At 50.1% G+C, this 66,687-nt stretch overlaps 1 protein-coding gene and 1 non-coding gene across 4 annotated transcripts; one reads left to right on the forward strand and one right to left on the reverse strand.

Moving 5' to 3' along the window:
- The first annotated feature begins 2,629 nt into the window (after window positions 1–2,629).
- Window positions 2,630–51,791, forward strand: PLEKHA1 (pleckstrin homology domain containing A1). 3 transcript variants are annotated; one of them, XM_075535009.1, is made up of 13 exons: window positions 2,630–2,836; window positions 11,324–11,484; window positions 17,606–17,662; window positions 20,458–20,503; window positions 33,116–33,213; window positions 37,425–37,556; window positions 41,072–41,215; window positions 42,369–42,437; window positions 45,202–45,266; window positions 46,354–46,417; window positions 48,170–48,259; window positions 49,858–49,915; window positions 51,177–51,791. In XM_075535009.1, the coding sequence occupies exons 2-13, from the start codon at window positions 11,344–11,346 to the stop codon at window positions 51,437–51,439; spliced, it is 1,227 nt and encodes a 408-aa protein (XP_075391124.1). In that variant the 5' UTR covers window positions 2,630–2,836; window positions 11,324–11,343; the 3' UTR covers window positions 51,440–51,791. The 3 variants fall into 3 exon arrangements, with proteins under 3 accessions (XP_075391124.1, XP_075391125.1, XP_075391126.1); XM_075535011.1 differs by having other exon boundaries at window positions 2,634–2,836; window positions 49,858–49,898; XM_075535010.1 differs by lacking the exon at window positions 49,858–49,915 and having other exon boundaries at window positions 2,631–2,836.
- Window positions 38,749–38,806, reverse strand: LOC142430046 (U7 small nuclear RNA). Its single transcript, XR_012780531.1, has one exon. It is a non-coding gene; the product is annotated as a U7 small nuclear RNA (small nuclear RNA).
- Window positions 51,792–66,687: the final 14,896 nt, after the last annotated feature.

Here is a 66,687-nt window from a genome sequence, read left to right on the forward strand (position 1 = left end):
CAACTGACTGCAGTTTCCCTTCTTGGGCTCTGATTATGGCTTTTGTTTCTCCATAAAGTACCATTATTAAATGCCAGCCGGGGACAAAGATGTATTTACACACGAGGGGGTCGGGGAAGGCATGCTATTGTTAGGGCAGAGGCGGTGAGGCTGCGGGGTAGGTGGAGGGTGAACTTTGAGCTTTTAGTTGGGAGCAAAGCCATTTCTGAAGGAGGAGGAACAGGTGATGGCTGAAATGAGTGACCAGAGTGACCACTGAGCTAGCAGCTGTTAAGTCCACTCCCAGGGGCCAGACTAGACAGAACTGGGCTCCCCAGGGTTTTCGGTGACTGGCTTTTCAGAAACAAAGTGGCAACCTTTTCTTCCAAGGCATGGGTGGGTGAATTGTAATCTCCAACCTCTCAGTCAGAAGCTGAGTACCTCAATGGTTTACGATATACAGGGACTAGCCTACATAAGTCTCTTCTTTTCCAACAGTTTTATTGGCATATATCTAGGGAGATGAGTCAGTCAGGGTGCGATGCAGCACCAATGAAGAATACAGCTTTCCTCCAGTTCCTAAATGCTCCCCCCCCCCCAACTATCATGATCCCAATTCTACCTTGCAAGTCTGGATAGAGCAGAGGATGTACACTGGTGCAGATAGGAGCTGGAGGCACAGGGAATCCAGGGTGGATGATACCTTCAGGACCAGGGGTGTGAGGGGCGGTACTGGGAGAGTGGAGGGTGAGTGGGTTGCAAAGATTACAAGGATCTGCATGTGACCTTCTCCCTGGGAGATGGACAACAGAAAAGGGGGTGAAGGGAGACATCAGATAGGGCAAGACATGACAAAATAATAATTTATAAATTATCAAGGGCTCATGAGGAAGCGGGGAGCGGGGAGTGAGGGGGAAAAAAGAGGACCTGATGCAAAGGGCTTAAGTGGAGAACAAATGCTTTGAAAATGATGAGGGCAAAGAATGTACAGATGTGCTTTACACAATTGATGTATGTATGGATTGTGATATGAGTTGTATGAGTCCCTAATAAAATGTTTTTAAAAATTCACATATCTTACAATTCAACAGTTCAATCACACCAAGAAGAGTTGTACAATCATCACTGCAATCAGTGTTAGGACATTGTCTTCATTCTTGGGCTCATCATTATTAGTTCCCCATTTCCCCCAATCTCCCTGCCATTTCCCCAAGGAAGCAATAATCCAGTGACTGTCTCTATCGATTTAACTATCCTAGATTTCACATACAGAAAAGAAACACTAAAAAACAAACAAAACAAAAATCTAATGAGAATAACAAAATAAAATAGATAAAGACCCCAATTGAAAAGAAAGCAGAAAATATTAAAAACTAGGAGAAATTTGAATGGCTCATAAGGGAGATCAAATGATGGGGGACTAAATTTTAATCTAACTGCATCTGCAACAATCCACTTTCCAATGCATTCTGCATGTTAGCAAGGCTATGCAGATCCCTGGTCCACGGTCAGAGGGCTGAATTCATGTGCATTTCCCCTTCACTATATTTTCAAAATTAGCTTTCAAATGGGTCGAAAGGGAGCTCAAACGAGAAGACAATGTATTTTGACTTAACTACTTCTGCCATGATACATTAAGTCCATTTTGATTGACTGATTGACCAGGGGATTGGGATAGTGGAGTGCACTTGGGCACCAAATCCAACCCCTCCTTATAGTCACAACCTGGCCCCTAATTGCTCAGAAGGAAAAAGATGTGGCCATCTGCTTACCACCTTGAACCCCTGTGGGCCTGTTCAACTCACTGGTTCAGCGCTGCCTGGGTGGCAATCCGCTCTAACTGCTGCAGGTTTTACTTCTCTTTCTCCTCCTTCTCTTTAAAAATGCATGCCAGGGCCCTCCCGTGGTGCAAACGGTCGGTCCACAGATCAAAAGTTTGAAAGCCTGAATGGCTACTGAGAGGTACCTCAGTACCAGAAGAGTCTTGGCCACCTGCTTATCAAAAATCAGTCACTGGAGCAATTCTACTCTGAGACTCACGAGCTAACCTTGGGATGGTACGGTCCACGCCAGGCTTGGCAGGCCTCATCCCATTTAAGATTCATTATGAGGCGGTGAAACGGGAACTATTACCATCCACCTTTTCCTGTGAGAAAGTCGCGAGGCTCTGAGAAATAAGGTAGGTAGATTCCCCAGGTAGCCATGGGTATCAATTCTCCAGAGTCCAGGCTCCTGGAGCACTTTCCCGATTGGGGGCCACGCTGTCCGGTGCGACTGGTGATAGCCACAAACCAAACCTATTTTTAAAGATCCCTGCGTCTCGCAGTTCTAGGCAATGACATCAGAGAAGCCTGCGTTCAATTCTGGAGCCAAGCCCCGTGGTACGCGAAAACTACACACCCCAGCATGCCCCTCGGCGCATCCTCCCGCCCCGCCCCCACGTCTCTCCCCGACGTGACCGAGGCCACCGCCCCAGCAATCGGGAAGACGGCCGAGGCCCGGCCCACCACGCCGCCGGGCCCGCGCGGGGCCTGCCGGGAGGTGTAGTCTCTGCGGCCTGGGAGTGCCCACTCCGGAATCTCAGCCGCCGGCTCAGGGGCTGTAGCTGCGCGGGCACGCGTGCGCAGTGCGCGGGCGGCCGTCGTGGGCGCCGCTCCGGCCAGTTCGGTGGCGGTGCGAGCCGGGGCCGCGGCGGCGCGGGGGCTCCGGGCCGAGGGCAGCGGAAAGTTTCCGCGAGGAGCGAGGCCGCGCCGGGGCGGGGTGGGCGGGGCCGGAGCGAGGCGGCGGCGGCGGCCCGGCACCGGCTGAGGCGAGCGCGCAGGCGGCCGCAAGTCCACCGAGGGGCCGGCGGGCGCTGGTGAGTGACGGACTCAGGGGGACCCTGGGCCCGGCAGCCCCTCTCCTCGTCGTGGGCGCCCGCGCTGCACCTGGGCGAGGCCGCGGGGCCGGCTCACCTGCGCGCGGGCGCCGGGAGGCGAGGGGGCGGCGTCCTGCGCCGCGATCTTTTCATTGTTTCTCTGGCCCCGGCGCCGGGCCGCCGGGGCGGGAGGGCAAGGTCGCCAGGCGCTGCTCCCGCCCCTCCGGCCGCGGCTCCGGCCCTGCGATCCGGCCGGACCGGCTGCCCGGGGGTCCCCGTGACGCGACGCGACGCGGGCAGAGGGCTCGCCCGGGAGGGGCCCCCAGGGCCGGAGCCTGCCGGGGGCGCCCTGTGTCAGGCGACTGCGCCCCCACTCAGCCGCGCCAGGCGTGTGCCCCCAGCACCTTGCCCGGGCTTGTGCGGTGGCCAGCGGGAAGTGGCCTGTCCAGGGCCATCCGAACGAGCCCAGGTCTGTAGGCTCCCGGCCACCTGGATCCTTTGGGTCCAGGTGTGTGTGATGTGCGGTGTCTTGGGGCAGCACCCCTGAGCATCCCTGGGAACGTGGTCCGGGGCGCGCCGGGCCTCAGCCTGGTGGCAATGCAGGTGCGCAGTGCACGTGAATGGAGACCACCTATCCGCCCCGAGCCCGGGCAGGAGCAGGAATTGGGGGGGCGGGGCCAGGGGGTGTCATTCTTGCCATTCCCGGTTTCCGTTTCCCCTCCCAGCCCACCCCCCTCCCCAACGCAGCGTTCGGATTTTGACAATTGATCCTTGCCTGTTTCAATACGATTTCCTTGGCAGTTCCGAAGTCGTCCCCCAAGGCGAATTCGTTTTCTAAGCAGAAGAATCTCGTTTCTTGTGTGTTGGACAGCTGGCACTAGCAGCGCACGCGGAGGGCTCGCCCACCCAGTGCCTGTGTCTTCGCGCCCCCAAAGCTCGCAGCTGGAGGGCCGTTCTTGGCGGATTCAGCACCATTGCAACAGTGGACCGCAACTTAAGGATTTATAAGCCAGCGCGCGTTGAAAACATTGCCTTCGTGACACCATTTTGAAGGATTCCCACAACAAGATTGATCCCAAGACGACGACCATTTGCCACCCACTTAGGTTTTGGGTGGTTTTTGTTTTGTTTTCATTCAGGATTTCCAGTTTGATCCACTTGTCATAAAAAATCCACCCCACCCCCCAAAGTTTGCTGAGACATTCTTTACCTTGGCCAGATATTCGCAAGGAAATAGTATTTTAGAGTGCCTATCTATTTGAAGGTGAAAATTTCAGTCGTGTGGAGGCGGAGTTTGTAGTTAATTTATCCAACAGCAATGCTGAAACCTGCGATGCTCTTCTTTGACAGGTTTTTGTGGAAGGGTATTGTGCTTCACAGATTATGTTTTGTTTCAAACACATTCAACGTTGTGGCCACTCTGAGCTTTGGTTTCGACAACATGCGCTCCCCTCTTGTCTGTGTGCCATGTGTTGGTAATTCTCACAATTTCGAGCTTTGGGTTATAAAATGTGCCACCCCACCACAGTGTCCTTTCCTAAGGCGTACTTTGTAGGTAAACTACAGTGTCCTGGAAGCATAACTTTTGTGTACACTGGGGAACCCCTAGATTGTGTACCTCACTTTATTGTGATACTTGCCTTTGGGGGGTGGTCTTGAACTGAACCAGCAAGTTCTCTGAGGTCTGCTGGTCCCTGCATCAAGATCTATGGATAGGGCTTTGAATTCGTCCTTTGGCATAAGCGATAGGTAGCTTTGGTGACATTAAGATGTGATTTATTTATATTGAAACGACCTCCAGTTTCTCTTGCTGGTTAGTATTTTTGTTGCCTGAGGGAAATGGGGGAGTGTAAGCAGGCTGATGTCTTTTTGTTGGTCCAATTTTAGCGATGTAGCTAGGTGTTGTGTAACTGAGTGTGTCGTGGACTAGGAGAGACAGTCCTGCAGGATAAGTACACAATTGTTGGGAAACTCCCATGAGTTCATAAACCGGAAGGACCATTTTAGAAGCATTTGGGGACATTAGGAATAGCGTTGGGCTCTTTTCTGGGAGAAGCTGCTCTTTACTCAGGAGTACGCTGGTTGTGAACACAGTGTATGCTGCTTCTAGGATAGTTCTTAGAAAGGCCAGAACACATCCCGTCTTTATGTCGAAGTTTTTCACTAAAAATATTTTATGGGCCCTTTTTTCAAGTATTTTTTTTTTTATTTAAGCCTGAAAGTTCTTTCAAATTCTTACAGTCACGCTGCCCACCTCAGTTATTTTGCCCATATGATCATGCGTAACCCAGATTCAAAAGAAGTGTCAGCACCATGGTTTAAGTCAGATCTTGACATTGAACTTGGTAGGGGAAGTGCTCTCTGTGTTCTTGTCAGCGATGCACAGGAAGATGGGTTTCTGAATGCATTCTGAACAGAGCAGTTCAGCAGTGGTCATGCTTACGCTCCGTGCTCACAGGACGACCGGCTTCAAATACTGAACATTTGACTTCCGCTGTGAGCCGAGTCTTTTCACTTGTGTGAGCATTTTGCATCGGTTCATATTAAAATGAAGCTCTTTAAGTTTCAAGATGTCGCTCCTCTCCCTAAAGGTCAGCAGTGACAACAGAAGTGACCACCGCCACCGGCGATCACTGTGACCGTGATTCTGAGCACTTGGGCATTTATTGTCATGGTATGGAAAGGCATGCTGGGAGGAAGAACTCCTGGTCGCTTCAGAAGCCTGCCTAGAATGCTTCCTTACTTCCAGGAACGTGGACTATTTTTCTTTAAAAATGAAACTATTGGTGCGGGGTGTAACAATAGGAATCTTTTCTTAATGTTTTGTAACATTAAATTGTTATAACCCCAAGTAGTAGTTTTTCTGTATATCTGTGGTACGGTAATGCAGATGCTTAAAACTTCCCAGGAAATGCTGCCATTCACCATTGACTTCAGTAAGGCTCTGGATGCGTTGAGTTGCTTTGAAGCAAGACCATAGGCACTTTGTGGGGTTACTATATCGAAAGCTTTCCTGAACTGAATTTCTGGTGACTGTAAAAGAACTTCTGGGTCATGTAGAAGAGTCATTTTTGTCTGTAAATCAGCTTTTCCTGTATAGACTCCTTGTCTTCCCTGCCTGCTGGATCCCTTTATTTTCCAGAAAGTTGTCCTTGCTCCCCTCGAGGCAGTCTCAGCTGTCATAGTTGAGCACTTTAACCCTGGCTCAATGACACCTCCTTGAAGGAAGGGACAACCCCAGGCGCTTAGACCTGGCATCACTCACAGAGGCCTTTAATGTAGCACCAGCCTGGCCCGGGATAGTAAATGCCCCCAGGAAGACCTTTCAGGGTCCCTTCCCTTGTGAGGGCATCACTGTTGGCAGGCTAGCCGGCAGGCTAGTGGCATCTGCCCAGGACAAGGACGAACCTAAGCTGGTTTCGTCATCACCCAGGGCCTTCAACTGCACTCTCCCGGCCCCCCTTCCCCCCTCTCTCCTCCCAGCAATGTGACATCATGGACAAATGATAGCGTTGCTACCACTCACAGCTATTAAAAGCTCCAGTTGGTCGGTCTCTCCTGGTGTGAACCTCCTTCACATGTGCTCAGTGTAAGCGCCTGCCCTCCCTGTAGGGCTCGGGGTGCCCCTAGGGCACCTCCTTCTCTCCCCCCTTTTCTGGGACCTGGTGGGGCAGAGAGGAGGCAGAAGAGAACTGGGAAGGGACAGCTCATCCTGTGTGCCCACTGATGCCCACTGTGGTAGACATGCCGTCTGGCCTTCCAGGTGGAGTTTTACCGGAAGACTCCACTGCACAGCTCCTGGCTGGGAGAGGTCCTGTGGCGATTCCTTTGTCCGCTAGCAGGCTTTGCCCTGACCCCTTTGCTCCTGCCCTGCCCTGCCCTGACCCCAAGGCCAGAGAGGGGGGAGGGGTGTGTGTGTTTCTCTAGTCTGATTTTTTTTGTAACCCAGCCACCTTCGGCCCTGTTTGCTCACTGCATCACCCCATAGGACACGTACTTCCTTGTGATGCCCAGGTGGCGGGCAGGCCTCTGAACTCTGTCCCTTTCTCTACCCTGCCCTACCCTGCCCTTTCTCATCAGCTCTCTCCCTGCCACAGAGGCACTGGCTAGTTACTCAGTCCACTGCGCAAGTAGGTACCCCTGCTTGGAGACACCCCTGATGTTGGTGAAGGAGCCTCGTGGGGCTTCCCACCTCTGCTTCCAGTGTTCTCCTGGGAACTCAGGAGACATCCAGCACTTTCTTTCTCTGCTGCCAGTCGGTTACACAGACAGGGAGGGTGTCCAGATGGTGTCAAGGGCCTCGGAGGCCAGAAGGATGCCGTGGGTGGGTGGGTGGGTGGGGGGCGGCAGGGAAAGGAGCTTGATGTCTCTATGGCCTCAGCGTGGCCAGCAGGACTGGCCCCTGAGCATCTGATTGACAGGTCTGACCTGGCAGGATTCTTTGCCTCTTATGTGACTACCTTCCTCCCCTCTGCCCCTGACTTCCCCGACTTCCTGGTTCCTTATTGAGGATATGTCTGCTCTGCTTACGTTCATCCAGGGCTGTCAGATGTGACCGCACCTCAGAGCCGCAGTCAGACTGGAGGATGGGATTTTACCCAGTCTGGCCTCACAGCTGTGTTACTAAGACCACAAATACAAGGAAATCCAGCGAGTCTTTTTCCTTTTACCCCAAACTCAAACCCACTGCCGTCAAAAGGATTCTGACTCATCGCCACCGGCAAGGGTGGAGGAACGGCTCTCGAGGTTGTCCAGCTTCAGAGAACCAGCTGCCGCCCAGCCTCCAGTGGAGCGGCTCGTGGGGTTCGAACCACTGACCTTTCAGTTAGCCGCCCAGTGAGCCCACGGTGCCCCTAGGGTGCCTGAAACCAGCTCAGAACTGGTCTGTTAGACCTGCTCCCTGCTTTCTCACCTGATGCGAAAAAAGGGACTTCCAGCCTGGCAACTGAAGCACTCACATTTGATGGAGTCACCTGTGCGTGACTTGGTACTTCAGGCAGCCACATGATGTTGGTGACGCACACACGTCAACAGCAGGGACAAGCGGCCTGCTGTCATGGAGCCTGTGGTCTGGTGTGGGCACGTGATCACGAAATAGATGCCATTTCTCAGTGGGGGTCAGTGCGAAGGAGAAGGGAGATAAGAAGTGACAGGACAAGGGCAGTGTGAGGACCTGCCATTTGAAATAGGCTGTGCTGAGAAGGTGGCATGGGCTTGCATGGAAGGCCCCAGCGAGTGAGTGGGGGCTGAGGGCCCCCGGCTTTTCCTCCATTGGTCTGAGCACAACCCCCCTGGGAGCTTTAAGACAGGACTGGCGCCTGCCGGATCCATTCTCCGGAGTTCCTGCTTTAACCGGGCCGGGAGCCCAGCCTGAGCATCACTGTTTTCCAAACCTCTCAGCTAATTCTAAAGGCTCTCCCTCTGCCTAGCCATGTGACTTTGGGCAATTTTATTAAAAACCTTTTGTACCTCAGTTTTCTCATCTAAGTACAGCAGGGGTGTGATGCTTAAAGAGATATTTAATTAGCCTGCTGTGTTTCTGATTCGTAGTGATCCTACAGGACAGAGTTTAACTGCTCCATGGGGGTTCTTGATGGCATAGTGGTTACTTGTTGGGATGGCTGGCATCCACAGGCATGCCGTTAAAAAGTACCAGCTGGGTCCCCGTGAGTCGGAATCGACTCCGTGATACAGTTGGGCTTGGGTGCAGGGTTTCTGAGACTGTACCTCTCTTTGGTAGCAGACAGCCTCATCTTTCTCCCTTGGAGCATTCGGTGGGCTAGAACCCCCAGTGCTGCCATTAGTCACAGGGTGCCTCGGATATTTCAGTACGCTATGTTAACTCTTAAAACAATGTCTGCCAGGAAGCAGGGCTTCGAACTCATTTAAATGGTTCAGCCAAGGTCTCCGGAGTCAGGTTGCTTAGTAGTCACATTGCTTGTGAGTTGGGTTTCCATCCGAGTAGGAAGCAGAAGTGCCCTCTTCAAAGATAGCGACTGACCTTGTGGGGAGCCCTGGTGACGTAATGGTTAGGAGTTGGACCATTATCCCCAAGGTCAGCAGTTTGAAACCACCGTGGCTCTGTGGGAGAAAGATGGGCTTTCTACTCCCATGGAGTTACCGTCTCGGAAACTCACAGGGGCAGCTCTATCATGCCCAATAGGGTCACTGTGAGTCAGCATCGATTTGATGGCAGTGAGTTTGTTTTGTGTGTGTGTACGTACTTGGTAGTTCACAGCTCAAAGTGTAGCCCAATGCGCCCTGGGGGCTATTGTCCAGCCAGTCAAAGTCGGACCCACTGGAGATCTGGTTGCCAAGCAACACAAGACACTGTCCTGGTTTCCTGAGCCGTGACTGAACCCTTAGGAGGCGGTTGTGCACCCAGGCAAGTAGCAGTATGGTACAAGTGTTCGTGTGCAGACTAACCACATGTGGGCCACACTCGCTCTCCCTGCTGTGTGGAAGTGGGGCAGGGGGAACTTACTGGTGTGTCAACCTACCTTTTATGTGCACTGGGAACCGAACTGTCGATGTTGCTCGCCTTGGTGCAGTAGTCCTTTTATCGTGGTGTTCTGGAACCGAACCCCAAACATATCTAAGAAGACTGAACCCTGGTGGCGTGATGGGTACATGTTGGCTAACTGCAGGGTCAGTAGTTTGAAACCTCCAGCTGCTCAGTGGGAGAAAGATGAGGCTTTCTACCCTGTTCAGGGTTACAGTCTTGGACACTCACCGGGGCAGTTCTATCCTGTCCTATAGGGTCACAGTGTGTCAGCATCAACTTACTGGCTGAGTTTGTTTTTGGTTTCAGCTCTCTTTTTGTGATGGGGGTCACTTTATTTTGATCCATTTCAGTTGTAACGATGTAGAGGGGCTTAGAGAGAGCTGATGGGGGTGCATTTAAAAGGATGAGCTTTAGAGTCCAAGCATCTGCGTTCGGGTTCTGATTCAATACCAGTTTGTTTTCTCACCTTGGAGAGTAACTCCCCTAACTCTAGGCTATTTTTTGCCTTTGGGACAATGATGCTGACTTCGTGGTGGTGCCATCCATTTGACTCTGACCCATAGCAGCCCTATGCCCAACGGAACGGAACACGGCCCGCCCTGCACCATCCTCACACTTACTCGTACTCGTCTGCTTCCTCTTTCTCGCTGCCCCTCCACTGGACCAAGCATGGTGGCCTTTGCAGGGATTGTTCTCTCCGACAACATGCCCAAAGCATACAAGATGCAGCCTAGGCGTCCTGGCCTTTAGGAGCAATCTGGCCATATTTCTTCTAAGACAAATTGGCCTGTCCTTTTAGCAGTCCATGGCACTTTCATTGTTCTTGACCAGCACCACAATTCAAATGCATCAATTCTTCTTTGGTCTTCCTTATTCAGGGCCCGACTTTCACGTGCCTAGGAGACAAATGAAAATGCCACAGCTTGAGCCAGGCAGTCAGTACCCCAGAGAAGTCCTGTGCCGCCGATGTACCTGGTACAATGCTGGCTTCATTGGGCGATTTTTAGGACTAAATGAGGTGCTAGGAGCCACGTGGTTGGTTCTGACTCACTGGACAACAGAACAAATCACTGCCTGGCGCTGTGTCATACTCATAGTTGCTGTTGTGTTTTGAGCCTACTATTTCAGTCACTGTGTCGTTCCATCTCCTTGGGGGTCTCCTTTCGCTGACCTACTTTACCTGCTCCGGTAACTGGTTGGTCCTGTTAACCGAACCAAAGGCCACTCTCCTGGCTTCTAAGGAGCATTCTGGCCATACTTCCAAGGCAGACGTGCCTGTTCTTCTAGCAGCCCTTGTAGATTGAATATTCTTTACCAACACCGGGCTCCTCGCCAGGACTCCAGACTCGTCTAGCTTCCACCTGCAGATGAGGTGAATGGAAATTGCCTGACTTGGGTCAGGCGCACCTGAATCATCAAGGTGACATCTTTGCTTCTGAACACTTCAGGGACGTCTCTAGCAGCCGATTTGCCCAGTGGAATACATTCTCCTGTGTCACGACCACCGCTTCCTAGAACGTCGACTGTGGGTCCAAGTACAATGAAATTCTTGACAAACATCAGCCTTTTCGCGACTTACCATGAATTTGCCTATCAGTCCAGTTGGGGAGGGTTTTGTTTTCTTTATGCTAAAGTATAATCCCTACAGAAGGTTAGGAGCTAATTTTGGGGTTCACTTTGGTTTGTTTTGAAAAGGGTCAGTTATCTATCTGTGGGGAGACGCTCGCTCCTTTCCCAGGACTGGTGTGTGGGCTGTTGAGTGTGGTAACCCTGCGAAAGAAGCACGAGGTCCTTCGTGGTCACCCTGGCCTCAGAATGTGTGCACAAGTTCACATCCAGCCAGTCCCCACTCGCCCCCCGCCCCGTCTCTCCACCCAGTGATGGGTGGAGGGCAGTTTGCGGAATACACAGAGCCGTGGCAGCCCCTTGTGTGAGGAAGCCCTTTCATCTCGAGAGCTTATTGTTGGTGTTTTGTTTCACAGTGTAATGTTCAAGCTCAGAGATGCCTTATGTGGATCGTCAGAATCGCATTTGTGGTTTTCTGGACATCGAAGAACATGAGAACAGTGGGAAGTTCCTCCGGAGGTACTTCATCCTGGACACCAGGGAAGACAGTTTCGTATGGTACATGGACAACCCACAGGTGTGTCAGCCCGCAAGGGCCCCCCTTCAGAAGCAAACTGAAACCTATGTGTTGTGAAGAATGTGGTGTTTTGCAGAGGCCTTCGGGGTGGGCCTGAACAGGATCCATTGTCTACACTGGCTGCACTCCAACCCCCACTCTCAGGTGCAGTCATGAAAGTCAGTCTATGCGATAAGTAATGTGTGTGGATATGTATGTTTTCCCCAGTTGAGAGGGTCGCTCTGATAGAAGATTCTGAATTCATTTGGGTTGAAGGTGCCTGCTCTACAATAGGGACTGCTGTCCTGTAATAAACAAACAACTTGAACTGCTTGATCATGGAGCTCCTAGGTGGCATAAAGGTGCGCTGGTGGCCTTGTGATTACACATACCACCAGCCGACCCATGGGAGACAGAGGTGGTTTTCTACTCCCATAAAGAGTTACCGCCTCGGAAACCCACAGGGGCAGTTCTGCCTTGTCCTCTAGGGTCGCTGTGAATCAGAATGGACTAGATAGCTGTGAGTGAGTGAGCGAGCGAGCGAGTGAGTGAGCAAGCGGGCGCAGAACTGTTAGCGCACTTGGCTGCTAACAGAGGTGGAGACTAAGTGCACCCCGAGGTACTTCAGAACCGAAGAAAGGCCTGGTGGTCAGCTTCTGAGCACTCTGCCCTCAGAGACCCTGCAGAGCACAGGCCTACTCCGAGGCACACGGGAGGCAGGAGGTGAATTGCCCCGAAGGCACTTGGTCTGGTCTGGGGCTGTAAGCACTGGCCACTCTTGCAGTCGGGTAACCCCTTTCATCTTCTGGCACTCCACTTGTGGGTCGACCGGCCACGAATTGACACGCACTTTGATCTGACTGTTGTCCTGCAAAACCTGGGGTGGATGTCATCGATTAATAATTAGAGTCCCCAGGCTAACATCTGTGCCAGACCGTTGCTGGGAGATCACCTTGTTGAGCAGTTTTACACCTTACCCGCGCAGCTCCTTCTCCACAAATCCTAACTGTTGTAAGACAGCTACAGATGGGAGTGCATTGAGAAGCAAAAACAGGTGCTACGCAAGGGGCATGTCTCTGGGGAACTTCTGAGCCTGACTTGAGACTCACTCCTCTCATCTAGTGGATGCTGTGGTCCTCTGAGGAAGAGCGGGCCCTGGGGGATGGGTGGGTTCCTGCTGTCCACACAGTAGGAACTGGTTCCCTGGTCTGGAATAGTCTTCATGACTGTTTGCTGATTTTTAGGTCAGAATTGAGAGTGTGAAGAACAGGGATCCCAGTACTAATTTCGCTACCTCCGTAGTGCAAGAAACCCATCTCTCCTTGGTCTGCAGTTCAGCTGGTGCATGAACCGCACCTTACTAGCCTGAATGGCTTCCCTTTGGGACAGGTTGAGTAACTTTTACTGTGAGTCAGAATCTAGAGCCTTGGATCTTCTGCCCCTTGGAGCCCTGGTGGCATAGTGGTTACTTGTTAGGCTGCCAACTACAAGGTCAGTGGTTCAAAACCATTTGCAACTCCGAGGGAGAAAGATGAGGCTTTCTGCTCCCATGAAGAGTTAACAGTCTCAGAAATGCACATTGGGAAGCTCCACCCTATCCTATTGGGTCGCTATGATTCGGCATTGACTCGGTGGTGGTGAGTTGGATGAGTCTGTCCCATGATCCATGTGTGGCGGCTCTATTAGTCCTCTTCCGTAAAGTAAGTTTCATTCTTCTCCCACCGGCAGCCTTTCCAACTTTGAGGCCCAGTTAGGGCTTGAATTCAGCTTTTGATACTTGAGTGTGGGCAATTTATGAGACTTTTGGGTAGAAATTATTCCGTCCCTGGGAACGCTGGTGGCATAGTGGGTTAGTCGGTGGGCTGCTACCCATGAGGTCGCAGTTCAAACCCTGTTTTAGAGGGTTGCCGGGAGTTGGAATCCACTTGGTGGCAATGAACCTGGTCCAGTCCCTCTCTCTATCCCCGTAGAGCTTCTTGGCTCCCCTTCCACACACCTCTCTCCAGGGGGTAGTGACCTGGCTGTGATTCTGACCGTTATTGATTTGATCAGTCTGCCGGAACAGCCTCCCAAAGAAATCAGAAGCTGACACAGTTGTGCGCACCAGGCTGAGTTTCCCTTCCTTTCCTGTGACCCAGTTCTCTCCCACACTCCTTTTCCCAAGGTAGAAGCTGACTCAGCACCCTTGTACCCTCTAATTACTATTTACTAGACTCCAGTTCCCTGTGTTCCACCCCCTGAGGTGGTGAGAATGTAGCCACTCCCGCTTCTGCTCCTCACGCTCCCTGATTCGCCACAAGGTCCGACTGACTTCTGGATGGCCCCTCCTGCGTCTCACTGAGACGGCCGCTCGGTCCCGGACAAGCTAGATGTAGGATTCCTGCTTAACAACCCTAGAGAAAGGAAGTCCAAAGCCAAATCTGGTCAGGACCCAGATGCAAATGAGCTTGGAATTCAGAGGGCAGAGTGGCAGCCTTCTGTCAGGTGTAACTTGGGAAGTTGACGTAGAAGGATGGTCGGCTTTGAGCAAGAGGTGGAGAAGTGCACCTGCAGGGCTCACAGAGTATCATGGGCAAATAGCTCATTGCAAGAGGGCCTGGGCGATCTGCACAAGAGTGAGTGCCCGCCCTTCGACTGGCACGGAGGGTACATGCCAAGATTTGCCCTCAACTGGGACCCTTTCACAACAACTGTTTTTAGGCCAGGTCTATGAGCCGGAATGAGGGCATTGGCTTTTCCGAACAGTGCAGAATCTGCCGTTATTCCTCCGCATGTTTTTATTTCATCTATCTCAACCTGTGGGAACCTTTAAAATCTTGGTTCTTAGCCATCCATATCAGCCTTGTGCCATTTTTAAACATAACAGCCGAGACACGTCCCATCCCTTATGACATCGTGATGTGTTGGGCCAGGTGTGGTGAGGCGCAGAACCCTGTGGCATGCCCCCGCCTCCTCCTAGGTCCGTCTTTACCCCCGAGCCTGTGAGCGCGTTGTGCCACCAGCTATCAACCATCTCGCTCACTTTAAAACTCCTCACAAGATGGTCAGGACACACTTCATGAAATGTCTCAAGATGATTATGGTAAGCTGAACCGTGGGAAACAGCCAACGTAGAGCCGTCTTGTGCTGTTAAAACAAGGCTGTCATCAGCAGGTGGTCAGCCTAGGTGAGTAGGGTCAGGGGCTGGCACAGAGCTGAGCCCATTGGATCCCCCAGCAAAGGCGAGGATGTCCGTTCGTAGGGAGGTGGGAGGGAAACTAATGGAAGATGAAATCGAAGTCGCTGTAACAGGAAGTGGCTTTGAAGAGGCTTGAAAAATGATTTTGGCAAAGTGAGTTCAGGAACGCTTAAGTAACAAATGGCTTATTTCCCTGGTCATATGATGTATCGTCTTAGCTTAGTATTGGTTGTTTGTGGTCAGATAGCTGATTTTGAAGCTCCAGTATTTCCACTTGAACCTGGACCCATTGGGCTGGTCTGTAGAAACCGGGCCTTTTGAATGCCCTTGCTCTCCCAGCAGCTGCCTGTCCTGGCGCAGTGACACCATGTGACCCCTGACCCCGAGCAAGCGTTATGCTTGCCTTTTGCCTTGCTCCCCCCCCCCCACACACACACACAGAGGCCTCGTGCTCATTAACGTGGTAACCCTAGGATAAGGTGACAAGATTTTAACACTGGTAAAGCGGGACACCAGCAGGACACCATTGATAAAACTCATATCCTGGCGAAATAGCCACATGGCAGCCGAAAACCATACACCCTAGCTTGCTGTGCATTCTTTCCAAAAATCGGAACTTTTTAAAAAACGCCATGGGACTTGGGAAAAATTGTTCAAAAGCAGGACGTCTGGTCACCTTACCCTAGGAAGGCGGACAGGGGAGAACGTGGCCTTGGGAGAGAGGGAGCAGCCTGTGAACGGAGTCCCTCTGAGTGTAGTTCGGGATATTTAAAACATTTTTGCATTTTATTTCCTTAATCGGAAAAGAGCCCGACATTTAAAGCAACGGCCACACCCACACCCCCCCTAACTCTGTAAACAAGATATGATGCAGAAGAACACCGACCGACCTTTCCTAAGGACAGACGGAGCTTTTGCAGTGTGATGTAGCCTTTGTTACCTATAAGTTACATTTAGAAGATTATCATCAATGGCATAGTTTCAAGCAAATCATAATGCAGACTTACTGTTCTCAGGAGTGAGAGCGCTTAGTCGGCCTGCTCCTTCCAGCAATGACCAGTCGGTTTGGAGGAATCTCCAATCTTTGCATGTCTCGGATCCCATGCAATTAACTGGATCCAGTAAGCTGATACCTGGCAGAGAGGGTTCCGCCTCACCACTCATGAGAAGCCCAGAGAGCTTTTTAAAAAGTTTTCTCTAGTGTACATTATTATACAGACAATTAAAAAGTTAAGCCAGCTTAATCTCCATCTGCACTCACTTTGAAAGTCAAGGTTGTTTCCATTTTACTTTGTTCTAGTCTTGATTACATTTCCCAGATGTGTTATTAGGGTTTCTTACCTCCATCACGAGATCACCAGAATTATTCATGGAAACAAACTTTCCGTGTCACATCTGCTCAAAAGCCTTCTCCATGGTTTCAAATGATCAGCTCTGCGAATTCCTTTGCCACCTTGTTCTTTACCTGGGTGCCCTCTGATTTTGGTTCTCCATTTAGTTTCCCAAACGTGTCATTTTCTACACAACCGCAGGGTGCCCTGTGTTACAGTCCAGAGCACGCACATTCCTATCCCAGCACCGAGCTTCAGAGTGTCCTCCAGCCGGCCCCGCCTGGAAGACTCTCCTCTCCCGTCTTCATGCCCCAGAGTTTGCCCATCTAGCCTTCAGGGTCCGACTGAAATGTCTTTCATCACAGACGAACTTCAGTTTTTCTGAGACAGCCTCGCCAGAAAGAGTCTCCCTCCTCAGAATTTTTTACTCTTAAACCTGTTTGTGTTTTGGGGTTTTTTTGGTGACAGATGTGTTGATGCAAACCATATTCCAAATGATTGGTATAAAAGTGCCATTATATACATTCCCTGTCTATGATTAACAATGTAGGAATGAATATCAATGGAGATTAAATATGATAGGATACATACTGTTGTTAGGTAGCGACCCCATGCACACCAGAACAAAACACTGCCCGGTCCTACGCCATCCTCACAATCGTCCCTGTACTTGAGCCCATTGTAGCCACTGTGTCCGTCCATCTCCTTGAGGGCCCTCCTGTCTTTCGCTGGCCCTCTCTTTTACAAAGCATGATGTCCTTCTCCAGGGACTGGTCTTCCCCATGCCTCTAAGGAGCACTCTGACCATACTTCTTCCACGGCAGATTTGTTTGTCCTTCTAGCAGTCCATGGTCAAGTCTCCTTTGGTCTTCCTTATTCAGGGTCCGACTTTCACAGGCCTATGAGATAATTGACGATTCCATGGCTGGAGCCAGACACACCTTGTTCTCCAAGTAACAGACATACTAAGCTACTTAAATGGGGGGATCCCGTACTTGTTTTTAAAGAAATATATTTGATGATGAAACACAGTTTTTATACAATAAAATATTGTATACTCGGGTTTTAAATATATATATATATATATCTAAACAGATATATTTGTCTTTTCTATGGCATGAAGTTGATACTGACTCATAGCGCACCTATAGGACAGGGTAGAACTGCCCTCTGGGTGTCTGAGACTGTCACTCGTAATGGGAGTAGAAAGTCTTTTCTTTTTCCTACAGAGCAGCCAGTGGTTTCAAACTGCCGACCTTGTCAGGTAGCAGCCAACACGGGACAGCTACTCTACCAGCGCCCCTGTTGCTCTCAGGAACAGACTCTGCTGTTCTTTATAATCCTTTAAAGTCATACAAACAAGAATTATCCTACCCACAATGATGAGATATTATATATATATATATATATATATATGAATATGAGAGAGATCTCAAGTAGGATTCAGTTTTGTTACCTAAGGTGTCATCTTGATTTCAAACTTCCAGGCCTAGTAAGGACTGACTGGCTTGGTTTAGAAAATGTGATATTATAAAATGTAATTTCATAACTTTTCTTGGAACATTATAATGTAAAATAAGTTCATAATGTTGCTTATTAACTTGTTATTGACAAATTAATTATTTGCTTCCAGAACCTACCTTCCGGATCATCCCGCGTGGGAGCCATTAAACTGACCTACATTTCAAAGGTACTCTTTCTGCGCCATCGCCTGCCTGCTCGTGCGTGAGTTCAGGGCCCTCAGACAGGAGTGGGACAGAAAGAGCGTGCCCCCAGTGATGACGGAAAGTGCACCGTGGTGTCCCTGTCAGGAAGGGCTCCACACTGTTGGAACCAGGAGGCCAGCCATGGAGTTCATGTGTGTGTGACCAGGCTGAGGCACGCTAACCTGCAGGCTCTTACCCGGAGAAGGCCAGAGAAGGCCGCTCTCTGTGCTATGGTACTTACACTGGGTCTGGTTTCTCTTGAAGACAACGACTACCATCCTCACGACGGGAGATGCTTTTCCCTTCTTTCATTTTGTTCCTGCTAATTTCTGATTCTTTCAGTATGGACTTGTTTTGCTGGCATTTCTACAACTATATATGTGTTTTATTTCTTAGTTTTCAGAATTTTAGATTTGTGATTGATCAGGCAGCTCTTTTTCTTTCACGAGTGTTTTGGGAACTTAGATTGAAGTCCCTGAAGAGTTAGCCCTGTGAGGGTTGTGGAGGTTTCCTTTGCATTCGACCAAAAGCAATAACAGTTTGCTGATGACATGAGACTCGAAAGTCAGAGACGCATCTGCACAGGCACCGTGTAGGCATGCATGAGAGTGCGCATCAGTGAGTCCTGTGATCAGATTGCTCTTGAAGGTGGTTACGTAATTTGCCCTCTTTTTGATATAATTGAATCAATCTCTACTCCTCAAAACTGATTTTTTTTTTTTTTACCATTTTGTTGCGGGGCTCTTAACACACGGATGACAATCCACCGTTCAGTTGTATCAAGCACATTCGTCCATAGGTTTCCATCAACATCTTCAAAATGTTCTTTCTACTTGAGCCCTTGGTATTAGGTCCTCTTTTCCCCTCCTCCCCAACCTCAAAACGGATTCTTCATCACAAACGCCTTTCCTTGCTGCCTGGGATAGCATTGAAATCACTGAAAGGCTTGGGGCCTTTTTTTGCACTAAAGTGAAACTAAATTAGGACCATGTGCACTGTTCTCACTCACCTACAGACCGGACCTAAAGACGCTTTAGGGTGGATCTTACCCGTGACTTGAACTGCCTGTAGATGAGTGTACATTTTAAACACAGGTACATCATTTCAACAGACAACTGGTTTATAAATGGGCTTCTGTTTATAAGAGAGAAATTTTTATAAATAAAAATTATTTATACCCCAGCAGAGCTATTGATTTTGCTTAATTAAAAGAAGGGGGAAATTAGCCCCCGGCAACAATAGTTACGTATCTAAACCAATACATCAGACTTGCTGCCATGGGGTCAATATTGACTCATAGCCACCCCTTAGGGGTTTCCGAGATGGGCACTGGTGACGGGAGTGGAAAGCCCACTCCTCCTCCTATGGAGCTGCTGTTGGGGGATTGACCCGCTGACCACGCGGACTGCAGCCCAATGAATAACCCCTGCACCCCAAGGCTCCCATGTAGCCAAAGAGAAACATGCCTTCTGTTGAAGCCATGTTATGTAAATTTGCAAAAGACAAACAATGCTTAAGCATACCTTAATTGTTCCAATAAATCAAGACGTTAAAAAGTGCTTCTGAGAGGCTTTGATTCAGTAGAGTCTCTTAGGAGGCAGCATGGAATCCCATGGCAAGACAAATTGAAGCCCTCCAGCCTTCTTGGCTGTGTTGCTGGAATATGCATATTGGTAAGCAGGTAGTGTGCCGAGCATTTTGGACTGCCAGTGAACTGATGCGGAAAGGGCCATTGACGAGGTGGAGAGGGAGCAGTGGTGCTGGAGCTCCTTCATGAAGAGCTGGCTCAGTGAAGCAGGCAGGTGCACCGGCCGGATGGTGCCCCTCCTCCACGGCTCCGCCCTTCCAGTGTAACCTCGTCGTGAACCTGGGTTCACTTTTATCTCTGCCCACAGCCGGCTGGAGTTTGAATTGTACACGTTGTACTCCCCTCTGGCCTTGCCACTGTTTTGGTTTATTCCAGACCTTATTCCTGGCAGCACAAACCACAGTGTGACTCAGACCTGTGACTTTGTCCTTAGGATCAGTCAGGAGTCCCAGACCTGGAATTCCCTCTGAAGGCGCAGAACAGATCCAAAGTCAGGAATGTTAACACCAGGCCGTAGCAGGGCCGAGAGCTAGGTCGTTGAAAGCATGTGCGGCATGGTTGCCTTCCCGTCTAGAATGAGCCGTGTTGCTCCCTTCAGGAAGGTGACTGTTATCCTGTCTGGTCCAGTACCAGAGCGCACCGAGAGCCGTGCGATCCCTTCACAGCAGATAAATGTCTCTTCAGTGCACAGGCCACTCTGCCTCCCACCACCAGTATTCTCTTGCACAAGGGCCTTCAGAAAGCTGCTGGGAAAATGGAATTCAAAGACAGTGAGCACTCCTTGTGGCTCACGGGGTAGGATTAAGTTATTTGGGGAGCACTTGCAGTTTCCTTATCTACTGAGGCTCTTTCCCAAAATTAAGTTAAACTCAGAATATGTGTATGTGTGACTTAAAGTCTAACGGTGCGCTTTGAGCTTTTCCGCCTTTCCTTTAAAGGAAAGATGACGTTTGTGTAGCAAAAATGTGGCAGTGACATTTGTCTGCTCCATTGTTCCACTGCCCCCTGGATCCTGTACTTAGTTAGCATTCTTTCCCAGTTGACAGTCAGGTTTATCTGTGTTTAGCACTGGGGGGGGGGGGGTATGTGTGTGGGGGGGAGGTCCTGCGTGTGGAAGCTTACACAATGTTTAAGGTGGGTTCTAGATGTCATCCAAAGAAGCGAGTCACTCATCTCTCTCTTTCCCACCAGGTGAGCGACGCAGCCAAGCTCAGGCCAAAGGCAGAGTTCTGTTTTGGTAAGTAACCGGTTTTGTTGTTTGAATTAGGCTGGGGTCTCCCGGTCTACTTTTGTCGAGCACTTGAACGCTTCTTTCTGTCCGTGAGCTGTGCCGTGTCTGAGAGGTCTCTCACTGCTTGCCGTTTCCGCAGTGCTCCTGCCCACAAGCAGAGGGAGGGGTTGAGGAGTGTGCATCCGTTGGCGGCGGTTCTGATGGAATTGTAATCTAGCTAGCAACCTTACCTGGTCTTTCCATGGAGCCCCATCTCTCCTTTCTGACTAAGGGCGAGGGGCTCTCCTGGCAGAGAGAGTGGGACTCCTTTGCTGCCTTCTCTTGTATTGTTTTCTTATAAGATTGGCTCTCAAGCAGCTCATGCCGTGAAGGAAACCTTCTTGGACCCTTCTCCTCTGCCCTTGACTGGCTGTCATCAGAGACCTTATGCCTTCGGTTTGCCAATAAGAAAATGATGCCTTATTTCTTGGTCTGGATTTGAATCACATTTGTGTGGTAGTTTTTATAGTTGTGTGAGATGGTCTCCTCCTTCCTCTTGCCCCCTGCTCTGGGGACCAGGAGTTTGTGTTCTTAAAACAATCAAATATAGGATTCTTCTGCTGCTGCTGCCTTGTTAGTACAGTTTTCCCTTGATTTGTGAGGACACTTGGTAACCCCACACATGAAGGCCTAGCTGAGGCTCAGTATCAGAGACGGCGGGAGTGTAGAAATGCTAGTTGCTTGGCGGGTTCGGTGGCCCTGGGAGTCAGCACTGCAGGCTGCCCTGCCCTGTGTGCCTCTGATGGCTAGCTTCAAGAACATGTGAAACCGTCAAGGACAGCCTCAGACGAGACCGACACTTCAGTCGGACCTAGGCCCTCAGCGCGAATCCATTGTAGAAGGAGCGTCGAGACGCATTGCAGTTGAGTTCCAAATCAATTTTTCCCATAAGAAATAACTGAAAGTGTTATGTTAATCCATTTTTGACCACCAAGTTTTAACGTCACCTGCCTTTTTATACAAAACATTACACAGAAATTTCAAAGTAACTAAGTTCAGAGTGAAATAATATAATTTAAATAAGAAACACAGCCGTAACCGTGTTTAACAACTACAGCATGGCCCATACCCTGAGTTGGATGAAGATCTGGCTCTGTGGACGTGGATGGGGAGAGGAGGTGTGGAAAGAGTCATTGGTTGGAAGGGGAATCCCTTCCGCAAAACCAAAAGCTAGCTGCTTTTCTAGAGTTGTTGCCCTTCGTAGGACCTGGCTGCCTTTCTCTTAAAAAAAAATTCTGTCTAATGTGGTCTGTTGGTGTTTCCTTAATCGTTTTTTAAAAGTGTTTACTAAATTATCATAAAAATATTGATAACACAATTAGCCAGTTCCTTACCATGGTGATTCTTTTCAAAAAAATCTTTCTTAGGACCCATATTTTGTATCTAAAAGCAGTACAAAAAGCCACAAAAACTATGAAAAGTATAGCAAAATGCTTGGAACACAGCCGCAAAAGGTTTAAACGTGTACTAACAACGTGTACTAACGCCAACTAATGCCGAGTGACCCACACACGGACTGCTTTTGTTTACAAAGATCATGTGCCCTGGGTCAGATTCCGATGTTTTGTTTGAGCTTCGATGCAAAATTTTCTGGACATTTTGGGTTGAAATCCGATGATGTCAAGTACTGATGCAGTCTGAATACCATGTTTCTACTGTATTCTGTGTAGTCTTCATGAGACAGTCACATTCATATGGGGTGAGGTAGGCGAGAGCTTTGAAAAAGTTTGTGGGAAAATGTAATTAAATGTGTGTGAACTGTGATAAGAGTTGTATGAGCCCCTAATAAATTGTTTTAAAAAAAAAGACAAGGTGTTTTTCTTTTTTAATAAATCATTTTATTGGGGTCATACAACTCTTATCACAATCCATACATACATCATTTGAGTAAAGCACCCTTATACATTCGTTGCCCTCATCATTCTCAAAATTCGCCTTCCACTTGGGTTCCTGGAATCAGCTCATTTTCCTCTTTTTCCCTCCCCCTCCCTCCCTGCTCTCCCCTCCCTCACGGACCCTTAATAACTTAAAAAATTATTACTCTATCCTATCTTACACTGCCCGGCGTCTCCCCTCACCCACTTTCCTGTTGCCCATCCCCCAGAGAGGAGGTTACATGTAGATCCCCGAGATTGGTTCCCCCTTTCTACATCCCCTTCCCTCCCGGTGTCGCCACTCTCACTGCTGGTCCTGAGGGGTTCATCTGTCCTAGATTCCCTGTGTTTCCAGATCCCTACTGCACCGCTGTGCATCCTCTGGTCTAACCAGGTCCGCAAGGCAGAATTGGGGTCATGATAACTGGGGGAGGGGGGAAGCATTCAAGAACTAGAGGAAGGTTTTGAGTTTCATTGTTGCTATACTAAACCCTGAGTGACTCATCTCCTCCCCACTACCCCTCTGCAAGGGATGTCCAGTAAGACAGGGGTTTTTGATGAGCTTTTGAAGCCCCCTTCTTATTACAGGTAGTGATTATCATGAGACCTTGGACAGGATCTGAAACAGATTTTAAAACCAGCATTGCATGTGTACGACGCTGTTACAACCAGGATGACTAGGAGGCAGCTCTCCAAGCTTGCTCTCCAGCCCTCCCATGGCTCACCCCAGGGAGTTCTCAGTCCCCCTGACAGAGTGGTATCAGTAAAGAGGAGTCAGGGGCTCTCCAGTGGTGCGTTTGGCTGATTAAACCAGTGATGTCATCCTCATTCAGGAAAGAAGCAACTCTGCGTCGTGAAGGCCCCCCAGTCAGTCCAGCTCAAGTCCTTAGGTCCACGCTCTCCGGGCCCTCTCCAGACTAACGGACGGCAGGCCGATGATGCAGAAGGGTGAGGCAGGAAGCAGGCAGATCACTGGCGGGTGAGGACACAGCCTTGTATATCTGAGATCCTTGGAAGCATGGCAGGGTGCCAACAGCTCTGGGGTCAGTTGGCCCACGGGGCCACCCTGGAGGCCAACACAGAGAGGGATCCCAGTGAAGTTGCAGCCAGGAGGAAGATGAAGTGCCAGAGAGAGAGGGAGGGTCCCCGTTTCTTCCTGGTGAGAAGGCCACACCCCCAAGGGAGACATCTTCAGGCTCCACCCCTGCACTCAACTCTCATACATATAGAAGTTGACATGAAATCGTCCCAACTACCATTAAGTGGCCATCGTTAGGAGTTTGCTGTGATGGAACAGTGAAGGGCAGGGTGGCACTTGGGCATGGGCTTCCTTAGTCTTCTGTCCCCAGATGCTCACACATGTATTGGCCTGCTCCTGGAGTGTTGGGCAGGCCTCAGGCAGTTGATGAGCCATCAGGCCCCTTCCAACTGTGTTTATCTCCCCAGACTATCAGCCAAGCCCCACAGTTCCCATTCCAGCAAGGGTTTTAGAAATGAAAAGTCTGCTGCTTAGATGATTTTAGAAGATATCCTTCCCACCCCACCCATGAGATTGCATGTACTTTTGGTTCACCGTGATTGCAGTGTGCCAGTCACATCATGGGGCAGCCATTTCAGTATTCTGTTGGGTGTGAGCAGGTCATTCTCTTTTTTCAAGCATTTGTTAGAGGAGTAATGACCTGCCTGTCTCCATGGCGTCTCTGACATGTCCTTGAGCCTGTCCTGTCTTGAGCAGACTGCCGTGCTGACCTAGAACAGCCAGCATTTCCAAGTCAGTGAGTGGAGCTACATAGACTTGTCTAAGGAAAGACAGGCGCGAGCCAGATTTTGACATTCATTTTTATCTATTTACCAGCCTGTTAGTGTGTTCTCATCACGTGTTTATTGCAGAACCTCTGTGTAGCAGGCAGTGCAGAGTCTGCGACCACAGCTGTGATCCTCGCCGTGTTCAGGGAGCTTACGATGTGGCGTGTCTGCGAGCAGGCAGTTACAGTGCGCATGCTCCCGTGCCCCTGGGAGAGCTGGGGAAAGGCATGGGAGTAGGACTGGGTGACATCCCTTCCCCAGAGAGGGGAAAGCCAGGTGACAAAGATGGGGTGCCAGCAAAGATGGAGGGGGGAGAGCATGATCTTCATGTCATAGGTGGTGGTGATTCATCGGAGCCAGGATTGCAGACCATTGGAAAATACCTTCCTTTTATTGTAAAATAAAGCAAAAATGCACAAACACAAACGGCTTATTGGGTTTTTCCAGGCAGATACTCTTGGAGCTGTCATTTAGGTCAAGAAGAAAAACTGTCACCACTTCCCTACCCCCACCCCAGACCCCTAACTTTCCTGTGCGTCATCTGGTCGTGGTGGCCCTTCCACCCCTGGGCAAAGCATTGTTGTGGCGTTTGCAATGTTCCCGCTCCCTGTGTGGCTGCTGTGTTGCCGTCCGTGTCCTCACAGTGGCTCTGACTCACGGCCGCCCCTGAGCGACCAGGGTGCTGTGAGGGAGCTCGCTGTTGCAGCCCCAGCCAGGGCATCCTGTCCAGGTCTGCCTCCCGGGCTGACCCTCTGCTTCCCCAGGCCCCGTGTCCTTTCCCAGGCGCGGTCCTCTCCGAGTCTTACCCTCCTGGCCTCTAAGGTGCATGCTAGCTTCCGTTTTCCTGAGACTGATCGGTTTGCTTCTCTGGCAGCCCGTGGTGCCATATATACTCGTGTATAAGCTGAGTTTTTCCAGCATATTTGTTTATAGTTTTAGTGGTAAAATAGGTGCCTCAGCTGATATTCAACTCAGCTTATACTCGAGTATATATGGTACTCCCCTTTTAAAAAATCATCTTATTGGGGGCTCTTACAACTCTGATCTCAATCCGAAGTGTAAATAGTGCCCAGTCATTCGAGCGTTTGTTTAATCCTGCACAGGTCAGCAGTTCCTAGCTGTTCTGTGCTCCCAGGCTCCTTTCCTCCACTGGCTACACTAAGGACGCCGGCTCTGTAGTGGAGGCACATAAGCGCCGTAATTCAAATGCATCAGCTCTTTGTTCTTTCTTGTTTAATGCCCGACTTTGACATGCTTATGAGGTGGTTGGAAAGACAAGTATAACACCAGGTGGTTCTTAACCCACTTGCCACCTAGGCTCCTAACACCAGGTGGTTCTTAACTGTGCTTATCACAGTCTGCTGTACAGGCATGTGCAGTGCATCGGAGGCTTCAAAGAAGCATTGCAAGTCCTTTATTAGCGGGCTGAGGAGTCAGAGGAGCCACTGAGGAAGAGGAGACATGAGCTGGTGGCCAGCTAACTCCGACTTCATTCTTTACCACCCGCAGAGAAGCTGCGGGGCTGCACGGACCAGCATGTAGGGAGAGAAGGGGGTGAGCTAAGCCTTCAGCGATGCTGGAACAGGTGATGAGAGGCTGACAAGCAGAAAGGCCCGTGAAGGCAGGCTGCGATGTCCTGCCAAGTGGCGTGTACCTGGGAAAGGCAGAAGCGCACCTAGAGGGCGGGCGTCCGGTGACGGAAGGTGGGTTTTGTTCTGTGTTGACTCTGCATAGGTAGGAGAGACTTGGCATAGGTAGAGTTGGTAAGGGGCGTTTGCACTTTGCTCCTGATATCAGGCCCTGAATTTCGGTTGGTGGGGGGCAGGTTGGTGAGGGGACGAAGAAAGAGGAAACCTGTTGGAAGGAAGAGAGGGAGGGGTTTGTGGGATTTGCTGGAGCTGGAGGGAAGAGAGAAAGGCTTGCTTCAACTAAAGACCTAAAGGAATTAAAAGAGCCAATTAGGGAGGGCACCAAACTCGATTCCAAGGTAAGGAATTTAAACGATGGCGAAACTTGCAAACAAAGAGTGTCTGATGAACTGATGTAATTGAATTGGGGACTGGGTGGAGTTGAAGATCAAGAATAGGAAAATGAGGCATCTGTTCAAATCATAGGTGGGAGTTGGAGCCCGGAGAACTGAGGGGCTTTCAGAGAAATGGGGGGGAGGGGTAGTGAAAATTAGGGGGGGAGTGGCCAGCTGACCTCAAAAGAGGATGATTTTGCATGAAAGTTAGGCCCGTGTTTCTGGTGGTAGAATCGATGTTAAAGTTCCTTACTCTGTTTCTTCTGTAGGCATTGGCATGGGGGAGGTGTGTGTGTGGGGGGGGGGGGTGACAGCATCTAGTGGCAGTCAGGTGTCCAGAAAAAACATCTCATGTGAATAGCATGACACCTGGCCATCATTCTTTGACTATTGCTACGAAACAAACAAATTTTATGTAGAAACTACCTTGGATAGAGTTACGGATGTGGAAATGCGTCAGAGTCTTGTGAATGGAAGGCTGCTGGACTCAGGGCAGGGGATGGGAGAGATGTGCATGTGAGGCCTTCGCACACTGTAGACATGCCGCTCAAGGTAAAATCTCACGTGCCGTGGTTGAAGGCAGGTGGTAGGTACATGGTCATAGAGCCCACCCTGAGACTGAGTGGATTTGGTGGGGCTCAGAGACAAAGGTTAGTCCTGTATTAGTGTATTAGTAATTTCTGCCACTGACGATGGAGGAGGCTTCTTCCAGTCCTTGCCCTCAGAGAAGGAGGCTGGCTTCTAAAATGACACCTCGAATTCCATTGACAAGGGCAGCGGAAGCACTTCCTCTTCCAGCCCCTGTCAGAGCCCCCAAAGCAGCAAGAGCAGGAAGCACGCCGACCATCTCTGTTCCAAGGGACAGGCCTCTGCGGCCCGGAGGGTGGGAGGTGGGTGGAGGAATGATGGCTCCCTGGACACAGGAAGAGGCCCAATCAAAGCCCAGCTCTGGGAAGGGCGCGGTGTCTGGAGATGCACCGGTGACGAGGTACGGCAAACCGGGCCTTCGTTTGAAGGTCCACTTCAGATTCAGCCTCTGGGCCCCACCTCCACGGCGCTGTCAGGCAGTTGTCCTTCCCCCATCCCAGCAGGAAACGGGAGGTGGAGTAGCTCCAGAAATAGACTCGGCGATGTTCTTGACTTGGGGACGCTGGTGCCAGGCCAGGGAAGGGATGCGGCACATCACTAAACACGGGCGCGTTGGATAAAGTCCGCTCCCTGAGTGTAGCCCTTTCCCCACCTCAGCGGCCCCAGACCCTGGGCAGCAGGGCCAGGCGGAGTTTAGCCGGCCTTTGGGAACCTGGATGGTGGCTCAGACACCACTTAACACTAACCTGCTTCACGCTGTTCGCCCCATCCCCTTACTTCTTGGGGGCCTCCAGATGAAGACAGTGATGGTGCTGATGGGTAACATTTCATCTGCCCCAGGCACTGTGCTAGCTCCATGATCTTCACCCCTCACGGAAAGGATGGGTGGTGTTCCCAGGTGCACAAAACAGGGCCCAGAGCGATGAACTTACCTTTATAAGATGATGTTGCTGGGGATAATTTCTCTCTGACAGTTGTGTGAGCTACGTGGGCCTGACTGGCTCTGGGCTTGGGACTTCCCCTCCATAGCTCAGTGTGAAGCACATACACCTGCCACCTACACCTGCCACCTCTTTAAGGGCCCAGCCAATTAGGACTGAGGCAGACCCACGGGACAAGGCAGAACCGTACCCCAGGCTTCTGGAGACCATCCCCTCGAAAGCAGCCTCCTGGTTCTCCTGTAGAGGAGACTGGTGGGTTTGAGCCACCAACCTTGTGGGCTAGCAGTCCAACACGCCTCCCTTCCAAAGTGCAGAGGCATTGTATTCACACTGCAGGGTTAGAAGGAGAATAAAAATTCAAAAGTCTCTTCCATCGAGAAGGTACCTGTGGGGCAGAGTTGAACTGCTCCTGTGGGTTTTCGAGACGGTAACTCCTACGCGAGTAGAGCGCCCCATCTTTCTCCTACAGAATGGCTGCTGGTTTTGAACTCTTGACATCGAGGTTAGCAGCGTAATGTGTAACCCATTCACCCAGGTCCTTCCATAAATGTCATTAATCTTAAAGTATGTGTATTAGGACTTACTTTAAACTGAGCGCTGTGTGGTAGTCGGTGGTCTTTCTTCAGCTGTTCCAGGCAGACGCCCAAAACCATGTGGAAGGGAGACCCCATTAGAGGAGCACTCGGCTCCAGCCTCCGCTGAGGGACATTGCGAAGGGGTAGTGAGTGACTCCTTGCCAGAACTTAAAAACGAACGTTCTTTGTTGACATGATCGATGTCTTATTGACGTGCAAACTGTGTTACTTTGTGTTTTATGACATCTGTCCTTTCTCCATGGTCTCTAGGAAAATATTTGAGAGTCTTGACAGTGGGTTAATAACGCTCTCTAACTTCCAGAGCAGTTGTTTTATAGCACTTGGCAAGACAGACTTTCAAGTCTTTTCTAAGACCCTCATCTCAATGCCAGGAGACGCTGCAGCATTTGAGCCTCACCGTGCGTTTGAGGGATCTTTTCTCTGGAGCCCCTCCGCTGGCCTTCTCGTGGTCTGAGCGTCTACTGCTGGAGAAGCACAAGTGGACGGACGGCTTCAGCAAAGACCTCTGCTTCCAAAGCATTCAGGACACTGCAAGTCTGTAGTCAGAGCACTGGCCTGAGGGGAAGCCTGTCTCTTCCTCCCTCCCTCCTTCTCCCCCTCCCCCGCCCCCCTGCTTTGCTTCTTGGTTCCTCCGCGTCTCCATGTACCTCGGCCTCAGTCTCCCCCTGGGTCTGGGAGGTTCCCAGTGCGGGGCCCAGGTCCAAAGGAGACAGCCATTCTGTCCTTAGCAGCGACAGTCTGCATGCTGGTTTCTCACGCTGCCTCTGCCTCAGAGTGACCCGGCTCTGAAACCACTTCCACATTGAGGTTGTCAGAGCAGCACCCCACTCTTTCAGCCCCCAGTTCTGTCTTGGTCATCGAGGACGGCTACAGCAGAAATACCACAGCCGATGGCTTTCACAAAATGAACTTTATTGTCCATCAGTTTAAGAAGCTAGAAGTCTGAACTTCAGGCACTGGCTCGAATCAAGGCTTCCTCTACCCGTCAGCTTGGAGGAAGGTCATTGTCTCCTCAGAGTCTGCCTCCTGGTCCCTTGGGGATCTCCTTGTGTCTTGGCACCAGGCTTCCTCTGGGTCCAAAGGATGCTCCCAGCTCCCGGCCCACTTTTCCCTGTTGCTTCGCTCTCTGAGTAGCTCTTGTAAGATAAAAGGCGGGACTTGAGTTCTTGAGTCAGTTCATCTTCGAGGCTGGGATACCCCAATCCTGCCTCATCAACATACAGCTGTTAAGATTCATCGCGCTTAGCACAGGATGGAAGAGGATGCTATCAGTTGACCAGTGGAGGGAAGCCACGCAAAACTGGGGATCTTGACCTAGCTGAGTCGACCCATGTTTTGGGGCGACACAATCGATCCATGACAATAATGTTCAGCTGGCTGCTGATACGGCTTCACAAACTTCTATATGGATTTTTGGAAGTCATTTTGTTATTTTAACAATTGAAACAAGTAGAGCTAGCTTTTAAAAATTTTTTGCTACTAGTCTAATGTTTGAGTTTTTATAAAATAGATGTGATGTGTAATAAGCTTTAATTCATTTTAATTGTGCTGATAGTGTGTGGACAACTCTGTGTACATGTGCCCTTTAAAGGGATGTGTACACAAACACACAATTTAAAAAGGTGCTAAATGAGGGAAGAGCTGTGAACACCTAATTTGTGCAAGGCTGTGGAGGACATGGGAGCCCCAAACCCATCTGCAGAGTGTTTAGTCAGGTTAAGCCAATGACAGATCCCCCTAGTCACGGGCAAAGGTCTGTAACAGCCTGACTGTCAAACATAGATCATTGTCATCCTTATTACACTGGATCACATTTGGTCAGTTGACCTCCCGTTAGACCACCGGTTCTCAACTTGTGGGTCGTGGCCCCTTTGGGGGTCATCGGAAAACATTTTTCTGATGGGCCTAGAAACCAAGACACCACTCCTCTCTCTCCAGGCGAGTCTGCCCACATGCAGAAGTACCCAGCATGAAGACTGTTAACATGCCACACCATGCTTCAAGACAACATTTCATTGATTTGTCATTAGGAATAAATATTTCACAATGTATAATTACATATTGTTTTTGTGATTAATCACTATGCTTTAATTATGTTCAACTTATAATGATGAAAATACATCCTGCATATCAGATATTTACATTGCAATTCATAACGGTAGCAAAATCAGTGATGAAGTAGCATCGAAAATGATTTTATGGTTGGGGGGTCACCACAACATGAGGAACTGTATGAAAGGGTCACGGCATTCAGAATGTTGAGAACTGCTGCTCTAGACCCACTCTGAATTTGCTCTAGGTCAAGGGGATCTCTTGTTTGTTCCATCACAAAAATTGATAGAGGTCTTCTCTTTCTTGCTTATTGTTGGTATTTTTATCTTTGATATTGCTTTATCCTTACTCCATCATTTGTATCCTTTATTGCTTCTGTTGGGCTTCCCCGTTTGTGACGCACAGGAGTGGATGAATGCATAGAGATAATAACTGATGGGGGGTCTGTAGGGGGTGGGATTTCAGGAGTAAATAATAAAGGTGTGCGGGGTGGAGCACTAGAAGTGAATGTGAGTGTACACAACTCATTTAAAAGGTGATTTAATCATGGAGTGGGGGGAAGAAAATGTTCTGAAATTGATTGTGGTAATGACTGTACAATTCTTGACATGACTGCATGGTTGAATTGTACGGCATGTGGCCTGTGTGCCAACGTCCGACTAAGAAGAAAGTGCTAAATGCACTAAAAGTAACGAGGGCTGGAAAATAGAGGTGCTGATTTTTATAACCTTTGGCAAGGGATCTTTTCTGCACATGATACAAAATCTAGAAACACGAGAAATATCAGTAGACTTTCGCTGATGCCATTTTGAAGATGCCATTTCCAAAATAAAGACAAGTGATGGATTGGAGAAAATAAATGCCTATAATGAGACAGAAGGGGTTAACATAAAAGCTTTAAGTCGATTAAAAAAATGAATAAGGAGAAATTTGGATAAAGAAAATAAAATTCATGAAAGAATTACGTACAACTGGTACATATGAGGGCTGGAGGTACAGGGAATCCAGGGTGGATGATACCTTCAGGACCAAGGGTGTGAGGGGCGATGCTGGGAGAGTGGAGGGTGAGTGGGTTGGAAGGGGGGAACTGATTACAAGGATCCACATGTGACCTCTTCCCTGGGAGAGGGACAGCAGAGAAGGGGGGAAGGGAGACTCCGGATAGGGCAAGATATGACAAAATAACGAGGTATAAATTACCAAGGGCACATGAGGGAGGGGGGAAAGGGGAGGGAGGGGAAAAAAAAAGAGGACCTGATGCAAGGGGCTTAAGTGGAGAGCAAATGCTTTGAGAATGATTGGGACAGGGAATGTATGGATGTGCTTTATACAATTGATGTATGTATATGTATGGATGGTGATAAGAGTTGTATGGGTCCCTAATAAAATTTAAAAAAAGAAAAGAGGAGAAAAAAATGATTAGGGCAGGGACTGTACAGATGTGCTTTATACAATTGATGTATGTATATGTATGAACTGTGATAAGAATTGTATGAGCCCCTAATAAATTGTTGAAATTAAAAAAAAATTAAATAAAAAAGAATTACGTACAGATGGCCAATAAACATACAAAGCACAATTGCATCAGCAAATTCAGATTTAAACAAGGACTAAGGAGGTTTTCTCTGAGTGCCTTGCCAATCCGGGTTTATCCTGGAACCCACAGCTCACTGGGCCCCTTGGACGCAGGATTTGTTGTGGGGAGTCACTCATCCGTTGGGTGAAGACTGGATGTGCCTGAAGGGGCTGCTGAGGTGACCAGCCGCTAGACCCTGAGTGAAGCAGCGCGCCTAGGCCGGAGGGGCCACAGGGAAGAGGCAACGTCAGCAGGAACAAGGACCTTGGAGACTCCATCGTGACTACTGAGGAGTGTCTTAGGGGCCCACAGGGGAGTGTTGGCAGCCCCTGGAGCAGCAGGTGACCGTGTGCTGCTGTGGGAGGGAGGCACCAGGCGCAGGAATCAGGAGGGAACCCTGCCTTTTCATCAGCACCTGCCAAGGGCAGAGCGAGGCTGGAGCTGGCAAAGCAGGCTCGTGCCACCCACTAACCCCATTGCCCCTGGGGCGGGTGAGACGGTCAGGCAGAGGTGGTGACCAGACCTGGTGAGAGGGAGTCCATGAAGCAGGCTTGTGCAGTACGCCTGTAGGATTGTACATGGATCCAACTTTCTGAAAGGTGGTCTGCTAATCCCTGTTTTAAAATCCTAACGTGAATTCCCTTCGGCCCATTGTAAGTCTGTGTCAAAAATTTCTCCTGCAGAAATCCCAGACCATATGTGGAGACATATGGGGGAGCTCCACAACTTTCCTGGGAAAATGGAATGGACAGATAATGGGTTTTTTCCACATGAACTTTTAGAAGCCCCTCATCTAGGTATATTATGTTTCAGTGTATCATTTTATGTAATTTCAAAAACTGGAAATAGCCTAAATGTCCATCTGTGGGAGATTTGTATAAATATAGTATAAACTCTTCACCTGATTATCAACAACATGGCCACTAAAAATAAGATGTTTACTAGTATTATCGGAGGTTAAAAGCTGTATTTGTAGGGCGACCTAACATTTCATCAAACCCAAAAAGAGTTTTAGGGTATTGGAATTTAGTGAGGATTATTATTATATGACTTTGTTGAACATAAAATTAGAAGTAGCAAGTACAGAATCTCATGTGTTGTTCGTGTCTCGCTCTCTCGACAGTTATGAATGCAGGGATGAGAAAATACTTCCTTCAAGCCAATGATCAGCAGGACCTAGTTGAATGGGTAAATGTGTTGAACAAAGCTATCAAAATCACAGTAAGTCTTCTTAATTAATTTTTGACAGGTCTCTCAAGTCTTTAGACTTAAAAAAATGCACCCCCACCCCAACCCTGAGCATCTCCCTCTTATCACTGGCCAGGTACCTGAAATTTGTGTATGAATACATTTTCTTCTTGTGCTGACTCTTGGTCCTTAAATCAGCCCCTGGATGTCTGCTTCACCCATTGTGTACTTTAGCGATGCTGTGTTGCCCTGTAGGTCTCGGGGCCCAGGGGAAGGAGCCCTTTGCGAGCACTCTTGGTGGGAGGAGGGGGCCGGCCCCTAAGCCATGCCTGGGATGGGCATAGGGGAGACTGGGGTTGAAGGCAAGAGTGAGACGAGGAGAGAGAGCGGAAGTGGGCAGAGATGAGGCACCAGGGTAGGGATTGGATCTCAGCAGCTTGAGCAGCAGGGGTCCTGCCCACATGGCCTTGGGGCTTATGTCTCAGCTCTACCCCCCTTCTCTCATCCCTATCTTCCTGGAGTCTCCCCCCTTGGTCCCTTACCCCCTTTCCAGGGCTCCAGGCTCCTGCCTTCCAACCAGGGCCTCTCATCTGTTTGACTTTGTCCACGAGCATTATTATTTATTGATGGTTTTCCCTTGGCTGAATTATTATTAACTTGTATTAACCCTGACTTGCCTGGAAGAGCAATGCCGAGGAAGAGGGAGTACCAGACTGCATCGCTGCTAGGTTGGGGCATGATGATCTAAACCCAGTCCCTGCCAGCTTTTTGCAGAAAGAACCCACTTCCGTCCCTTGCTTATAAGGCCAAAGAATGGCTCTTTGGAGATTTTGTGTCCAGTGACAGCTAGCTCCTCCTGATGGCACCCACTTTCTCTCTTCCCGGCTCATCCGGGAAGCCTGTGTGGGGAATAGAAACCGCTTGCTTGTAAGTTGAAGTGTGTTTTCACTGAAGCATCCATGTCTGCTGGCCAACTTAAGATGACTTACTCTCAGAAAACTTATGCCTGGCGTCTGGTCCCTGGCACGTGTACGCCCCCTCCCCATCTCAAACGGCGTGCATGCTCCCCTCCAGGCACAGTGAGGGGCTAACCAAAGCTGCGTTTGCCTGGCCGCCGAGCAGCTTGGCACCGCGTGACAGCAGACACCCACGCGCTCCTCTGGCCCGTGCGTGCAGCCTGGGTTATGTTAGGGTGTGCACTCGGGAACGCAAATGAAGCCCGTGTTCCTGAAAGAGTTCCACTGGGCATGTGCAGGCTTTTACTAAACGTGGCCTAGCTAGAACATTTCCTGGCCACTTGGCTGAATTATTATCCTGCCTCCTGCCCCCCAGCCCCTTCTCCAGTTTCAGTCAGAAGCAGCCTGATCTTGGTGTAGTCAGACGTAGGAGTCAGGGGTCTTCGGCTTTCCCTGTTTGAGGGGGGTGTGCTCGCGAACACTGTAGTGTTTTAATGACGTGAGCTTGTCAGCATGGCAGGGACACAGACAAGGGACCGCGTCCTGTTTTCAGTAGGGCAACAGTTACCCAGCTCTGTGATCTTGCAGCTCTCTAAGTCTGTAAGGCCGAGCTTTTCATGTTTCTATACTTCACAGTTAAACATAGAAGCACACGTATAGGAGCCCTTATGCTGTCAACATAGGGACTGTGATCGTCTACAGCGGAGACCACTGAGAGGGTCGCCTTGACTCAGGGATGACTTTTATGGCAACGAACAGCTTAAACCCTCGGCCACTGAGTCCTGCCCTGACTCTCCGCCCCGTGGGACAGAGTCGAACCGCCCCAGGGTTTGTGAGGCTCCCGTTGGAGGAAGCAGCTGGCGGCTTCCCGTCAGCAGCCTATCACTTAGCCAGTGAACTTCCTATGGGTACAAATTTAGCTCTTGGGATAGCACTGGGTTTCCAGGCTTCCGTACGGTGTGTTTTATGTTAGTTTGATTCTTGGGAACAGCTTTAGCCATTTAAATTTTATATCCATTGTACACAGTGGAGTATGGAGTTTCCTTGAAAAATCCACAGCCCCGTTGGCACAAGTTACATTTCTCTTAAGATATTTTAAATTCTCTTACTGCTGTTTCCTGGGAGTGGTGTAGCTTGGTTAATGTTTTCCTGTTAAAATAGTTAAAATACATGATGTTTTCATCAGAAAGTGGGCAGGGGCGGGATCTGGTAGTACTCCCGTTAGGTCCTCCGCTGCTCCCTGGAAGGCGCATGAACCCACCCGTGGCTCTGTGGGAGGGAAGACCTGGGGTCTAGCCCTGGGAAGATTTCCACCAGGAGCCCGCCGGGCAGTCCTGCTCAGGCCTGTGGGTCACTCTGGCACACAGCAACAGCAGCAGTCGTTAGAGGGAAGAGGCTGTGGCCTGAGCCCCTCTCGTTGTTGCACATCTACGGGATTTTGTGTAGGGAAATTCTGTGTGCTACGGCACCGCCTTTCAGAAGCTCCGTAAGAGGCATATCCTCCCAGGGGGAGCGGCTTCTCCGTGAGGGTCTTCTTCCCTCCCTTCCTCTGGCGCGGTGTGGACGCAGTGTGGACACGCTGCGGGGGGTGGAGGCCTGAGAGAAAGCTGCAGGGGAAGCCTCTCGCAGGCGGGAGGGGATTGACGGAGATGGGCCGTCACCCAGAGCTGAGTCTGTGTCCCGCATTCCCTCTCGGTGGGTGCAGTCTGCAAGGGTCAGCGTCCTGTGACACGCACTCTATGTGAGTGCCCAGCAGCTTGCAGAAGGTACTTGGCAAAGCCTCGGCCTGCGGACACAGCTGGTGCCCGTTTTTCTATAAACCTGGTACATGCAGCAGCATATAAAGTTTCTAGGCAGTTCTGGGTGCTGGCTTATGAACACCAGAGCTTGAGACCCACTGCTTTGGGCTGACACACACAGGTCGGTCAGGCCTATGTGTACATTGTGACGGTGGCTCCTGACGTTACGCCCGTATCGTGCCAACTGGCGAGCTGTTTAGTCGTAAATGAGATGGTTTTATGCCAGTTTCTCGGTGCTTGTTGTCGTGTTTGAGGATTTCTGAGTGACTACAAGACTCTCAGAAATACCCAGACACACTTAGCAGAGAGAGGAAGTCATATCGATTGTGCCGAGCATAGATTATTACATTTCATTCAGAGCCTTAAAATTAATTATCAAAATACAGAGTATATGCTTAACCATCTGTAGGTCACCTCCCCTCCCAGTAAAAAACAACAACAAAAACCCACGATGAACCATGTACCTTATTCTCTAATCTGACCCCAGAAAGAAAGCTAAAATCTACGTTAAACAGTTGCGATCCCTCCAGTCGTGTGGTGTGACTTTAATGGGGCACGAAGGAGGAAGGGCTGCTGCTGCTGCTGTGGTCCTTGCTTCCACAGCTCCGGGAAGACCGAGTTAAGTTCTGGTGCCTGTCTGTGGAATGCTTAGTAAGTTTTAAGGTATTTTGGTTGATGTACATCAAGGATTTTGTTGTCCTATTTCCTAATGCTTTTGCTCCGAGTCAGCCTGTGGACATTGATTGAATACTGTGCTTCCTGGTTCACTCCCTTGCCTCATCAGCACATGAAGTCCTGATGGCAACTTATCTCCTTAGCGCCTCCAAATGAGGTCATCAAGCTGTGATCTGATTGGCAGGCTAAATTCCATCCCTTCCCTCTAAGTCTCTCAAAGACAGCCGATGATGGAACTACCACAGAGGGTCCCCCCCCCATCCCCCCTTCTGCAGCAGTTGCAGTCAAGGGTCACAGTGGGAGAAAGGGTAAGGTGACGAGTCAGGGCGAGAGTATGATGATAGGGATGCTGATCAATTGGAAATAGAGAGATGCAGCTCGAAGCGAAGTATGCAAACCGAGCTAGACAATGCTCAAGCCAAAATCCAACTCAGTGCTCCCCAACGCATCTGAGCCGCTTCCCTTACTCCTGCAGTGAGGATCCCGATCCCGTCATCCTGCAGATAGGGTTGTTAGGGAATTTGGTGGGAAAATATGAAGGGGCTTCAGAAAGTGTGTAGACAGATGAAATGAAAATGGGAATTCTCCATGAGCTTTTTGAAGCCGCCTGAGTAAGACCTCTGTGAAGCGGTGACTGCTGTAGAAAGTGGTAGCAGGCGGGTGAGAAGGTCGGGAGTGTCTGTGTGCACGCACACCTCCTCAATACGTCTATGTCGACTGCTTCAGCACAGTCCAGGGCACAGCCGCCGGGACTTGTGTGATCAAAGAGGCTCGTGTGTGACTGCAAAGTGATTCTGGTGGCTCACTCTCCCAGGTACCAAAGCAGGCCGACGCACAGACTCCTTCTGATACTCTGAGTCGCCAGGGCGACCACCCGTGTACAAAGCACCAAGTGTCTTACAGAACGGACATCGTGGGTGGGGTCCCCATCATTACCCCGACTCAGGTAACTGTCTGCCCCTCATTGTGCTATGTTGTTCCTGAAACCCACCCAGCATGTCTCTGCTGAGCTGAGGCCATACTGAATCCAGAAGGAAACACCTCACGTTCTTTCTTATGTCAGAAGAATGTGCTTATTAGATAACATATGGAAATTCCAGATAAACATCATTTAACACTTTTCTGTTTTCTCTGAGCCTTTTTGGGTAAGAGTCCCCCACTCACCCTGAAACAGAGAGAAGGATATGTTGTACTTTGTAAAACAGTGTCTTTTACTTCTTGAAAACACTTAGTGCCTCATCAAAAAGTAGTCATCGTCTTTCATGGATGCCATGTATTTATCCTAGTTTACAGTTCCCTTTTGTTGGGGGAGTGTTTTTTTTTGTTTGTTTTAATAAGTGTTCCTATGGTGAATATTTTCTAATTAAAACTTCAGAAACATCAATAGTCTTTTAAGAATAAATTTCTAGGTTTTGCAGAGAAGGCTTTAAAGCCATTTTCCCCCTCCTGGCTTAGAGGATCTAAACAGAATGGGAATTTGGACTTAATTCTATCCAGAAAGTATGAACTAAGTCCACTAGCAATGGAAATTTAGAAACAATTTTGGTATGAGCTCAGCTATCTTGTACTGCAAGTGAGGGAAAGGTCTGTAATGCAAATTAAGTTATTAACTGTCGAGAAACCACAGATTTCAAAATAATTCATTGCTATTGCCACTAATGGGAATTTTCATGATCTGTTGTGTGCCTTTTGCACTTCCAAGACTTGTACTTTATAAAGCTCTTACATGCAACAAATTGTTCTTATGCGCCATATTTTTCCGGACCTTTGCCAGAGCGGGGTGGTTAGTGGGAAGGAGAATGACACCCTTCGGAAAGTCTTCAAGAAATATCTATTGAACAAACAGAATCTCAGCTTCAGCAGCGCTTACATCTCCCTTAGAGCTGGGTAGAAAGAGAAGCGAGGGTGAGGTGTGAGTGTGTGCTCTCCTTCCGAGCCTGGGGCTAGCGTCTCAAGGTTCGGTTGCCGGGTGGCTGGCTAGATGCAGCTTTGGCACAGGGACAAAGCGGTTTTTCTACAGCTGTATTAAGGAATTGTAGGAGTTTGTAACTGGCTATTTTATATAGACCTAAGATTTTGTTGCGTTTTTAATTTGGGTGCAGCTCTTTGTGTGTGTGTGTGGGCGCGGCGGGGGGGGGGGGGTTCGGGGAAAACCAGAAAAACTGCCAGACAAATTCTAAAAGAGCTGTAACACTGGGTGCAGCTCTTTTCGGTAGGTCCCAGGATCTCTGAAGCAGCCCTGGTAGCATAGCGTATTCAACACTGGGTGGCTGGCCACAAGGTCAGGAGTTAGAACCCGCCCTCCGCCCTGAGGATCAGGAGGAGGCTGTCTGCTCCCATAAACCCAGGGGCAAGTCTACTCTGTCTGATGAGGGCACTCTGAGCCAGAATTGACTCAACAGCAGTGAGTTTTAAGTTGAGGATCTCTGATGGATACCTTTAAAAAAGGAGGGGGAATGCCCAAAGAAGTTTATCTCTATCCTTTTTCAAGACAGCAATATTTACTCTCTATAAAAGCACTTAGACAATACATTCGAATGTCCAGGAAATCTCGTCGACATCATGCATGCATTGAGTAAATACTGGGTGTGCAGTGCATTGAGATGATACGTTAAATGCATATTGCTCTTGACCTGTATAGCTGGAAAACAGGCTGGAAATGCCTCAGAACATGACTTGAGTACTGCGTGGGTCTGGACATTTACAGGCTCTTGACAGGGATTCTAGATGATCAGTTGTGTTGTGTGTTACAGACAGACAGGGAGCCATTGCTTCGGCGAACATAAAGACCTAGGTGGGTTTTTAAATCACTGGGCCTACACATAAATGACAACACTTTTAGCGCAGGGGACTCAGGGTCAGGTAAGACGTTTTAGACTGAACACAGAAGCAGAATCCACACATGAAAACGTTTGCTCAGTGGAAGACTGGGAAAGTGAAAGGAAAAGTTGGAGCCCGAGAAGTCTTTGCAAACCCAACAAAGGGCTTCGAACTGGAATATGTAAAGAACCCTCAAAATGCTACAGTTGAAAACAACAGCAAAGCTCTGATTAGAAAATGGGCAAAAGGCCCAAGCAGACACTTCACTGCCAAGCGGACGGCAAACATGCAGGTGGCAAATCTGCCCGCCATCAGCCACTGCTGTAGCTGCGTGTCTGAATCCAGTCCCGGCTCATAGTGGCCCTACAGAACAGAGGAGAAGTGTCCCTGTGGGTGTCCGAGGCTGGAATCTTCACGGGAGCAGAGCCCCGGGTCCCTTCTCTGCAGAGGGCTGAGGAGCTCATACTACCAGCGAGGGAAGTGCTGATTCAACCCGAGATGACACTATACCCCCACCACTACCCTCCACCCCCGTCAGAAGGCCTGACCTGAGAGAATGACCGCAGTGCTGGGCCTCTCCTACATTGCTGGAGACACGTCCAACCTCTCGGACAAGCAGTTTGGCGCTTTCTTACCAAGCTAAACGTGCAGTCACCGTGCAATCCCACATTGGCATGAAGACCCCACTGCCGTTGGCGCAAGTTCCACACACAGTGACCCTTCTGGGGCAGGGCAGAACTGTGCCCGTAGGGTTCTGAGCTCGGTCATCTCTACGGAAGCAGATTGCCAGTCTCTCCGCCCACAGGGGGGCTGCTAGGTTCACACCACTGACCTTTTGTTTCTGCCTCTGAGCATGTACCCAGCGCACCACCAGGCTCCTTCAGACTGTGTATTCCTTGGCAGCTATTCCCGGGTAGCAAAGCCTTAGACTCACAGAAATCTATACACGACTACTTATAGCAACTCTACTCCTGTTAGCCCCCAACGAGAAGCCCCTCAGAATGCTTTGTGAGAGGGAATGGAGAGACACCCCATGCTGCAGAACACGTGGCAGTAGAAAAGGGGGACGGGCTATTGATCTAAGCAACAACCTGAGGGGGGCTCTAGGGAAGGATGCGTGAGTCTGGGGTGAGCAAAGCCAGTCTCAACAGGCTCCCTACTATATGATTACGTTATATTGCCTTCTCCAAATGTGCTTAAAGAAGAAAATAGGGTAGCCTGAGACTGGGGGCGGGGGCACAGAGGAGAGCGTGAAGGAGCCCAGTGATGATAGAGCAGGTGTGCGGTGGGGTAGTGTGCAAACGAGGGAGAGCTAAGGAGGGCTTACGGTAGTCCCAGCGTCTCTTTCCTGGCTTGGATACCGCATCGATAGTTTCGCAGTTTCCCGACTGGTGGGAATTAGTTGAAGGGTATATGGAACAAACACACAGACACACGTGTCTGACTTTTGTAAAACAAGAGAAAGGAGATTTGCAGTCTAATCAGTGGTGTGAAGGTTATGATCCAGTGTGTGGGACTCACTGGGAAGGTCTTCATCTGACAGTGCATCTTCCTCATTGATTTTCAGAGTTGATAGTGGAACCCCACCAAATAGAAGCTCTCCTCGCAGCAAACCAACCAAACAAATGTGCTTCTTTTTAGAAAGAAGAAGTCAGTGACTGTGGGGACAGCGTTGACAGGAACCATCTGAAGCGGTCACAAAGCCATCTTCCTTACTTCACCCCCAAGCCCCCTCCAGACAGTGCGGTCATCAAAGCTGGGTATTGTGTGAAGCAAGGGGCAGTGGTGAGTGGCCCTACAACAACCAGTGCATATTAGCAAACTCCCAGATCAAAAAAGGCAGTTGTTTCCTTTGTTTTAGGAAAAACCCAAAGTGAAAGACCTGGGGAGGGGGCAGGGAAGACAATGGGGTGATTCATGCTGACAGCTCAGCACTCTTGTTTCTTGGGGCTGTGGGCGCCCAGTGGCCATTGCCTGATACAGTGACCTTCGTTGAAAGGACCTTTCCTAGCAGTTCAAGTGTCTTCCAGAAAGTTGTTCCTTTGATCCCTCCATCCCCAGCACTCCCACAGAGCGGGTCAGGAAAAAGAGCTCCAGTCTGGAAGTGGCAGTCTCCACTTGGGGGTGGGATGTGGCTTGTGGAAGGACCACTCAGAGCTACCAGCCCCCCCCCCCCGCGCGGGGGATGGGAGCCTAGCAACTTGATTGGGTGTTTGGCTGACCTTGCCTGAGAGTTTGGGGACCTTGCTTCTTTACCCTCCCAGGCTCTCCGCCCTCTCCTCTCCCCTCTGATGGTATTGTCACTACCTCTCCCAGCCCCTCACATCCAGAGTTTAAGGCATAAATGGGAGCACAGCATGGTGGCTGCTCACTTTCATATGACAGCGACCTCACACCTGGAGATGGTGCAGGGAGACCACGAGCACTGAAGAGCATCGCTATTCCAAAGCACCTTCCATAAACAAAAACCCTTCCTTCTGGTGGGAGCTACTTTGGAATTTCATGGGAAGATGAACTTGAGAGTTTGGGAAAAAGAAAACCCCACTGAGTAATATGATTAAAATTCATGTTTCCCAAAGTGGGTGATACTTCCCTCGCCCCCTCACCTCCCGCCGGGCGCTGGGATGACCAGGAGCACTGCACAAGCAGGTACACTCTATCCTGGATGGTGGGCTAGAGTCCCAATGCTCAAACACCTTTTGAGTGCCACGAAGCACCAAGTAGGATTTTGGTGGGTTTTTGTTTGTTTGCTGTGATGGAGCAGTGAGCCAGGTAAGTCTGGGAGCCTGTGGTCTAACCGATTAGTGCTCTGGCTGCTCACTCACGTGGAGTTTCCAGAGCGGGGGGGCCCTTGCTGACATGCTTGTGTCAGAATCGGGTGCAGGGATTGACGTGGCCACTCCCAGAAACGAGTCTCCCATCTGTTCTTCCCTGGTAGATGAAAAACTGGAAGAGGAGATACTTCCAATTGGACGAAAACACAATAGGCTACTTCAAATCTGAGCTGGTACGTTAATGGGGCCTAAGTGCTGCTCTGGAAACACCTGCGGGGGGGGGGGGGAGGATAGGAGTGGGGGGCTCACTGTGATGGATGCTCTCTATTGCTTCATTTTCATTCTGGGTTGGTGAGGGAAGGACACTCCTGTTTACCTTGCTGGGATGCTTTTGGTTGATGGTATTTTTGTTGCCTTGCCGAAAGGCCCTGTCTTTGAAGAGGCATTCCCTTTGAAGCAGTTCAGCCTAGCAGCTCCCCCAGTCTGCCGGTTTCCTCCCCAGGAGCCGCTGAGAGAGCATGTGCTCCCACAGTCCGCAGGGCACCCTCTCTGCGTCTACCCGCTCTTCCCTGCCTACTCCACACAGACGCTTAACTTGCTTTTTGGTCATCTCTGAAGGTCGAATCAATGGTAGAAATTGCCTCTTCCCCCGGTTTGAGTAATATCCTGCCACAGATGGTTGGACTTGTAGGAAGCAGTTCCACCTGTACAGCTCCTGTGGTAGCTTATCCAGGTGTGGTGCCCGCCTGCGGGAAGTCCTGAGGGAGTGTCAGACTCACCCTAGTGAGAGAGAGAGCGCACAACTCAAAGTCACAGGCCTTCGACCTTCCCCAGAGTCCACAGAGGGTGGCAGTCAGGGAAGCATGAGGCCATGAGAAAAGAGGGCTGGCATTGAATGCTGTTTGTGGGTCTGCGACATGCCGCTCTGGGGCAGTGACCCTCCCGATTCTGACCCCCTAAGAGCATGGCTGTGGGGAGAGGGTCCCCATGAGAGCACTCAGGGTAATGGGTCCCAGGTGGGCACGGCACCCTGAGCTGGCCTGGGGAAAAAACCAGTCTCCAGAAAGTATTTTAACCAGGGGGCAAGCTGGCGATTGTCTCGAAGGTGGAAGGGAATGAATATCGAGGACCGGCATGTCTGGTTGAAGAATGAGCGATAGAGAAAGAGTTTGTTTTGGAGCCATTTAAGAGGGCTCTGCCACATATAAAAAGAGGTTCCCCGTTCTTCAAAGTCAGAGAACTCAGAAGTGCCATCCAGGTCTCACCCCGTGGCAGTACTTTTGATGGTCAGACTCTGCTCTCAGATACTGCCAGGGGCATGCACGTGGGTGGAACCTTTGGGCGGGGCGTGTTGGGCAAGCTCTGGCAGAGCTGTGTGTGCAGCTGTTCTGTACTTCATCGCTCCCACAGCTCGAAGCCCCTCTGAGGTTCAGTTCCAACCACAGGAAAACAGCAAGGCATCGCAGCAAGTTGCAGACACCAAATTGCAAGTCACTGAGATGCCCACTCATCGAAGAGTGGCCGCTGCCTGTGCGGTGTGAAACGAACAAGCAGACAGGACAAGATGAGCTGAGAACGTCTAGCCGTGCCAGGAAGTAAAGAAGTGGCCCCACGGATATCGTGCGGGGACATGTCAGGAGGGCACACCAGTCAGCTGGAAGGAGCTCCTACTGGCCAGACTGGGGACAATTTGAGCCAAAAAATAGATGAGTAAGGACCGCCCTACAGCGTAGCCCACAGAATAAAGCGTCCTGAGTGTGCCCAGGGAGCAGGACAAGCCTTTCCTCAGAGGGAAAGCTGGCACATAGAGCGTTTTGGAAAACAGGCTGCGAAGGATGAAACAGCTCCTCGTACTATTTTGGTAATTCGTCTGTCATCGGAAGTGAGTCCAAAACGGGATTTTAAGAATCTTGAAAACAAAGACGTGTGGTTAAAATGGAAGTTACCGACATGGTTTGCTGTGTGGTTGACACCCCGATCGCGTGCTGCCGTCAGACAGTGGGTCCCGGGGATGGTGTCTCCCAGACGATGCCAGGCAAAGGTTCTGCTAGTTGTCTTCGTGTCTACTTTTGTGACCTGAAGGTCAGCAGTTTGAAACCACCAGCCACCCTGCGGGAGAAAGACGAGGCTTTCCACTTCTGTCACGATGTGCAGTCTCTGAAACCCACAGGGGCAGTTCTGCCCTGCCCTGTAGGGTCACTGTGAGTCGGACTCAACTCAGTGCCAGTGCGTCTGGGTTAGTTTGTGACCTCATCCGGCAGGACAACGGAGCATGCCTAAACGTGCCCTCGCTGCTCTTAGATGTTTTCTGCTGCACATAGTGGAGGGCCGCGGAGGTGTGCATATGGAAAGCCTAGCCGATGTCCCAGCACCCCAGAGGCATGCCATAAAGCGAGGTTTGTTGATACGACGCCTGTACCCACGGGAAAGTGAAGTCCAAAGCATGAGAAATGTGCATAGAAGATGACCCCGTCCGCTGCCTCGTGTCTCAGAGAAGCACCACACTCGCTGGGCCCTAGGAGAACCTGAGAGAGTGCCTCTTAATACGCAGTCCTGTCGTGGAAAGACCCCCAGGGGGCACCTGTGAGTGAAAGGAGAAGGTTCACACCCCACCCAGGCCAGGCAGTCTGCTCTTGAGACAAGAGACAAGTCCAGTTTCCAAAACACAGTGAGGCAGCTCAGCCCTGACACGTGGGGTCATGATGAGTTGAAACAGACTCAGCTGGCCCCTAGGCACAGTTAGGAAGGCCAGGAGTGTGTGGATAGGGGTTATCTGCCAGTTTCCTTGTTTTGGACACAATTCTGTGTGCTTTATAGTGTTTGAGCCTTTCTGAGGCAGAGTGGTTTGCAAAGGTAGTTTTATATTGTGGCTGTGCTTCAAGAAAGAAGCCTAACTGTCCAGAGATCTCCAGGTAAGCCCTTCACAGACTAGCTAGCTAACCTTGAAGGGACAGCTCGCCCAGAAGGTCACGTCTCCGTTTGCTTTCTCTTGGGCAGGAGAAGGAGCCTCTCCGAGTCATCCCTCTCAAAGAGGTCCATAAGGTCCAGGAATGTAAGCACAGGTAAGAGCCACCCGACTTGGTGTGGGGCCCAGCGTACTTGGTGGGCCTCCCTTTGATTAACGTGCTCACAGGGTCCGTCTCCAATATCCGTTCCCCTTTTATAGCTAGCTGTATCTACTTGAATTTTCCAAAATGTCTCATGAAGAGCATTTAATTTTTTTGTATTTGCAAACTTACAATTAAGAAACAGAGTCTTTGGCTTACTAATGCAAGGGTGGGGCTAATATTATCAGCTTATCATTTTTGCCATCAGATAAAACCACATGGTTCTAGTCATTCAATCTTGCTGTAAAGTCGCGCTTTGCAAGAGATTATGAGTTTGTGCCAGCCTTTCCTGGACCGCTCCCTTCAGAGTTGAAGCCTTGGACGTCACAGTTGGCTCTGTGAGCCCGCTCTTTCAGCATGTCACGCTGTGTGCTACAGAGCCCATGCACGACAGAGCCCAAACCCTGCCCGCCCCCACAGCCTCTGTTGTGTTTGAGCCCATGTCGCTGGTGGGCTGCTTCTTCACTGTCCTGCTTTGCCAAGCTCGATGTCCTCCTTAGTCCTTCCCAGTAACGTCCACAATACGGGAGTTGGCGGATGTCTCGCCCTCCTCAAACCTACGGAGCATCCTGGCCGTACTTCCTCTACGACCGATTTGTCCGTTCTCCGGGCAGTCTGTGGCATAGCCAGGATCTCTGTGCCCCCACCATAGTCCAAATGCACCAGTCCTTCTGTGGTCTTCCTTGTTTGCTGTCCAGCGTTCCTGTGCATTTGAGTGACTGAGAAGGCCCAGGCCAGGTGCCACTTTGTCCCCGGGGGGACTTCTTTGCTCTTGAGCACTTTGTGGTAGATTTGCCCAGTGAGTCATGCACATTGTCTGCTCTCTCGGAGGCTGCTGCTGTGGGTGTTCATACCCATACCACAGACCTCTATCGTTTAATGCAAAAACTCAACAGTAACTTGATACATGTAGAAAGTGGGTCTTGTTAGACCGGCATGCTACCTTTAATATTGATTTTCTTATTACCACATCCCTGGTAAATAAGTCAAGCCATCAACCGACTGCTACTTAAGTACAACTGGATAATTTTTTTGTTAACAGTGACATAATGATGAGGGACAACCTCTTTGAGATTGTGACGACGTCTCGGACTTTTTATGTGCAGGTGAGATCGTTATTAATCCACTTACATGTGAATGTGAACCTAATAAGCTTGTTAATTGTGAGGCTAAAAGAGTGAACAACTGCCCTTCGGCAGCTGAATGGAAGATTGTCTAAGGCAGGCGGTGGGCGCACTTAGGCTGAGGCCTGGGCGTTCTTGGCTCGTAGTGTGGGAGCTAGAACCCACAGTACTTGGAAGACAAATGCTTTGGACACTCGGGTTCTGAGGATGTGCCCTCGAGTTGGGGGTGATGTTTGCACCTACTTTCGCTGCCCTGTCTTATCATGACATGAGTCATTTTTTAACAAGAGGGCCTCAGACCCTGTGAGAGGAGGGCGCGGTGGATCTCGTGCCTCCCTGGCGGTGGGCACCCCTGTGTCCAAGGTTACACGGACTTTGTGGTTAGCACATTGAGAAGCCTTTTAAACGACGTTGGTATTTTGTTTTTCAACTGCTACGGATGCTCACCATAAAACATTGAGGAAATAGAGAAAGAGGTGAGTCCTCAATCATACATTCAGGCAATGACTCTTGCCTTTTTTAAAAAAAGTGTTTTTGTTAAGGCACGTTGGATAGTGCCCTTGCCCTTCTGAGAACCCTGTTGTGTCTCATGCTTCTGCTGCCGTGGCCACTTTTTCTGCCGCATTAGACGCCCTCTGCACCCAGCTCATGGTGGGCCTGCCTGCCCGCTGTGAAGCAGCATCTCCCGTGCTGTCCTGACCACCCCCTCACTTGTTCTCATAGATTTACTGGGATACATAAGCTGATGGTCAGTATCCCTGTACATAAATTTGCCTACATTTCTTACTTGATTGGGAACATTTTAAGACAGACAGGGCCCTTTTAAAAGCTCTTTATGTTGCCACATTGCCATCTACAATCACGTTCCTTATTAGTAAGGAATGAAAGTCTACTCTTTGTCTTGGCCTGTGTGGAGTACTTTCCCCTTAAAAGCAAAAGCAAACCTCCGTTGATCTCATTGGTTACAAAACATGCCCTCATGTCCTTAACCTTTTTAGGCAGCGAGATTCTAGAATGCAGAAATAAGCCGCGGTTTGCACATCCCTGCGAGGGCCTTGTTTACTGTGATGGATGCGAAAGTCGGGAGCCAGGTCCATGTTGTCAAGGAAATATAGCCATTTGGAATGTGACTACGAACCTTTCCTCGGGGTTCCGGGTGCTGCTGGAAGCTGCTTCCAGAGCGATGCAGAGTATGATTCAGAAAGGCTTCCCAAGGCCACTGCTTTGGAGCGCCTCTCCCAGCAGAGCGGGGGAGGGAGGCAGCATGAGAGTTGCTCCCTTTGACTTCTCCCCGCCGCCCCCTTCTGTCCCTGTGCAATATTCACAGCGGGAGCTGGGTGATGTGCCCAATCCTGAGAGGTCAATGTCCCAGTTTTTCTCTCTGTGATGGCTCCCTAACGGGGCCTGGCCTTAACCAGCCATTTCTTAAACCTGTTGGCAGCCATGACTTACAACGATTCTTTTTGGTGACACGGTGAATTATTAACTGGAGCCCTACTGGCATAGTGGGTAGGAATTGGGCAGCTGCTAGCCTCATGGTCAGCAGTTTGAAACCACCAGGGGCTGTGGGGGAGAAGAACGAGGCTTTCTTCTCCAAGAGTTACAGTCTAGGAAAGCCCAGCTCACTGGATGGCAATGAGTTTGGTACATTACCAGAATGTCTGCACTGAGTTAATGGACATGAAGCTGCCCATGGGGACAAGCTGACTGATGAGCCCTCCTCCCTGCCCTCAGGCTGACAGCCCCGAGGAGATGCACAGTTGGATCAAAGCCGTCTCCGGTGCCATCGTCGCGCAGAGGGGACCCGGCCGGTCAGCGTCTTCTGTATGTGTCCTGCTCTCCGGGGTGCTATGTCCTGGCCTCCCCACCACCACCACCCTGGAGTTACTCTCCTGCCTCCCCCTAAATCCTCCTCGTTTCTCTCTCTGTTGTGATGTATTTGCATGTTGACTTTCCTGTTGATTGGACTGGCAAAAAATAATGTGTTCCTAATGTAATGCTTCCGTGTAGTGTCCTGTACACTGAACTCTCTGTGCATTGTGCTGTCTTAGATGCACACGCAGGGCAACCAAAGAATGGGCGTCTGTCTCCCCGCTCTGTGTCGGGCACCCATCCCCGGCGCTGTGTCCCAGTTGGGTCATCACTCGACAGATGCGTGGTCTGCTCTGGGGCTTGCACGTGGCAGCACGGGACTCACTGCACCGCACACGTGCGTCAAGAGCCCGGGTGCCTCACTGCTGCCTCAGAGTTCAGGCCTTTTTGTTTGTTCGTTTGTGTTTAAGGTGGGGACTTAGTAGTACCCTCTGCCCATGTAGTTCCTCCGGTTTGGCATCAGAATTTCCCCTTTGGGGGCCTTCTGCCTCGTTTTCCAGCAGGGGGAGCTGCAAACCTGCCATAATTACCTTTGGGGTAGCATGATGATGCACTTGAACTGAAACATTTCATTTAGAGAATGTAAGAGCAATGCGGGATTGGTTTTTGCTTTAAGATGTACAGGTACATCACAGAATGTGGCGTGGGTTTGCAGCGCTTTGGTCACTGGTCTCGGGTCTCAAAACAGAGGTGAATTCTTCCTGGGAAAGCAAAATGTTTACAGTTGTGTAAAATGCAAGTATGTGTCATTTCATGTCCACTCCATTCAGGCAGTGTCTGACTGCATCCCATGGTCCCATGGGCTTTTAAAAAACATTTTTATTTCCCCCTAATAGTTTTCCAAGCCCCGAGCCCAGACTCTGGGAGCCTGGGTCCACAGGTGAGGCAGAGGACATGGCTCAGGACACAGGCTCTCGTACTTTGTCTGGTGGGCAGCCTGTGGGGCTACTGGGCCCAGGCTGCTCCTGCTGCTCAGATGAGCGGTATAATATGTAGGACTGGGTGGCTTCCACTCTGCCCCTCCTGCTTTCCCTTTCCACTGCTTCCAGCACCCACTCCTCTGCCCTCCACTGGCGTCGGTGACGAGGATGCTAGAAACAGGCTCAAGTAGGGTTACAGCAGGGCGTTTGTACCACGTCCAGTTCACTCAGGGCCCATGCCGGACACCTGCCCTCACAGCACTTGTCTGCGCAGTGCGGCCTGTTGTGTAGCCTGGCGGCGGCGCCTGTCCCTTTCCCCGGTGGGACAGCCAGGAGGTAGAACCCTGCTTGTCCCAGTCACTGTCCTGTCCGCTCAGACGACCCGAGAAGTCCCTCTCGCAGGTGGTCACTGTGGAACCGCCTATGTTTCTTGTGACCTTGGCCAGCAGTCAAGTATGAGACTCTGCAGAAACGGTGTCTGTTGGGAAGCGGGCCTGCTGGAGAAGGGTGTGCGTTCCGTGCTTTGTGGTGGGGCAAACTGGGCTACCGGGCAAGACTGTCTGCAAACCTGCTCTCTCCTCCTCTCCCCAGTCCAGGTGAACCTAATCTTAGCTTTGCCCTGTGTTCCAGATGCGGCAGGCCAGGCGGCTGTCGAACCCTTGTATACAGAGGTACACCTCCAGAACGGGTGAATGCAGCACACACGTGGGCGCTCACGCAAACGTGCCTTCTCACTCCCTACTCACCCCGACCCCATCAAGTTGAGTTAACCCAGCTGCGCCTCGCAGTTGTCATAACTGACCTTGTCGACACTAACTCAGCCTTTCTCATAACAGCCTTCAGGTTGGATATGTGTGTTTTAAACAAGAGAGCGCGAGAGACAGGAAGGAAAGCTTCCCAAATCAAAAAAGTCATTCCATATCTCCTCAAACTCTCGAAGCCAGTTGGCCAAATTGCCAGTTTCACGTTGTTGTGTGCTATATATTTCGCAGGTGTTAAAAATATATATAAGAACAACTGAAGTGCACCTTTGCTCTAGCATTATGTGCCAACTCATGCATGCCCGTGCGTAGGATACGCTGTGGTGGGCATGGCACGTTAAATCCCAGGTGTTTGCAGCCGCCTAATGGGACTTGACCGTGCTTGGATACTTTGTAGCTTTCTATATTTGGAGCAACGCAGTGTGGTGTGGTCAGTCCACAGCGCTGACTAGTGGAGAGTGGAAGTATTTCAGGACGCCCCTCGGGAGTGAGCCAGTCGAATTCCTCTCGCAACTGGGTGTTCTCCGCTAATCTTTCTCTCCCTTGGTTTTGAAAACCATGACCAGGGTGCCCCCTGTTGCCTTTGAAGTCTTGAGCCGTAAGTGTGTAACTATTCAAGACAAAATCAGTTGAACTCAACTAGAAAGGAAAAGATGCTGCTGCTGCTCATTGAGATTCGGGGAGTCAGGGACATTTGTCCGGCTCCTGTTGAAGCCTGTCCCTTCATGCCTGTTAGGGAGCACCACTCTTGCGTCCTGCGTTTCATTGTGTAGACTCTGGGACCACCCCTGGTGCTGACTGAGGTTGACCCCTCACTTACACATACTCTCAGCAGGCAGGTAGCCGCCCCGTCTGACACAGCCGGATTGCCACTGGAGCACGGGACCTCCGCCTCGGCCTCGGCCGCCGGCCCGTGAGCGTGCCATGCCGTCCCCCGGCTGCTGCATGCAGCCCGGTTCCCTCGGTGGAAATGGTTGCTGGCTGTCACTGCTTTAACCTCACCCCTAAAACTGCCTCGCTTCTGGCAAGAGCTTGCATACTGACGCCACCTGCCCGCTTCCGCTTCGCCCGCGCGCGTGTGTGTATGTGTGTGTGTATGAGGTGTTTTTCAGAGAATAAAATCTCACACTGAATTACTAACCTGGCCGCTAACGGATGCCCCGTGTTGACCATCTCCCCTCTTTACAGGAGCATTCTGCCTGCCCCGCAGACCCCAGACCTGGCCCCCGGCCCGCCGCAGCCCCCTCACATTCCGCGGCCACTCGCAGCAGCTCTCTGGTCTCAAGCTTTGCCCTGGAGAAGCGAGGATTTTACGACTCTCTTGCCAAGGTCAAGTCAGGGAACTTCAAGATCCAGACTCTCTCTCCAAGAGAACCAGCTTCCAAAGTGACCGAGCCGGCCCTGCCGGGCGGCCCTCAGGAAAAGAACGGCGGCCCAGTGGACTTGGATGATGCCAGCCTTCCTGTCAGTGATGTGTGACGCCGCCGCCGGGAGCCTGCGCCTCCTCTCTCTGTCCCCTCGCCTCTCGCCAAAGATGACACCGGCTGGAGTGGCTTCGACCACCCAGCCCCGCACCGTCTCTGAGACGCACTCTACATAAGCCGGTGCAGAAAAGCCCTGCTGTCCGAACCTCTGTGTGCACCCATTCGGTGACAGACTGTGTGCGTGCGTGTGTCTGTGTGTGTGTGAGACAGAGGGAGCGCACTAGGTGTTGTGTTTGTTTTTGTTTGTTTTGTTTTTCCTGCCAAATTTGACAGTTTAAATGGTTTAACAACTCCAAACATTAAAACTGCTTATTAATTATTTGGGTCATTTTTAAAATGCTGCTGGCGTGCCCTTCTAAGTGTGGGGTGTCCCCACAGTCTGCCGTTCGGCGGCGTTGGATGGGATTTTGCCAGACAGACATACCCACGCTCACGCACGCTGTCTGTGGTGCCGCCTGATTTATACTAGAGCAGTGGTTCTCAGCCTTCCTCAGGCCGCGACCCTTTCACACAGTTCATGTGGTGGGGACCCCCAACCATAAAGTTATTTTTGTTGCTACTTCATCAGTCATTTTGCTACTGTGATGAATCGGGTGACCTCTGAGAAAGGGTTTTTTGACCCTCAAAGGGGTCATGACCCACAGGTTGAGAACCACTATACTAGAGTGTGGACTCTTTTTTTTTTTTAAACTTATAACTCATTTGGATGCCCCGGAGCTTAAGGTGAATGGCCTTTGCTGCAGAGGATGTATTGGTCCATCCATGGTTTCTATGGGGGGCAACGGGGAGGAGCCTGATTCCAGCCCTTCCAGCTCAGGCCTGGAGGTGACAGCGGCTCTTGACCGAGCGCCATCCCTGCTGCTGGATTCAGTGGAAGCTGTTCTTTGCCATTTGGGAGGAGGTCTAGTTTTCTTATCACAGTTTTGTAGTAAGTCCTTCGTGTTTGGATCAGGGAGCGACCTTGAGTTTATAAGTAAGCCATCCCTGGGAACTGCCCTTCCAGGTGCACACGGCCTCCACGCCCCATCACTAAAGCTTTGCTCATGTGCCCATGTCTCCTGACTCATCACTGGCTGTCGGGGCAGAGGGTGTGAACAGGAACTCATGCCCTCCAAGCGGGCATACAGAGAAACGGGAAGAAAGCCTCGTGGGTCAGCGAGCGCAGATGCCCAGCTCCACTCCCTGCGCAGGGGTAGTCAGGGGCCAGCAAGACTCTTCAGCACCCTTCTGAAGAACCCTTCGAAGGTTCCAGTGCCGAGTCAGCAGTGTGAGGGAGCCCAGGGCTCTCAGTGTCAAGACAAGCGTGAGTTTCACACACTGCTGTCTTGTGACGCTTGGCTCCGGTTTGCTCTGAGTGCGACGTTCAGCCATCTCTCCGTTAGCTTTCCTAGTTGCCCTTTCCCATGGCCGTGGTGGCCTCCCTCGGGGTCGGTGCCTCAGCGCAGCCATGACCTAGGGTCTGCTCAGGAATACACACACAGAGGGCCCCTGCAAGGTTTGAGAGAAGCCCCGTTTTCTTCGTCCAGCACCCCCACTGCATGCCTGGTCGTGTTCTCGCATTGCGGTTTGTGGCAGTTTGAGATGTTCCATGGCGGCAGAGTATCAGCTCTGGTTTGTGACCCTCTCTTTTTTTGAGATCTCCCCGTACCCTCAGTAGCGTTGGAAAATGGTCTTGTGATTGTTGGGGTCTCCTAAGACCGACCTCCATAACCTTTATCATTCTATGACAATTATTTAATTATCTTAAAACGAATGCTTTCTTGTAAATAATGTCACATCCAAAGTGTCCAAAAACTTCCTTGGGACGCCTTCCAACTTGCACTGTTTTCTGTGCCCAGTGCGTTGTCTTCCAGGCCGGGGGTCCTGCGTGCCCGCCACTGTTGACTGCCACGCCTGTGCCCTTCCTGTGTCACGCTGGCTGGGCACTGCCATGTCTGGAGAAGAAACTGCTTAGAACCCAGTGGAGCTCATTTCTCATTTGGTCTGGATCAAGGCACTAGAACTCCGAATGGGTCTGATGCAGTGGCCAATGATGCGGTAATGAAGAGTGCCGTTGCTGGCTGTGTGGAATGGGTTTCAACCCGGAAACCCTGTGGACAGCCAAGCAAAACACTGCCCAGCCCTGCACCATCCTCAGTCATTGCCCTGTGTGGGCCCACCCTGGGGCCGCTGTGGCCATCCAGCGGCTTGAGAGTTGACCCTCTTCTTGACCTCGAGTGACTGGGCCCTTGGACGGCATGTCCAAAACACATGAGACAGTCTCGCCGTCCTCACTTACAAGGTGTACTCCGACTACTTCCTCCATGACAGACCTATCCTGTCTCCTGGCAGTCCATAACTCACCTGGCGGTCTTCCACACCAGAATAGAAAGATCTCGGAGCTCCAGCACAAATGGATAGCTTCTTAAGGCTTATTAGCACATTTCTTAGACTTAAGAAAAACCAAAAATGGAAATAAAACTGTATATATATATATATATATATAAAGGTTCTCAAAAGCAAAACCTACATTGTTTGCTTGTGAGTGCAGTTTGAATGGTCCAGGCTGCTCACTGTTGGGTAGTGGTTCCCCTGGGCATTGTGGGGGTCAGGCTCCTCTTCACGGGTCCCAAGAGTCTTGCATGCCTAATGTCAGCACTAGTCGGGCGGTGTCTGCGAGAGCCCTCTGCCAGCACCCAGCCTGGTTCTGCCTGCTGCCCAGTTAGACCTCAGACACTGACTGATGAGGATGTCATTCGTGCGAGGGACCTTCTAGGGGTTTATGGGAAACTGGGATTAAGAGGTCATTGAACTTTTCCACGGGAGAAAGATGAGGGTTTTCTACTCCCGTAAAGTGTTACCAGTAAGTCATGGACACTCATGCTCTGAGTCGGCATTGACTCCCTGGCAATGAGTTTGGTTTGGGGTGAGGATGGGGTGAGAGCGTTCCTACATCACTCTCTGAAATGCTCTTGTACATAATATATGAACTTTACACTTTGGAGAGAAGTATATCCCTGCTTGTTTGGAAATAAAGGCAATGCTTTTGAAATTCTATAATACTTAGGTACAAAGAACCCGTAGGCGGTTTTGTTTATTAATTTGGCCCTAACAACTTCCATCCAATGGTTTAGGAGGCAAGTTCAAAGTCAGAGCCCTGAGTTTAGAGCAGCCTTTTCCAAGGTGAGCCACACTGCCCCTCTGAGGGCGGAAAGGTCCAACCAAGGGCCACACTTTATCCTAGATTATGGACGAGAGGACTGAAGTTTTTAATTGTGGGGTGGATGGGGGGCTTTGAGAAACCTTTTTTTATCCTTATCCTTGAGAAGTGGGTACTAGGCCAAACAAGTTTGGAGATCTATGTTCTAGGGCTGAGGTTGGAAACATCTGACCCACCCATGAAATCATCCACAGCCGCTTACATCCTACACGTCACCAACACTAAGCGGCTCCAACTTCCCCATTGGGTTAGGTTAATTGAATGACTGACCAGCATGACCCTCGAGTGAGACTAAAAATATCCAAACAGCTCTTGGCAGAAAGCTGGATCCCCACCCCAGCCCTGGGGGAAAGGCTTCCTCTGGAATTCCAGATGTCTTATCCTGAGCCTTGTCTGTCATTGTCACATGCTGATGTTTCTCTTTGCCCCTTGACCCCGAGCTCGGAAAGAGCCAGTGTTGCCCCTTGTCTAGGCCACTTCATGTCCTGTGGCAGCTCCCCACTGGCCAGGACGAGACCCCAGGCCACACGCAGAAATGTTCATGGCAGGCTAGAAAACTGGGGAGCCCGGCCAATGAAAACCCCCGGCGCGGACCTTGAGGGCTTCTGGGACAGATAGTTAAGCATGGAAGTGGCAGATCAGAACAACCTAGCAGCTAGTCTGGCTTCGTCCAGTGGTCTGTCAGAAGCCGTCTGAGTGAAGAAAGCTCTTCAGAGAGCATGTGGACTGGAGAGTGACGGGAGAGAAGGGCAGGGCCATCCCCCCCCCAGTCCGTCTGTGAGAAAGAGCAGAGCCCCCAAAATAAATCAGGACACTCCCCATGAACATGGGAGGACTGTCACCCATGTCCCCATCATGGTCTCAAACAGAAAAACCAATAGCCCGGCTTTGCCGCCGACTCCTGCCCCACCTCTGTTTTGGGACTTCAATGTCCATATTTTATCAAACAAAAAAATGGACTCTTAATGGATGCTTCCAAACTGCTAGGGCTATGTTGGTAGCTTTTAACTGGTAAAGACATTTCTTAAGTGATACTTACCCTTTAGGACAACTCTTGTTTAAGTAGAAGCAATGTGAAAGAAAGTTCTCAGTGTTGCTGCTTTAACAAACAGGGCCCATTTTCCCTTTCCCCGTAACTGCGAGACGCGGGGCAGGAAGCGCAACGCATGAACGTCCCTTCCTCACTGCCTCACACAGGGCGTCCGCTCCACCTCACAACCCTCTCCGGCAGGGCAGATGGACCCCTGAGGAGCATGTGGTGGTTTTGAACTGCTTACCTTGCAGCCCACTGCATAGCCACTCCCTACCAGGGCTCTGCATGACCACGTATGGAAAGAATGGATGAGTAGCAGATTGGGTAAGAGTTTCCCTCGTCTTTGGCAGTCCCTGTAAACCGAACTCACTGCTGCGGAGTCGAGTCCTTGTAGGACGTGATAAAAAGTACATTTACACAATTCTGTCTTTCCAAGTCTCAAGGTCATGACTGAAAGCAGTGCCGATGGGTGAAATCCTGGCACTTTGGTGGCTTTTAAAGTAAATAGCACCTCACGACAATATTCAAGGAGCACTGGTGATGCGGTGGTTAAGCATCGGGCTGCTAACAGCCAGGCCAGCAGTTCAAACCCACCAGTTACTCAGGATCAAGATGAGTCTGTGACCATGTGCAGAATTACAGGCTCAAGAGTTGGGGAAGGAGGCGAAATGGGGGTGGGGGCCATGGAGATGACTGAAAGGGGTGAATTAAAACAAAATAAAACTAAACCAAAAATACCAAACAAACTAAAAAAAAAAAGCCAATGCGAACTCATAGGACTCTACTGGACAGGGTAGAAGTAGCCTGTGAGTTTCTGAGACCAACTTTACAGGAATAGAAAGCCCTGTCTTTCTCCTGTGTCTAAAGCAGTACAGAGTGGGCGAGGCCACCGCTGGGGGGCACTGTAATGATTGGGGGGGTGGGCTAGCAAAGCAGATGCCTACGCTTTATCCTTACTTCAGGACAAAAGTGCTTTGATGGCCCAGTCATTTTTTCCATGAAAAAGGGACAATGGACCAAATAAGCTTTGAGAATCTATGGTCTACGTTGTTGAATGTAAAGCTCATGCTCACTGTAAACTTTCACCTAAATAAGTTTTAAAAGTTTTGTTTTTATCATCTCAGAAGCCCCAAGTTGCAGTTGTTCTGCCCTATAGGGTTGCTTAAGTTGAAGCCATTCGGAGCTCACGTTCGTGAAGATTTACAGCTAATAAAGGTTTTGCCGAAAAGGGTCACTATGAGTCAGAATTGACTCCATGGTACAGTGTGTTTGGTTCACTTCGACTCCCCCAAAATTAGGGAAGACATGAAGTCGTCTAGGGAAATTTTGAAATGCAAACGACACCAGCATTTTACCAATGACCTTTTAATTAAATGCCATTTGAGGATAATGGTGGACCCAGAGATCTTGTGTGGCCTTTACCTAGTCTCCCCCAAGAATAACACTGTGTAAAACCACAGTAGTGTCACAACCTGGGTATCGTGGTAGGTAAACACCACAAGGTGTCCCATCACCACATGGTGTCCTCCCTGCTCCCCTGATCCTTGCACCCACCTTCTGTTGGACAGGTGTGGAGGTGGATCCAGTCACTCACCTAACCACGTGAGCTTTAAGATCTGGCCTTTCTGAAACCTATATTTGGTCTCAACCACTGTGCTGTCACCACCGCCGCATTTTTGGAACTGCCCTTGCGCGTTTGTAGCCACAGCTAAGTAAATGCGTTAGAGGATTCCACTCATCCTATCTCCATGGCTTTCCAGAATGACCACAGTTCAAATGACAAGATTCTGCATATGTTTCGCATTTCGCATTTGTGAACCAGTAACCGATCACTACCATGGCATTTGACAACACAAATGAACAGGACGACCAGAGTGAAGAACTGAGGGATCCTATCAAAACAATCAAGTTCTTTCATCGAATAGGTTGGCTATAAGGAAACTCATTCCTTTGGGGTAGGCTAGAGTAGGGTGTTTTTCCACTGGAAGAAACTTTGGACCTCCTGATGGAGTGGATCAAATCAATGGCCCTGGAATTCCAAAGCCAAGAGCCCCTTTTCTGTGATTCCCTGTTTAGTGGGTCATTTGGTGACCCACCCTTCTGTGTATCTAAATCTTCCATCTTGCCCATCCTGCTCATCAGCATTCCATCCCTAGAAGGAATATCACAAAGAATGACCCCAGGGCCCTTCCAGCCTAAGCCAGGTCTGAGAGCATGTACAGTCAGTCCATACATCGATGTCCTCCAACTGACCCTAGCCCAGTGGTTCTCAACCTTCCTCATACCGCGACCCTTTCATACAGTTCCTCATGTTGTGGTAACCCCCCCTCCAACCATAAAATTATTTTCATTGCTACTTCATATCTGTTATGTCTTGCTACTGTTATGAATCAGATGACCCCTGTGAAAGGGCCGTTCGACCCCCAAAGGGGTCGCAACCCACAGGTTGAGAACCACTGCCCCAGGCCAAAGGATCCACGGAGGTTGAGAACCACTGCCCCAGGCCAAAGGATCCACGGACACATCCCATCCACTCAACACCCGCTCTCACACACACACCCCACCCGTCTCCCCTAACATTCTAGAAAACAGCTGGAGAACATGATTCAAGAGCCAGACCTTCCTTTATAGACAGGAAGGGGTGGGACAAGGTCAGAATCCTGAAAGTCTAGGGAGGGCAGACCCTGATGCCCCCAATTTGGGGAGCCGGTGAAATTTTGACATGCGACACTGTGCTGCTACCTTTCTGCTCAGACAAGAAAATCTCTCTCTTGCACCCGTTGTCCATGTTATGTCAGTTGGCTAATAAACAGGACAAGGGCCCATTGGCTGAGCATCCTCAGTGACGTAATGTGCCTTGCTTCTGGAAAACAATGAAACGTGCTCCCAGCACACTCAGGATCTGCCAACATCAAGAGAAGATGCAACACGTGATCTGCTGTCCACATGGAAAATGGGGGCCTGTGGGGGGGAGTGTCAACAGGCTATGACATGTGAAAGAAGAGCCCAGCAGTAAAAGGGGTCTTTCCATGATTCCCAGAACAAAGAAGCGTATGTCTGAGTGAAGCCTGTGCCATGACAAACTGGTACATGTTGACAGTATTTTCAGTGTCCAAACTGGTATCTCTAAAATCAGAGTTCATTCTCTTTTTTAAATTTTTTTTATCAACAATTTATTAGGGGCTCATACAACTCTTATCACAGCCCATACATATACATACATCAATTGTATAAAGCACATCTGTACATTCCTTGCCCTAATCATTTTTTTTCTCCTCTTTTCTTTTTTTACATTTTATTAGGGGCTCATACAACTCTTATCACAATCCATACATATACATACATCAATTGTATAAAGCACATCTGTACATTCCTTGCCCTAATCATTCTCAAAGCATTTGCTCTCCACTTAAGCCCTTTGCATCAGGTCCTCTTTTTTTTTCCCCCTCCCTCCCCGCTCCCCACTCCCTCATGTGCCCTTGGTAATTCATACATCGTTATTTTGTCATATCTTGCCCTATCCGGAGTCTCCCTTCCCCCAACTTCTCTCCCAGGGAAGAGGTCACACGTGGATCCCTGCAATCAGTTCCCCCTTTCCAACCCACTCACCCTCCACTCTCCCAGCATCGCCCCTCACACCCCTAGTCCTGAAGGTATCATCTACCCTGGATTCCCCGTGCCTCCAGCCCTCATATGAACCAGTGTACAGCCTCTGCCCTATCTAGTCCTACAAGGTAGAATTTGGATCATGGTAGTTGGGGGGAGGAAGCATCCAGGATCTGGGGGAAAGCTGTGTTCTTCATCGGTACTACCTCGCACCCTAATTAACCCATCTCCTCTCCTAAACACCTCTATGAGGGGATCTCCATTGGCCGACACTTGGGCCTTGGGTCTCCACTCTGCACTTCCCCCTTCATTCAATATGGTATATATATACATATACACATATATATACACACACACACATACACACATATACACATACATACATACACACATATATATACATACACGCACATATATCTTTTTTTTTTTGCATGATGCCTTATACCTGGTCCCTTTGGCACCTCGTGATCGCACTGGCCGGTGTGCTTCTTCCATGTGGGCTTTATTGCTTCTGAGCTAGATGGCCGCTTGTTCACCTTCAAGCCTTTAAGACCCCAGACACTATCTCTTTTGATAGCTGGGCACCATCAGCTTTCTTCACCACATTTGCTTATGCACCCATTTGTCTTCAGCGATCCTATCATGGAGGTGTGCAGTCAATGACATGATTTTTTGTTCTTTGATGCCTGGTAACTGATCCCTTCGGGACCACTCGATCTCTTATTGGCTCCTCGGCTCCTCTCTCTTCCAAGCTGTAACACTCCGAGCAAGCCCCCTTGCAGGAGGCACAGGGAAGCCCAGTGCTGAGAACTTGCCCTGATTCCGGAACACATGCAAGCCTCACATTTTCTGCTTGGCTTCAGTTCCTCCATAGCAGAGACTCCATTCTGAGTGGAACCTCATTTCCTGTTTTAAATGGGGGCTCCAGTGGCAGCTGGTGGGCGAAGACCTTCCTGTCAACCAATTGTCTCGTTTCTCATGATCACTCCTATCCCTTGCCCCCCACTCGCCTTTGACCTGATGTTTGGGAAGAAGATTCTCTGATGGATCAGATATGGCAAGTAGAAGAAAGGCCTAAGGGGATGACCAGTGTTTGGGGCTGGAACAAGGAGCATGGAGAGCGACTGAGAAAGCAAAGCTGACTGGCAGAGGAGCAGGTTTTTTGGGAACGGAGGGAGGTTGCTGGGAAGGCTTCCTGTGACTATCACACGTCCACGTAAAATGCCAGGCAGGCAGTTGGAGATATACGTTTGGAAAGGACATCTGGACCGGAGACTGCAGAGAGTCCGCAACATATCCCATGGGAATTAAAGCCCTGGGCTGCATGATACGGCCGCTAGATGGGGAAGGAAGATGAAGAGCCAACCCAGGAGCGACCTCTAGGGCAGTCTGTCCTCAAGAGCTCTGGAAGAGGAGACTGTGGCACGTGAAAGGGCCTGGCTACCGAGTTATGAGGAATACCAAGGGCGAGATAAAATGAAGGAGGAGCGAGGCATCCGCGGGGCCCAAGGCTCTGAAATAGGAAGCATGAAGCTGACTGAGAAGTAACCATTGGATCTGGCCATCAGAAGAACATTGGTGACCTTGACAGGCACAGTGTGGGTGCAGGGGTCAGGGCAAACACAGAGAGGCTTAGGGATCTGACTTTGAGGGGAGCAGAGACATGAGAACGTTACTGGTAGCGGACGTGGAGTCTAACTTTTTAAAATCTTTCTACATGGATAGCAAGTCTGCTTGTTTGTTGATGGCATGTCTCGGCCAAAGAAAGATGGCCGGTGTGACAGGAGATGAGGATTCCCAGAACCCGTGCTCTGGAGAGGAGATAGCATCTACAGCATAGGAAGAGGGCTTGACTTTACAGGAGAACACAGATGCTCATTGTGTGTGGGGGTGTACCTGTCGATTATGTAGGGAGAGGTGGAGGGGGTAAATCTTACAGCCTTAATGTCACTTAGAAATCAATCTTCAGTGTGAGGCATGAGAGGGAGGAGGTGTTAAGGGTTTGAGGAGACCTCAGTGTGGAGGACAGAGAAGGAAAGAGATGGGAAGTGCAGGCTATCTAAGCTCGTTGGTTGGGTGTGACGTGATCATGTGGCAATGATGTAGCCGTTTAGCCATGTTCCTGACTTCAGTCAGGTTACTAGTGGTTACTGATTAAGCGAGGCATTGACTGTGAGCCAGGGATAGACATGTTTTATTCTGTTCAAGAAGTATCTATTTCTACTTCATTGAGCTGTCAGTAAAGATCGGTGGTTGAATTGATCAAATATCAATATCTATAGAAGTAATCCCCCCCCACTTCCTTAGATGAATTTGGTGAATAACGCTAGTCCATTTTCTAATAATTCATGATCTTTGCATTTCTACTTGGCCAGGATATATTACTGTCTTGAATACACTGTCAGATTCTGTGTGCTAATAATGTTTTAAATGGTTTTTACATGGATGGCAGTGGCTTTAATCTGCATTTTTCTCTGATCAGTGTTACAGTAACTTCATAGGGGGGGGAAACGGGACTTTTTCTTTTTAGCTGCCCTGAGACAGCTTACCAAGGACTGGGCTTCCTTGCTTTCAAGAACTGGTGGGCGGTCCCTACGCCCCTTAGGACGCAATGCTCAGTTGAGGAGACACCCCTGACCATTTGCTCCAGGAAAAGACACGCTTGGGTTTTCTATCCTTTCTAGGTTCAGGTTTAATCAAGTTCATTCCCAGAAAATTAGAGGTTTTATCTGAGTTTTCCAGTGCACTTATGTGCATGGACCCGAGACCATCTACAGACCCTATTCACAGAGAGGAGTTCTTGGCTGGTGCCCAGGAAGCATGCTGGGTCACTGACCAGAAGGTTGGACGTTCATCCCCACCAGAAGCATCTTGCAAAGCCAGGCCTGGCAAGCTTCTCACGCACAAGGGCACCCTGAATTGAAGTTGATTCAGTGGCAACTTTTTTTTTTAAGAGAAATACCTTTTTGGTGGTCTCGCTTTCTCTTCAACACAAAACACGTCAATTACTGTGAAGACTTGGTTTACATAGCAAGAGGCAACATCATCTGATTTTTATCTGCCTTCAAACCTACCAATAAACCAAACTCCCGACTCTCAGTCCTACCCTCTTAGGATTTGGGTTGGTGAGACTGTATCTCTTTACAGGAATAGAAAGCCCTGTCTTTCTCCCAAGGAAAGGATAGTGGTTTCGAACTGCTGACCTTGCAGTTAGCAGACCAACACCTAACCTCTATACTACCAGGCTTCTAAACAAAAACACGGGCACATAGACTTACGGAGTGATGGTACTTGGGTAAAGGAGGCCCCCTAAATAGCCAATTATACTCTTAGGGTTGCTTGTTTGTTTTTTAATAACAAAATTGAAACGTAACAGTAAGAGGGCCCTCTAAGGTCCAGCTGTTGGCCTCTCTCCCTCCAAAGGAAAGGAGAGTGATGGAAAGTGAAGCTGTATGCAGGCAATTATCCCCAAGACGATTGGGACATGTGACCCTCAGCCTCTCCAACCCTGTGACCAGAAGAACTAGATAGTGCCCGGCTACCACCACCAACTGCTCTCAAAGGGTTCCCATTTGAGGCCCTGGATAAAGTGGGAGAGATAATGTGAACAAAACCCCAAATCCTGGAAAAGGACCAGGCTTACTGGTCAGATGAGAGATTGGTCATTGCCTGTCAACCCCACCCACCTTCCGTTCTCACTGACATGCAGCTTCCTCCTGGGGTACGGGAATGGCTTTCTCGTTCTTGTGACAACCCAAGTCACAGCGACCCCCAAAGACCCGAGTCTCGAGGCCCTTCCAGTGCCAACACGCAATTTTGTTAATGGGGACTGGAATTATTCTCGCTTTTGTTGTTAAACTCTGGGCCTATTTGGTTGTTTTTCTTCTTTCAACTACAGTCCTTTCTAAAAGCCAATGCCTATAAGTTTTGGAAGAGATTAGAAAGTAGAAACAACCCAAATCTAGCTCTTGGTAAGATTGGCTTAAAGGAAAAGTAAATAAGATTTAAAGTAAACACAAACAGATCCTGGAGGTAATGACCCCTCTAGAAGGAAGGCAGGAAGGTGGGCTTTGGCAGGTGCCCACTGAGGTCGTACAATGAACATTCCAGTTTACAGCTGTTGTCGGAATTCACAATCACCCCATGGCTCCTATGATCCACAGTGAGAAAGTAAGACCCTAATCCAAGCTGCTCTCACAGTGGGATTCCCCCAGACCAGCAACCTTAGCATCTGGGAATTTGCTAGGAATGCAAAAGATCAGGCGCTATCCTAATCCTACTGGGGTAGGATCTCTGGGGCAGGGCCAGAAGTTAGTAGGTCCTCCAGGTGGGTGCTTGATGTCCAACCACAGGAGGCTGAGAAGCGCTGGCCAAGCCATCATGCCCTGTGGTTCGGAAGGGAACTCACTGAGAGAGCCTGCTTGCATTTGGGCATCTGCTCGCCCTCGGATCAGACCCGAGGTTGGAATGACACGTTTCTGTATTCCGCAGTTTTCTATGTACAATTAGGGGCCATCAGATCCATTCTGTTCTGACTCTCGGTGCTGTGACTCTCTCGACAGAGTAGAAGCGCCCCATAACCCCAAACCAAACCCACTGCCATGAGGTTGATTCCGGCTCGGAGCCACCCTGTAAGGCTCTTAGAGGGAGCAGACGGACAGCTTGTTCTCCTTCGGAGCAGTCGCTGGGCAGGTTTGCAAGGCCGATCTTTTGTACCACTAGTACTTTTCTGCTGCCCAGCACGGTTCTGTGTCGAAGTTCCCTTTTTTGTTTCCTAGGATTCACAAGGCAGCCTCGAATCCTTCAGACATCATAGGCCCTCGTGCTGATGGTCTCCCTCATCCCGATGACCTCTCCCCCTGACTTCCGGGCCCATGTCCCACCTGGAAGAGTGGCTACAGCTCATTGGTTGCACCCACACTTGCTGCAAGATTGCTCCCTTCCGGTCCGTTGATGGCAAGCCCTGCAGTGGTGCTCAGCGTCTTCCAGGAAGGAAACAGAAAGGCCGGGAGGCTCACTGGTAGTGAACGGTGGTGATCATTTATCTCTGAGCAGGTTGTTTAGCTCTGCTTACTTTTCAGAGAGACGGAGGAAGAACGGACACGCGCCGTTACCCATAGTGCATCCTCAAAGAACAGAGAAAGAAGTTATCTACACTGGGACCCAAATGAACAGAGGAGGGGCACCACTTCCTCTGTTCTCAACAGAGAGGATCACACCTCTTCTTCTCCACTTGGTCTTCGGTTGGTTCGGGCTCTCTAGAGAAGCAAAACCGGGGCTGCCGGCCCTGACGAGCTGAGCTGCCCAAGCAGGGCTGCCCTGCTCCTAGTTAGAAGCCTCCCTTTCTGATGAAGCATTGGCAGCTGCGGCACCTCCCAATCATGAATACCAGGACTGTTCGGAATGAAAGCTTAACTGCTACAAATCAGGGCCACAGAGAGAGTGCCTGAGAACCCGCCTGGGTGCTTCCAAGCTGGCTCCTTTCTGTAGAAAAGTCTTCCCGGAGAATTTGTGCTAAGCCCTGGGAAGTGAGAAATTAATTTTCATGATGTAAAAAATGCACAAAATTTTTTTTGTCTGTGTATGTTTGTTTGCACATTGAGCTGCTAAACATGAAGTTGGCAGAAACTCAAAGGGGCAGTTCTACTCTGCCCTATGGGGTTACTGAGTCAGAATCTGAGACCAATCCCCAATCTGCTTAGCCTGTGTTCCATGGTGAATCCACAGCTTGCCCAAGGGAACACCTCCACCCCGACCCCCTCAGGATACAAGCTGTTGTCTATGCCTCAGACATTGCCCATCCTTAACCTGAGCCCTCCTTCCTGACAACCCATCTCCTTCAGACCTTTCTCCTCTAGGAAGTGTCCCTTCACAGGGGCGGTTATGACCAGACCTGGCCCAGTGAGCATGTGCAGAGAGGACAGCCATAACCTTGAGGTCACTGGGAGCAAAAGCACTTTAGTGGAGGAACCAGGCATCCCCGGACCCCCAGGAAAGTACTTAAAAGCAAGGGGTCTGAAAAGCCATACTCTGTCATGACTCAGAGCCCTGCCCTATTGCATATTTACGACCATTCCTGGGAAATCTATTGCATCTTCATAATCTCCTCAGTTTATTTCCTGGTGTCCCAGTATACAATACTCCAGCTGCCTTTTCTTCTGGAGTCTGTTCTGGTAACTCCAGTCCCTGCTGGCTGGGCTCATTCCTGTCCCTTTTACTGGCACTCGGTTTTCCTTTCCCAGCGACCTGGGAGGGTCACAAAGGCATTTGGTGGAATGAGTTTGGTTGGTGATTGCATCAAAGGACACCTCAGCCCAGCTGGCCTTTCCTCCAGGTGTTGTTGGGACCACCCAGGAACTCCATTCACCTGGCGCCCTTTGCTTTTCCTCCCCCCAACCCTGCCTGAGAGGCTTTTTAGATGCAGATCTACTTTGTCAAGTAATTACCCCCTTCACTCCACCCCTACCCCCACCCCCACCCCCACCCCCAACTTTATTTGTTATTCACAGCTACCTATATGTACTGGAGCCCTGGGAGCCAGTGTGTTATGCATGGGCTACTAACTGAAAGGCCACCAGTTCGAAACCACCGTCCACTTCCAGGGAGAAAGAAGAGGCTTTCTGTGCCTGTAAAGGAGGGACAGTCCTGGACACATACAGGGGCAATTCTACTGTGTCCTAGAGCGTGGCTGTGATGGCAGTGAGACCCAGGCACAGCATTCTGGACATTTAGTCTGAATGTCCCATAAGTTACAGGGTCGCCAGCAGAAGGACTGAGGGGCTTTGGGGCCTCGGCCCCCATTTGTACAAGGTTGAGGTCCAGTTGTGGGAAACACTTTGACTCAGTCTGCAGGGCCAGCCCCTCAGTCTCCACCTCTTTCTGTGGCCTCAGGTTGCCTGATCTGGACCTGCTGCTTGGCTCTGGACCATGAGCTAGGTAACAAGGTGTTTTAATGAGGGTTATACACATTTGGAGTTTACTCTTTCAACCACCGGGAAAGCAGCGAAGGCACAGGAAAACAGTCCAATGGAGAGAGTAGTGTGAAACATGGCTAAGCTGTCCCCAGCCCCATGGGCACTTCTGCTGCAGCCCTGAGAATGAGAACCCCTTTCCTCCGCAGGCGGGGCACGGCTGTGCCACTACCCTATGATGCTTCTGCGCCCGGCCCCTGGTGCCACCTCTGCAGAAGGGTCCTCTTCTGGGCTCACCCTTGGCCCAATTCACGGCGACTGGACTGACACCTGTCCAAAGGTGTACCAAAACCTGTAAACGGAGATCAAAGGCGAGTTCCCTTTTTAACAGCAAGTGCAGACTCCGGGTGGAAAACGCCAACGAGCCTCCGCCCCTCTCCCCTGGCCGCCCCCTCACTGTCCCCCT

The sequence above is a fragment of the Tenrec ecaudatus genome, chromosome 16, assembly GCF_050624435.1.
Source record: "Tenrec ecaudatus isolate mTenEca1 chromosome 16, mTenEca1.hap1, whole genome shotgun sequence".
NCBI lineage: Eukaryota > Metazoa > Chordata > Mammalia > Afrosoricida > Tenrecidae > Tenrec > Tenrec ecaudatus.

What these genes read in the sequence shown, in the direction of transcription:
- PLEKHA1 (XM_075535009.1), top strand. Translation starts at nt 11,344, where the DNA reads ATGCCTTATGTGGATCGTCAGAATCGCATTTGTGGTTTTCTGGACATC. An exon ending in AACTGACCTACATTTCAAAG is followed by an intron (nt 17,663 to 20,457) that starts GTACTCTTTCTG and finishes CTTTCCCACCAG; the next exon opens with GTGAGCGACGCAGCCAAGCT. An exon ending in CTCGGACTTTTTATGTGCAG is followed by an intron (nt 46,418 to 48,169) that starts GTGAGATCGTTA and finishes CCCTGCCCTCAG; the next exon opens with GCTGACAGCCCCGAGGAGAT.